Below are 72,089 nucleotides of genomic sequence, written 5' to 3'. Positions count from 1 at the left end.
AGTAAGCTGGATGCATGAATTACATCATGAATGTTACTAAACTCATTTAAAACATTGAACGCTTATGTCACAATACAAGCTGGCAGATAGAATGGAAAATATGGCGATCACAATATACTGCATACTTATCCTTGGATGGAATGAAAGCACAGTTCCATAATGTAACTTTAACCTTTCAGTTACATGTTGAAGTTATGGTTAACATCGACCAGAGCAACACATAGTTGCAACCAACGAAGGAAGATACATATAGAGTAACCACATCAGTGTTATAGACGTTTTAAGCAGTCCCTTCCAAGAGGATAACAAGATTCCTAGATTCCTAAAGTATTCCACATTACATTTCCGAAAGAAATTCGCACGAAAGGTGTGATCTTTGAACCAGGGTGAACTCTTCGAGCGGTTTGTTTTGAATTTATCCTTATACTTAAGGGGATGCGCGGATGAGAAGATATGTGAACCCTTGGTCATAAAGAACGGTTTACTCTAAGTGAAAAGAATCTCAAAAATGATTCCTTGTACCTCAACCTACTGATTCATCGGCCCGCGTTTTTGCCATGTCTAATCTTAAAAGGAACATTTTTTGAGTACAAGGACTTCCTAACAAATTTTTATAAATCTGCCACCCAAAGTGGCTCAAGCGTTTTTAACAAAGATTTTAATAGTAAGCTTCATCCCTAACGGATGGAGAGAAGAAGTGTGATCCCTTCATGATGTAGTCTAATACGAAAACCTTTAATAAAATCAACCGAGGAAGTTTTGAAAAACCTTTAAACGTTTGATGTGACAACGGAACAAAGTTCCTAGTAAATTTAGAAGTATGTACAACGTGTGCCATTTTGCACAAAACTATTTGACTTAAGTTAAACAGCTCAATAAAGGAGCGATTTTTAAATAAATTTGAAGGTACAACTTAGTATGTACAAATCAAAATAAGTAAGGGTAAATTGTTAACTTAATCATATACATACATATATGATTTTATAAATCGCATAAGTGACCGAAAATTTTTTATTACTTTCGTTTGTCCATAAATCACGTGAGGACCTTACAATAAACAATGTGTAAAAATTTTGATAAACATAGTTTTTCGTATTTCAGAGGTTACGAGTTGAAAAAGGTCGAGTGAAAAATCTTTGAATCATCGGTTGTCATGTTACTAGGTAATGAAAACTAATGAATTAAATGTAGTTTTGATGATTATCAGGGACTTGTGTCTTTGGCCCAAAAATGTTCACGTGCGAAGCCGTTGCTAAAAAGTGAGGTATGAAGGATAAAGTATGAGGATGAGAAGTTAATCGCTTCTTGACTTTGCAAGATGCCAAACAGGTTATGTCTAATATTAAAGTCGGAGTACTGATGATGTTAATATCGCTAGATGAGAATCCCTTGGAATAATTCAGGACTTGGAATTATGTAAGAAAGATCATCGCTCTGACAGGTGTGGCAAATAAGATCCCTGGGGTAATGCAAAATTTTTGAATGGTTTAAGTGTTAGTGGATGCCCGAAGGCTCTGCATGACGTGGTAGTAAGTGCCTTCATCACATACACACACATGAATCTCTAGATTTCGACGGTTGTAAAGTCTTCATGATGACTAGGATACGAATAAGCAACGAAAATTTTATATGACAAGCAACGAAAATTTTATAGAAATCGTTTAAGGTGACAATGTAAGAAAAGAAATGAAGTTCTTAGTAATCTAGGGTTACGTACAGCCCGTACCATTCAAAGTTAAATATCTTTTAAATAAAAGATCTGGTTTGTAAAAGTGAAAGTAAAATTTCATATGTATTTGTCAAAAGTAAGTAATCATTTACTTTATTTTTTATAACATATACGATTTCAAAAATTTGCACGAATGGCAAATAAAATAAATTTACTTTTATAAAACTTTGAGAGGATCGTACCGTAAAATAGTGTGTGAAAATTTTTTGGCAAATAAAATTTTCATATTTCAGAGGTTACAAGTTGGAAAAAAAAGATTGATGAGGTTTGAGTAAAAGAATTTAGAAAATTTCGGGTGATATTTGAGGTAATAAAAACTACTGAATTTAAATATGGTTGATGACTATTAGTAGGGCATAAGTCCTTCGACCAAAAATGCTTAAGTAGGAAGTTGTTGCTTATAAGTGAGATACGAATGGGAGAGTGTGAGGATGGGAATTTAACTACCCATTGATTTTGGAAATTTCGAACTGGTATGACTAATATCGAGGTAAAAAGGATGATGGTGTGATTATCCTCAAATAAGAAATCTCTCGAAATAAGTTAGGATTTAGAGTCGCGTAAGAATGAGTATCAAATAAGATTCCCGGCTAGTCCTTAAGATAGAATTTGAATCGCTGAAGTGACGGGCTACAATTTCCTTTATGTATCATTGTGCAGGTTGGTCCATTGTATCGGTTCCGTTCATGGCTAGAAAGTAAGCAGATTTGGGGAGGTGGTCAACAATGATCCAGATAGTGTCATAACTGCCTAGTGTTTTCGATAGCTTCGGGATGAAATCCATCGTCATCCCTTCCCATTTTCATTGTGGGATCTCGGGTTGTTGAAGTAACCCATATGGCTTTTTGGCTCACCATTCTCGCGAGGTATACGAATAATCTTCTCACTATAAATAACTTTCCCTTTCATCCTTGAAAGCCAGTTCATTCCAACTATTTCATCAAAGCTCCCTAACTTGATGAGTATTAGGTTAATCCTAAAGTCCATTCCAACTTTTACATCAATCTTCCTGACTTGATGGGTGTTACGTTAATCTTAAGGTTCATTCCAACCGAATCTTATTATACTACCGTGAAAAAATTCTATCAACTTCTCAGATAACATCTGCTTGGGCGTAGGTAACTAATCCTTTCCAGCCAATACTTTAAAACTTCCAAGTTTTGTTGACATGAGGTCATATCCAAATGACCCACCTGTTAATTTTAAGGTATTACTTTAAATTATTCCCCTATATCTGCCAGCTTACCATTAGCTTGTCCTATAGAATACTTAACTCTCATGGTTATTAATGGCTTATCAGTCATAACACTAAGGTTCTTAGATATAAGGTTTCTATCGCTCTGGTATTAAACAACCTCAAGACAATAAAATGTTGCGACGAATCGTCCCCTAACTATAATCAGGATCCATGCGAGTTTCCATAACGATTGCTCTACCGCAAGTGAGTCCAAAGTTTTTTTTCCTATTTCAGAACTTTTTCCTTAAGTATCCAGGGTGTCTATATCTATAACAAATTTTTGGGTTATCAATCTGAAATCAAGGTCCTATTTGTACAATATCTGGGCTACGTGGTTATTCTTTCCCTACCTCTAACAGACCATAATGCGTATACTCAAGTGGTTCCTACCAAAATTTTCTTTGAATCACTTCATATTCCTTATATAGTAGCATTGGGACTTCTGCACGATTTACTTCAATATAATTACGCTGGCCTGGCGTCATTATACTGTACTAAATCGTGCGTTCATTCCAATATCACTCCATATGGTCAATGTAATGTGATCACTTCAAGTTCTACTCAATTTCATCTAACGGTGCTTTGTCTATGCTATCTCAAAACAAAATCTACATAATTAATCTCATGGCTTCTCGGTGTGGGTGCGTAAGTTTCGTAGGTCATGCATCAATGCCTAAATGTCCCGAAATTTCTTCAAAATGTTCGGGTTCAAGTAACGTCGTTAGGTTCCTTTCTAGAAATTCAATCTGAGTCTCGTGTTGAGTTATACATGTAGCAAGTAGCAATACGATATGTCTCGAGGCGACTCCTGATTCTCCGGGTATGGCTGAGCATAAGTAGAAGGCACTCTGACCTTGTGAAAGGAGATGTCCTCCCGACTTCTCCAATTCCTATGAGTTTTGGGGACCTAAGTCCAGTAGTGTCGTTAGATCGTCGAGTAGTGGTGTAGAATGGAAGAGATAAGTGACGGTCATGTAAGCGTACGGGATACGGGTCACCTCGCAGAAACTGAACAACCTTCTAATGTTCATACATTGTACGTGGTTAATTAGAGTGAGCTCGGGGGTGCGGTTACTCCGACAAGTCCTCACATATCTCCTCCTTCGAGGATCAACTTTAGTGGGCGTGTAATCCGAAGGGTGCTCTTCGTAGATTGCGTGAAGTAATGTTTCGATCTCTGGAACGGTGAAACGGTAGTAAGAGGTGGATTATAATACTAATCCTTAGGGTTAGACGAGTGGGAACAGGGTTCAAAAAAACATCCTGAACTAGGAAAGATAAGTTCTCCAAGTCGGTACAGTGAAATGCAGATGGGTAGCAAGCACGTAATCAGGCTTAGTAACTACAGCAGCCTAGATCGTCTACAGCAGTACATAGCATGGCAATAATAACAGTATGAACAGAAGTATCATGCAAAAAGCAGATAGTAGCATGCAGTAGCGAGAATAAGCAAAAGCATACAACAAGTTTACATAGCAGTAAAAGGAAACGGTAGCATGCAGCAAGTTCATACAGCAGTAAAAGTAAATAGTAGCATGCAGTAAGATCATATAGCAGTAAAAATAAACAGTATCATGCAGTAAGTTCCGCAGAAATAAGTAAACAAGCAAGTTGTAGATTATTCCTATTAGTGAATCCTACTCGAACTGGTCTAGACTCACTAATGCAACCTAATTCCCTACAACCAATGCTCTGATACCAAATGTGATGCCCCGTACAAAACCATCGTGTATGATTCGTCAACAACAGGATCTTTACACGGTCAAGTACTACATGCTGTTTGAAAACCAGTTTTGCATTCATAAAATATAGCGTTTACAAAAGATAACGTGACACAAAGGTCGTTACAAAGTCATTATTTGAAAATAACATAAACTACGAATGCAAAGGAAAAGTTCCATGATTGAGACATCTCTAAGTAATGCAGCGGAATTCTAGCACATCAGGTCCTTAACAACAAGTTTAACACCAAGACAGCAAGTCTAAATAGCGAAAGCAACACCGTCTAAGCACCTGAGAAATACATGCAAAAAAAGTCAACACAAATGTTGGTGAGCTATAGTTGTTTGTAATTAGTAATGTAATGTAGGCCACGAGATTTCAGTGCTTCAACCAGCAGTTTAAATCAGTAATTCAAATCAGTATGATAATGTATATGCTTATCCGTGGGCACTTGGTAACTAACTTAACGTTTATAACCTCCTAAAAGTGCACTTGGCGAGTGCGTATGTTTACGAAGTATTAAACACCCGTTAAATGCTAGTGCGACTAGCCCGAGTGGGGATGTCAAACCCTATGGATCCATATCTAAGATTCGCGTTCACCTGTTCAAAAACCAATGACTAAACATTACCGAGCTAAGGGGAAAGGTTATGCCGTTGTATAACCCACACATATATGAAGTTTAAGTACACGTGCCTAGTATGTAAAATGTAAAAAGCGCATGTATTCTCAGTCCCAAATAATTAAAGTAAAAAGGGATGCTATAACTCACAGTGATAAAAGCGGTAAAGTCGATAATGAAAGTATGCAAGTAGTAAGTCAGCCCGAAAGGTCGTCAACATAAGTCAAAGGTTACTAGGTCAGTATGTTATCCTCATAAGTTCTAATAGTGTATGAAATAAGTTTAAGTGTCATCATCATCATCGTTCATCATCATAAAAGCTAAGTAAGTTTGACAAGAATAGAGATCGAAACAATAGGCTGACTTCGGTCAGCTGCCACGACCTCTATGTAAATTGAAAAGACGCGTAATCAGTGGCTATGGCTCTGTATATGAGTCCCCTAGTTTCTGACCAATTTACAGAATCAAACTCGTCTTTTTTTGACCGTGGCGACGGTTTGAGTGCGAGTAGGTCAGAAATTTCAGCACAACGTTAATAGGGTGTAATGACTTTCGGAAGGCCATAAATCCTAAACCGTAACTCGGATTAAGACGAGGTCTAAACAGAAATCATCTACTCGAACCGAACTAACTGAAAATCAACTTTTTAGTAGCCTAGGTGGTCTGATAAGATCCTTAAAACAGTAAGCAAGGTGCTCCGGTGGGGTTCTTAGTGCTTGATGCTCATCACGGTTCTCATCCTTGATGCTTGTGGCTTCAAGTGTACAACTCGTTGATGGGTTAGCATCACCTTGACTAAGATTCTACCATCAACACACAATATGTTAAGACCAAGTAAGAATACAACTCATTTAAGAGTCTTAGATGGATGATGAACCAAGGTTACATCATATCCTTAGTCTTAACACAATTACAAGTTACATTTACAACTAAAGCTACAAAATTTACTTCAATCAAGCAAGTATGAACATAATTTAAGTCAAATGAAGTGATGGAACCCTAAGCTAGAGAGCTTGGATCCCTTTCACACAAGTTATAAGGTCACAAAGCTAGAAAGCTTGAACCTTTAGTGTTCTTGAAGAACTTGAAGCATAAAGCTTAGATCTTTAAGTTATATGAAGACCATAAACACAAGTTTTGATCTTTATAACAAAATAATGAGATCATAAGTTAGAAAACTTAGATCCATCAAAAGATATAAATATTCAAGCTAGAAAGCTTGCATCTTGGTTGTTCTTGAAGATCATGAAGCATAAAAGCTTGGATCTTTAAGTTACATGAAGATTACAAACACAAATTTGAATTTTTATAACAAAATAACAAGATTAAAGTTAAAAGATATAGATCTACAAAGTAGGTGAAGATTCAAAGCTAGAAAGCTTGAATCTTCCATGTTCTTGAAGGATTCAAATTCATGTTTGAATCTACAAGATGTAATCAAGATCAAAAGCTAAAAAGCTAGACCCATGATGATGATGATGATGAATTCGTGATGATGAGAAGGAGAAGAAGAAGAGAAATTCAAAATACTTACACTTTTAGAGAGAGAAAGACTAGAGAGAGAATTAGAGAGTGATTGTGTGTGAATTACAAATGAAAGCAAGTGTAAAATGGATGGAATGAGGCTTATAGGTGAATGGGGTGTGGGAGGGGTGTCATGGCCATTGGAATTAGGGGGGACAAGGGGGGACAAAATTTTTCTTTTTGGTTAATGGTTGTCTAAAGTTAGTGCTTATGTTAGGATCCCATGCAACATTAAGGATAATACTTGATATAAATGCTAGCATGTTCCCTCTAATAAATGGGCATTTGTCTTACATATAAATGGGTCACTAACTAATAATAATTGGGCTAATTAAATAGTCTACTAACTAGTGTATGGTGGACTAAGGCCCAACAAGGTAGAAAGTCCAATAAGACTAACTAGTAAGCATAAGTAAATTACTACGCGTAATTAAGCATCCAAAAACCCAAGTAATTATTATTATGAAATAGTAATTAAGATTTCGTAGTCATAATATTCCAATTACGACAAAAGTTAAACGTGTACGCAGTACGCAGTTTGTTCGTAACGTCAAGTGACACTAACGGTCATAGAGGTTTCCGGTGATCAAGTTAAGTACCCTACGTACTTAAAGGCACGTTTTAATATATAAATGAAAGTAATCCATATGTAGTAAGATTCCAGAGTATAAAATAGCATAGTACGCACAAATACGCAATTTCGCGAAAGCACAAAGCACAAAGCAAGTCAAAAAAGCCGGGTCGTTACATTACCCCCTGTTAAAGAAAATTTCGTCCCGAAATTTTGAGGAGTGACCAACAATGGTACTGTTTTTGAATAAGAAGGAGCGTATCGAAGTTCCGAGAGACTCGAGGGCTCAGAAGTGAGTTAATTGCTCTAAAAGGTACTTCGGCGTATAACAGTAAGAATAGGTATATGCCATTAATTAAGTCTCTTGTCCAAAGAGATCAACAAATTTATTTCGTTTCTTGCTAACACGAATATGGCATCCGAATATATACTCACAAAAGGAAAGTTGATGTTTTTAGCCCTACATGCATCTTCAGTAAGCTGGATGCATGAATTACATCATGAATGTTACTAAACTCATCTAAAACATTGAGCGCTTATGTCGCAATACAAGCTGGCAGATAGAATGGAAAATATGGCGATCACAATATACTGCATACTTATCCTTGGATGGAATGAAAGCACAGTTCCATAATGTAACTTTAACCTTTCAGTTACATGTTGAAGTTATGGTTAACATTGACCAGAGCAACACATAGTTGCAACCAACGAAGGAAGATACATATAGAGTAACCACATCAGTGTTATAGACGTTTTAAGCAGTCCCTTCCAAGAGGATAACAAGATTCCTAGATTCCTAAAGTATTCCACATTACATTTCCAAAAGAAATTCACACGAAAGGTGTGATCTTTGTACCAGGGTGAACTCTTCGAGCGGTTTGTTATGAATTTATCCTTATACTTAAGGGGATGCGCATATGAGAAGATATGTGAACCCTTGGTCATAAAGAATGGTTTACTCTAAGTGAAAAGAATCTCAAAAACGATTCCTTGTACCTCAACCTACTGATTCATCGGCCCGCGTTTTTGCCATGTCTAATCTTAAAAGGAACATTTTTTGAGTACAAGGACTTCCTAACAAATTTTTATAAATCTGCCACCCAAAGTGGCTCAAGCATTTTTAACAAAGATTTTAATAGTAAGCTTCATCCCTAACGGATGGAGAGAAGAAGTGTGATCCCTACATGATGTAGTCTAATACGAAAACCTTTATTAAAATCAACCGAGGAAGTTTTGAAAAACCTTTAAACGTCTGATGTGACAACGGAACGAAGTTCCTAGTAAATTTAGAAGTATGTACAACGTGTGCCATTTTGCACAAAACTATTTGACTTAAGTTAAACAGCTCAATAAAGGAGCGATTTTTAAATTAATTTGAAGGTACAACTTAGTATGTACTAACCGAAATAAGTAAGGGTAAATTGTTAACTTAATCATATACATACATATATGATTTTATAAATCGCATAAGTGACCGAAAAGTTTTTATTACTTTCGTTTGTCCATAAATCACGTGAGGACCTTACAATAAACAACGTGTAAAAATTTTGATAAACATAGTTTTTCGTATTTAAGAGGTTACGAGTTGAAAAAGGTCGAGTGAAAAATCTTTGAATCATCAGTTGTCATGTTACTAGGTAATGAAAACTAATGAATTAAATGTAGTTTTGATGATTATCAGGGACTTAAGTCTTTAGCCCAAAAATGTTCACGTGTGAAGCCGTTGCTAAAAAGTGAGGTATGAAGGATAAAGTATGAGGATGAGAAGTTAATCGCTTATTGACTTTGCAAGATGCTAAACAGGTTATGACTAATATTAAAGTCGGAGTACTGATGATGTTAATATCGCTAGATGAGAATCCCTTGGAATAAGTCAGGACTTAGAATTATGTAAGAAAGATCATCGCTCTGACAGGTGTGGCAAATAAGATCCCTGGGGTAACGTAAAAATTTTGAATGGTTTAAGTGTTAGTGGATGCCCGAAGGCTCTGCATGACGTGGTAGTAAGTGCCTTCATCACATACACACACACACACACACACATGAATCTCTAGATTTCGACGGTTGTAAAGTCTTCATGATGACTTGGATACGAATAAGCAACGAAAATTTTATATGATAAGCAATTAAAATTTTATAGAAATCGTTTAAGGTGACAATGTAAGAAAAGAAACGAAGTTCTTAGTAATCTAGGGTTACGTACAACCCGTACCATTCAAAGTTAAATATCTTTTAAATAAAAGATCTGGTTTGTAAAAGTGAAAGTAAAATTTCATATGTATTTTTCAAAAGTAAGTAATCATTTAATTTATTTTATATAACATATACGATTTCAAAAATTTGCACGAATGGCAAATAAAATAAATATACTTTTATAAAACTTTGAGATCGTACCGTAAAATAGTGTGTGAAAATTTTTTGACAAACAAAATTTTCATATTTCAGAGGTTACAAGTTGGAAAAAAAGATTGATGAGGTTTGAGTAAAAGAATTTAGAAAATTTCGGGTGATATTTGAGGTAATAAAAACTATTGAATTTAAATGTGGTTGATGACTATTGGTAGGGCATAAGTCCTTCGACCAAAAATGTTTAAGTGGGAAGTTGTTGCTTATAAGTGAGATACGAATGGGAGAGTGTGAGGATGGGAATTTAACTACCCATTGATTTTGGAAATTTCGAACTGGTATGACTAATATCGAGGTAAGAAGGATGATGGTGTGATTATCCTCAAATAAGAAATCTCTTGGAATAACTTAGGATTTAGAGTCACGTAAGAATGAGTATCAAATAAGATTCCCGGCTAGTCCTTAAGATAGAATTTGAATCGCTGAAGTGACGGGATACAATTTCCTTTATGTATCGTTGTGCAGGTTGGTCCATTGTATCGGTTCCGTTCATGGCTAGAAAGTAAGCAGATTTGGGGAGGCGGTCAATGGTGATCCAGATAGTGTCATAACTGCCTAGTGTTTTCGGTAGCTTCGAGATGAAATCCATCGTCATCCCTTCCCATTTTCATTGTGGGATCTCGGGTTGTTGAAGTAACCCATATGGCTTTTGGCTCACCATTCTCGCGAGGTATACGAATAATCTTCTCACTATAAATAACTTTCGCTTTCATCCTTGAAAGCCAGTTCATTCCAACTATTGTGGGATCTCGTGATGATGAGAAGGAGAAGAAGAAGAGAAATTCAAAATACTTACACTTTTAGAGAGAGAAAGACTAGAGAGAGAATTAGAGAGTGAGTGTGTGTGAATTACAAATGAAAGCAAATGTAAAATAGATGGAATGAGGCTTGTATTTATAGGTGAATGGGGTGTGGGAGGGGTGTCATGGCCGTTGGAATTAGGGGGGACAAGGGGGGACAAAAGTTTGCTTTTTGGTTAATGGTTGTCTAAAGTTGGTGCTTATGTTAGGATCCCATGCAACATTAAGGATAATACTTGACATAAATGCTAGCATGTTCCCTTTAATAAATGGTCATTTGTCTTACATATAAATGGTTCACTAACTAATAATAATTGGGCTAATTAAATAGTCCACTAACTAGTGTAGGGTGGGCTAAGGCCCAACAAGGTAGAAAGTCCAACAAGACTAACAAGTAAGCATAAGTAAATTACTACGCGTAATTAAGCATCTAAAAACCCAAGTAATTATTATTATGAAATAATAATTAAGATTTCGTAGTCATAATATTCCGATTACGACAAAAGTTAAACGTGTACGTAGTACGAAGTTTGTTCGTAACGTTAAGTGACACTAACGGTCATAGAGGTTTCCGGTGATCAAATTAAGTACCCTACGTACTTAAAGGCACGTTTTAATATATAAATGAAAGTAACCCATATGTAGTAAGATTCCAGAGTATAAAATAGCACAGTACGCACAAATACGCAGTTTCGCGAAAGCACAAAGCACAAAGCAAGTCGAAAAAGCCTGGTCGTTACAAGTTTTTGGCTTTAAAATATATATACTTATATATTTAAAAGTCAACTTTGATCAACGTCCGTCTCGACCCCCGTCTTGACCTCGTCTCGAACGTCTCGACCTTTTTAGGACCCGACCATCTCGACCCCGTCTCACATCTTTTGCAACCTTGTGTTGTACTATACAATCTGTTAATGCAAATGTGGATGTAGTAAAAGTTATGGTGGATATATCAGTACCTTTTATTAATATTCTTTTTAGAATTTAAAGTTTATTGAATAAGAGTTTAAGTATAAGTATGACTTTCATTCAAGATTAATTAAGTAAATAAGAGTGCATATAAAGTGTGTTAATCAGAATAACTGTTGTTAGGCAAGCAATCCACTTAAACAAATGAATGAAATAATGTTGATATTGATATTGATATTAATAATTAAAATAGGTCGAAGAAACACGATAGACGTACTTTGCTCTCTAAATTTACAATCAAATAACCTAACATAGACGGAATATTTATGTTCAAGAGTTAATAAATTCACTTATACTTTTGATAAATTTACTTATGCATATGCATAGTTTAAAAGGTAAAACTCATCTTAAACTTAAAGAAAATGATCTTGAAAAAAAAAACTCCTATAATTATTTGTAAGACTCGGGATGATTTTGGGATTGTGTTTTGAAAGTGATTTTTGATCATCACGATTGTAATTTGTAAATGATACATTTTTTGTGTGTTTGACAAGTTAGAAAATTGATTAACTGCGTTTCAATGAGTTCAAAACGTGGTTCTGAATTAAGTGTCATGCTACATTCATCATCAAAACGGATTATCCTCCTCTTCCTTTAATTAGTGATTTATCCTCATAAACATTTGGTATTTCACCTAGGGGTGGTCATTATTTGGTTTGAAACCGTTTAACTCAAAAACCAAACCGAAATCGAATCGAAAAAATTGAAACTGAATTTGAAAAACGGTATTCAGATCGAGTAAAAATGAAACCGAATTTGAATTTAGTTTTCGGTTCGGTTTTTGGTTTTGAAAATTCTGAATTCGGTTAAACCAAAAAACCGAATTCAGAACTAAATTCAAAATTTTTAATATATATAATTTGTATATTTATGTTTTAATGTCATTATATTTTAAGATTCAATCATCTAAATAGGTTCTCACTCATATAACGATTAGGCTAACTACATTATATTTATGTTACTCAAATTATTATGTTCATCTTCTTAATAACAGAAGCAGTACACATCACAATTAAACTGTAAATATTATTAAATCATCGAATTCTTGATTAGCATTTCTTTTGAGCTGTTCTAAATTAATTGTCAATTTTCATAAATAGATAAAAATAATAAGGTTAAGTTCGTTTATGTCCCTATTTTATGCATATAAGACAAAATATGTAAATAAAAAGTAAGGAGTAAAACAGTAAATGTAACAAAATGTAAATTGTGATAATGACATTTTTTAAATACTTTTTATCTGAAAGCAATTCATCAGTGACTCAGGGCGTAATATCACGATTATAATGTACTATTTATAAGATATGAGATATGTGATGACCCGGAAATTTCTGACCAAATTTAAACTTAATCTTTAACGTTTCTGACACGATAAGCAAAGTCTATGAAGTCGAATCTCAAAACTTTTGAACTATTCAATTACCCTTCGTTTATTCACGATGATTCACGAACAATTGTAAATAGATACCTATACTATAACTTGAAAACGTAACAAAGTGTTGAGTATATGATACCGTGCTTTAAACTTGTTGGTTTGATTATTTGATTGATATAATTAACTACGGAGTTAAAAGTTAGTTGGTAGAAAACTAAACTGCATGATATTCAATTGATTGAATTTCAAATGTGTGAAAACGGTTTTAGAATTGATTGTTAATATGTTTTTGTTTAAGTAACGTAATTTGGACACATACAATAATAAAGAATATTAACTGTTAAAATTAGTTATATGAATAACTTGCAATATGTATTTTAAAACGTATTTATTAATATTGAAAATATATATTTAACAATACGATAAAATATAATATTAACTTGGTCATAAAATGATTTGTTGTTATATATATATATTAACAAATAGCGAGACGATGATTTATAGAAGTAAATGACCAAAACACTCAAATGTATAAGTTATATTTCGAGTAATATAATTTAGGAATAATTTAAGGCTATATTTTGACAAAGGTACGTGTCCCAAAATGTAAATTACAAGTTTTCTCAGCATACGAAGGGACACTCAAAAAACCAGAACCAGGACATAAGTCGCGTGATGACGTACGACTTATCGGAACAAAAATTACAAGTCAACTATGCACGTGAGTTTAATATAATATATAATTAATTATATAAATTATATATTATAAATATAATTAATAAATATGTCGACAAGCGTAGGACAAAAACACTTGTGAGCTGGAAAATGTTCCCATGCGATCTGATGTGCGGAAAGTGGTATATGAATTTATCGTATGGAAAGTACCGGTTTTAAAGATTACACACACTAACGGGCAGTGTACCCGATCGTGTAGTAGTATAGATAATGGTAAAATCCGTGTATCGTTCCAAGGACAGTTATATGTGCAAATTAAGATTGTATGAACTAAATTGTGATTAAGCTAAAATAAAAGGAATCACACAAGTACAAGATATTGGGTTGCCCTTTAACGATGGGCAAATCAATAAAGGAATAAGTTTAAAGACAATAATTTTTGGTATTTTAGGTTTATGAAGATGAAAGATAGTTTTTATAACAAATAAAAGGAATATGCTCATCTAGACTTTTTACCCTCGATATTGAATGTAAGTTTTGAAATTAAGGCCTGATTGAATAATTATGTGTGTAGTTATCTAATAGGTTCACTAAGAGTTCTCTCGGAAAAACACGCAAATACAATAACAAGATCAAGGGTTCCCTTTTCACTATAGTTCTTGTATTTGTAATCAAATAATTATAAGTATGCTAATCACCTAAATCGACTCGCCAAGAGTTCTCTTTAGCAAGTACTCAAACTAGAATTACTAAGCGAGGGTTCCCTATTACTTAGACCTTTTCGTTTGTGACTAGTTGATCAACAAGATTAAAGACTTGAATAACAATTGTCTTTGCGTTCGCTCTACACAATTCATTCCTATTTTGTTTAACCTTTTTAATCTAGTTTACCCCCTTGGTCCGGTTTAGCAAACAATCAATCTAAGACAAGTTGATTGTAAATCAATATGATACATCAACAAGAGTTCTCTTTATCAACAACATATCAATTAACTAGATACAAATGATTTTTAACAGCAATAAGCATGGTTCTTAATTCAAGCTTTAATCTATCACGCATAATACATTCAATCAATAAGATTACATTCAACACCTTGGTTATTAATCTAGACAAGCATAAAAGAGCTAGCTAACAATCATATTTAAAGACAATAACAAACTGGAAATAAAGATAGAATTCATTGAACTGAAAGAATCGACCTCTTGAAGCAATCTTGGATGATGATCCTGATGATTCTTGAATTTGGATTGGAATGATGGATTAGGTGATCCTGGATTACTCCAAGGATCACCTTGAATCGTCACCTAAGCCTCTGAAAATTCTGTTTCTGTACTCCCTGGTTCGTCTCCTTTTAACTGATCTTCAATAATGAGGTTTTAAAGTGGAGAAAGTAGGTAAAAAGCACAAAAGTCGGCTGAAACCTACTACGGGACGGCGTCCTAAAAGGATGGACGGCGTCCCGTTTCATGGAGCAAGACGGCGTCCCATTTTCCCAGACGGCGTCCCAGTTTAAAGTTCAGGACGACGTCCCAAAACACTAGACGGCGTCCCGGTTAAAAGGGCTGGACGGCGTCCCGAAACCCTGAACGGCGTCCCATTGTGCTGGAAGTTACTGTTTTGATTTCTCTTGCAAATATCTTCCATACTTCTTCCATATTTCTTAATATCTTCCATATTTCTTCAGTTACACAATGATTCTAAAGTTAACTACAATACAATGAATTATACAAGGAGACTATACAAATACAAATGGAAAAACAATGAAAAAGACTTGATATTGCGACTAATGATATATCTATTTTGAGCAATATCAAAATCCCCCACACTTATCTCTTGCTTGTCCTCAAGCAAGTCTTGTTTTAAACACTCGAATACAAAACAAAAATATGAAACACACACACATTTATTGGATCACACATTTATTGGAATCACACTCACACAATATAGTACACAAGTCCACACTAATCACACGAAACACACACGTTCTTTTGGAACACAAAACTCACGCTATATGTTACACAATTGGAACACACACTCATTGAGTTACACACACAATATATGAAACACACGCACACATTTGGATTAATCGGGAGAGGTGAACTTCGTTGCAAGTATTGAAAATTTTGGATCCTTAGGGAAAAATGGATCTTAAGAAAACGTTTTATGATTTTGAAAATGTCATGCTAGTTTTTACACTAGACACGTTTTCCGGTTTTAACCTCAAATTCCGGTTGAGGGTAACTGAAAACCAAAGTCTCGGTCGGCGATTAGCAAGCTATCCGCCCCCATGATTGTAGTATCATGGAACTCTTAACCGGGCGCCCCCTGACGCGATATAAATATCGGTCTTTCATGACAATTTTGTACATTTAATATCAAGGGTTAAAACTGCGAAGACTAAGCTATCGCGCGGGACAGATCCTGCTCCAGCTTATACACCGTAATCGGTCTTGCACTGGATAGCGACTTGGATTTACCCTACCAAGTTTATTTTCGGGTTTGAAAGTTCAAGACTTACCCTTCCCACTGTACCGTATATCGTGATATGATATTGGTATGAAATGACATAGTTTAGGAAGTATGCTATATCAAGTAAGACAAGAATTCGGAAGACTTTACTTCCTTCAAGGATGGACTAGATACATCCTTTAGGTTTAGTGACATTATTCTTTTTCCTTTCAAGCCAAAAGTACTTTAAACATTTTTCTTAATAAAATTTGGTGATAGTAATTCGAGAAGATTGGTAAAATCCCCCACACTTGGCTCTTTCGTTAAGACTTTTAGTTCAAAAATTTTAAAATTTCCCATTAAATTACGAAAATAAGCCAAGTTGAATACCCGCGAGAATTTATACCATCCCCCCACACTTAAGATTAAGTAATGCCCTCATTACTTAAAATCAGTAAAATTTAAATTTGAGAGGACAATAGTGTGAAAAGGGAGTTCGAAAAACCTATGTTCAAAAACCGGAGATCGTGGGATATAGGTGAGCGATGGCGCATCCTTCAGTCCTTGATCTTCATCACACAATTTCAAAGTTGATAGGTACCTTGCTGAATTTTAATGCTTGTGTCACTAAAACCTTGAAAAACCTCGTGCACTTTTATTAACGCGTCATGCACTCGACTCGACCCCAGAATTTAATGCCTAGTGGGGTTAAAGTCCCCCACACTTTATCGGATGAGACGTGAAGTCGGTGGAAAAAGTTCCACGAATCAAAATAGTGAGCCAATCATTTACACCTCGGGTGGTGTATATAATATGTGATAAATCCTTTTTCAGTTTCCTGAAAAAGGATGACCTAACCCGAGGGTTAACACATGACTCCCCTCCAAGTGCGGTTTTCAGTAACACTTTTATTCTTATTGGTGGATCTTGGTCAAATGGGTCTTTAAATATTGTATTCCCCAACTTGACATCCTCTGGAATAAGCATGGACCCGCTGTGAATCTCAACTATTGAGCGGGGCTCAATTTCCAGCTTCACTTCCTTTAATTCTTCAGTTGTAGGTTCATAACCATTAGCCATGAGAACGAGTAGCAAACCGTTTTCCTCCTTTAACACAATCTCATCTATATAACTAGAAGAGTAAGAATGTAACTCCGGGAAATCCTGCAAAAGCTCAGAAAGTGGATCTAAACGAGTACATTTTTCAACAACCAGTTCGTCTTGCAAAATAGATTGTGAAGTTACAAGTTGTGGAGCTAGACTGGATTCTGTCACATTTGAATTTTCCGGAAACAGAATCAACGGTGAATAATGATCGGTAGCATGTTGCATAGTGGGTAGGGGACTCGAATGTTTAACGTTCGGATTCATGCAACATTGCCAAGACCCATAAAAACACGGGCAGAAACCTTCGGCTATCATCCTTTCTTTCATAGACATGTTTTTAATGTTAACCACAACTTCATCTTCTTCTTTCTTTTGGTACCCCTCGTTGGTAACACTAGGAGATAAATATAATTCGATTAGTTTCCTCCGTTCTACTCTCATTCTCTCACCCATTGTCATATTCCTATGGTCAACCATTTTCCTGCAACTGACAAAAACAAGAAAAGAATAAAAGCACCGACACTAAACAGTGAAAGAAAAATAATAACAAAAAATTCTACAAAAAATGATAAAATCTAAGAAAATAATAATCACAACTTAGTCAACAATTCTTATCTTGACACAACTGTCCCCGGCAGCGGCGCCAAAAACTTGATGTGCGGAAAGTGGTATATGAATTTATCGTATGGAAAGTACCGGTTTTAAAGATTACACACACTAACGGGCAGTGTACCCGATCGTGTAGTAGTATAGATAATGGTAAAATCCGTGTATCGTTCCAAGGACAGTTATATGTGCAAATTAAGATTGTATGAACTAAATTGTGATTAAGCTAAAATAAAAGGAATCACACAAGTACAAGATATTGGGTTGCCCTTTAACGATGGGCAAATCAATAAAGGAATAAGTTTAAAGACAATAATTTTTGGTATTTTAGGTTTATGAAGATGAAAGATAGTTTTTATAACAAATAAAAGGAATATGCTCATCTAGACTTTTTACCCTCGATATTGAATGTAAGTTTTGAAATTAAGGCCTGATTGAATAATTATGTGTGTAGTTATCTAATAGGTTCACTAAGAGTTCTCTCGGAAAAACACGCAAATACAATAACAAGATCAAGGGTTCCCTTTTCACTATAGTTCTTGTATTTGTAATCAAATAATTATAAGTATGCTAATCACCTAAATCGACTCGCCAAGAGTTCTCTTTAGCAAGTACTCAAACTAGAATTACTAAGCGAGGGTTCCCTATTACTTAGACCTTTTCGTTTGTGACTAGTTGATCAACAAGATTAAAGACTTGAATAACAATTGTCTTTGCGTTCGCTCTACACAATTCATTCCTATTTTGTTTAACCTTTTTAATCTAGTTTACCCCCTTGGTCCGGTTTAGCAAACAATCAATCTAAGACAAGTTGATTGTAAATCAATATGATACATCAACAAGAGTTCTCTTTATCAACAACATATCAATTAACTAGATACAAATGATTTTTAACAGCAATAAGCATGGTTCTTAATTCAAGCTTTAATCTATCACGCATAATACATTCAATCAATAAGATTACATTCAACACCTTGGTTATTAATCTAGACAAGCATAAAAGAGCTAGCTAACAATCATATTTAAAGACAATAACAAACTGGAAATAAAGATAGAATTCATTGAACTGAAAGAATCGACCTCTTGAAGCAATCTTGGATGATGATCCTGATGATTCTTGAATTTGGATTGGAATGATGGATTAGGTGATCCTGGATTACTCCAAGGATCACCTTGAATCGTCACCTAAGCCTCTGAAAATTCTGTTTCTGTACTCCCTGGTTCGTCTCCTTTTAACTGATCTTCAATAATGAGGTTTTAAAGTGGAGAAAGTAGGTAAAAAGCACAAAAGTCGGCTGAAACCTACTACGGGACGGCGTCCTAAAAGGATGGACGGCGTCCCGTTTCATGGAGCAAGACGGCGTCCCATTTTCCCAGACGGCGTCCCAGTTTAAAGTTCAGGACGACGTCCCAAAACACTAGACGGCGTCCCGGTTAAAAGGGCTGGATGGCGTCCCGAAGCCCTGAACGGCGTCCCATTGTGCTGGAAGTTACTGTTTCGATTTCTCTTGCAAATATCTTCCATACTTCTTCCATATTTCTTAATATCTTCCATATTTCTTCAGTTACACAATGATTCTAAAGTTAACTACAATACAATGAATTATACAAGGAGACTATACAAATACAAATGGAAAAACAATGAAAAAGACTTGATATTGCGACTAATGATATATCTATTTTGAGCAATATCACGATCGCATGGGAAATGGTCATGGAGACCATGCGATCGCATGGCAGTAGAATTCAGGCCACAAGTATAAAAGCTCGACTTCTGATTCAGTTTGTACAAATCTTTCTATCTCTCTCGTATTATATATATTATATATTATTATTATTATTATTATTATTATTAATAAGATTAATATTATTATTAATCTTATTATTATTAGTATTATTAATTAGTATTATGCATAAAATACTACGACGAGGTCATGAGCGTGTCACTTTCAAAATGGGTTTTCATATGGGTTTTAGCTAAGGAAATTATGGGTTATAGCTATGGAGGTTATGGGTAATATTCATGGGTATTGTTCGCAAGTCAAACCTATTGTTTATCATCTCTGTTGCGTCTACGTACTTTCTTGCAATATTGGATCACAATATTGATACGTGAGCATTCATATCTTATCTTTTATATATTAATTGTGTATCCATGTCTAGTGCTCGAGTATATATATTTATGCATGCTTGTATGCTAAATTTTGTCGTTAAACAGTTATGATGAATCACGAAGTAAATACATATACTACTGATAAAAGGTATATGATATGCATGTTTTTGGAAAGCTGGCGAAAAATCAATAACTTTTCATTTAGAAATCGCGTAATTTCGGTGAACGAATTAAAAGATATGATCAACTGAATTATGATTGACATTAATTGAAATTGCTTTTGAAACTTGTTTGTAAGATTTATAAATTGAATTTTTGAATATTATCAGCCGAGTAAATGAATCCTTATATAAGGCACGTCTTGTTTTGTTGAACAATTGTCAAAATTGATTATTTTATCATATTTTAAAGCCTTGTAAAAACTGTAGTCTAATTTTACAAGAATTGGAAAACTATGTGAAATGTTAAAATGTTTCGATTGCCATGGTCATTCAACTATAGTATTGAGTCAGATTGACTTTTTGAAATGACTTTTGATAACTTTTGTATGTCGATCTCGAGCATTAGGATTGTGATACACTATGACCTGACCTAGCTTGATAGACATTTATTGACCAACATATATTCTCTAGGTTGAGATCTACGATTATTTGATAATCCGAGTTTCGGTCATATTTTGGTGAACGACTTTATATGCTGCTAAGGTGAGTTTCATATGCTCCCTTTTTAATTGCTTTTGCAATCTATATTTTTGGGCTGAGAATACATGCACTTTATTTTAAACAATGGACACAAGTACATACTTAATTCTACACGGAGTTTGAATCGAAAATCCCTTAGCTTTGGTAACTAGTAACTGCCGGTTATAAGAACTGGTGGGCGCGAGTAGTTATATATGGATCCATAGGGCTTGACATCCTCGTCTGTTCCAGGTATAGAAACCCTAGCCTGAACTATAAAACAGACGTATGCTATTTGAGGTTAGTACACGTTGGTTTGCGTGTATTGTACATGTTGGTTGCATGTATGTTAAAACAAGGGTACTTATTATATAGACGTTAAAGTTTAGTTACCAGAGTGCTCAATCTTGTAGAATATTTTGATAAACGTTTCTGGTTGAAACAACTGAAATCTTATGATCCACCTTTATATACAGATTATGCGCAACATTAAAACTATGAACTTACCAACCTTTGTGTTGACACTTGTTAGCATGTTTATTCTCAGGTTCCCTAGAAGTCTTCCTCTATTTGCTTATATGTTAGACAAGCTATGTGCATGGAGTTTTACATGGCATATTTTTCCAAGGAGACATTGCATTCACCAAATCATCACCATGTATCTTATTTTGACTGCATTGTCAATGGAAGTACTATTGTAAACTATTATTTACGGTGATTGTCTATATGTAGAAATCATCAGATGTCGAAAACCTTTGATTTAAATATTCATTTATGGTGTGCCTTTTCAAAAGAATGCAATGTTTACAAAACGTATCATATAGAGGTCAAATACCTCGCAATGAAATCGATGAATGACGTGTTCGTCCATATGGATTTGGAGCGATCGTCACAGTTGGTATCAGAGCGTTGGTCCTAGCGAACCAGTTCTTGCATGAGTGTGTCTAACTGATAGTTGTTAAGATGCATTAGTAAGTCTGGACTTTGACCGTGTCTGCATGTTAAAAGTTTTGCTTATTATTTCTTGTCGGAACTTACATGCTTATCATTCTTATGTCTAGACATGTTTTCTTGCATTTATTGCATAAATAGTATATAGACAAAAATTCATATCTTAGCGTATCTGTTACTGTAAACTTTTCCTAACACCTTCCGAAAATTTCTCCGTGATTTATGGAATTTGGTATTATATATACATATGTAATTATGTATTGAAGAATACCAAACTAAATTCTATAATCTAATTCAAATCAAAAATCATCTTCCTAATTATACAAGATGGATCCCGTATCTAGTTCAAATTCCTTAAACTCCGACAGCTATTCCGATATGGATATTCACCTGAATTCCGAAGACAGTGTAACCGGAATGGATCAACCAATCAGCCATCACCTATTCTGGATGAATTGGGGATGGGTTCGTAGCCTGCTTAGTCATTGGAGACAAGAAGAAGGTGATCCCTTCCATCCACCACATTGCCCTCTTGGCGACGAACCTGAAGCACTTACCGGCGAACCTATTCGAGACACCATTTTCTCTCTCATTTCCAGAGTGTCTCGTCACGATTATATATTATCTCAAATTCTAGATCTTATTCGTCCACTCGTCCGAACCGACAATCATCCCGGTGTAATAGAAGAAGTCAACGAGCTTCGCGCTCGGGTAGTGGCTTTGGAGAATGTGGTGCAAAGGTTACAAGCACTAGCAGTAGCACCGGCAGCAACAGTACTACCATCAGCAACACCAACAGTACCATCACCACCACCAACAACAACATCCGCATCCCATACCTCAACATCACAATCTGTACCTCGAACATCAACGTCATACACACCATAGATACTAAGGAATACCAACAACAACAAACGATGAAGTATTGATTCATAACTTCATCGAAGAAATATTTTGCAGAGAATATGTAGTTTCTAAAAGTTTTAGAGATTATATATTCTAGTCCTAGTCAAAAACCAGATGAGATTAATATTATGTTAACTCATTAAATCCATGATTACATCTAAGGAAAATATATATGTAGGTATATTTTCATAAAGATTGTAATTAAGAAAATTCTTTTGTACAAACTGTTAATGGTGAGAATATTTTAATGGGTAGGTAATACCCGAGAGATATATAAATTCACAATTAATATGTTACATTCTTAGATTCTTATTCAACAAATCATGAACTATACTCACTACTTTCACAATAATAAATATTATTTTATAAAAATCAAAGCAACCATCCTCATCCAAATTTGATTACATATTTTGATTTTGACAAATCAAAATCCAAGTCAAGATTTAACTAAAGACATCATTCCTACATCTTTCGAAGCTATACTTTGACTTCAAAACTGTGCTAGAACATCATAAAACCCAGAAAAGTATTTGTATCATTCAAATTCCTAGAACATCATATGAATATTAACGATTACAATCTATGTTCAAATCCCTCGAAATTCCCTAAGACACTTCAAATAATGAATCATCGAGATGATGATCCAACCACATGTTACCGCAGTCTTGTACCTGAAAAACCCTCGAAATTAAAGTCATAGTTTAACACGTATCTGTGTCAGACCCTTTGGCATTTATTAGCTAAAATAACTTTTCAATCCCTTTTCAAAATAGACAGTTTTGTCACCACTCCAGCAAAATCACCTTCAATTGGTCATTCGAATAAGCCTTATTATAACGATTACCCCTTCATCATTGTTATCGGGGAACCTTTTATGTTCCACCACATTAGCAGTAAATTTACCAATGACTTCATTAATCCTTGACCTTCTGAAAAGTCATTATACTCATTGAAACCCTATCATATACTCATCCACATCTTGTAACGGTAATTGCCATACCAACTACCAGGAATTAGCAATCAGTATTTTGAATTTCGCAGTAATTCTACGCCAACAGTTATATATATACATATAATGTCTATCTTCTAGACTTACATACTTCGAATATAAAGTTTCTGAAAAACACCCAAACTGTGAAACTAGTTCTCCGAATTTTGAAAAAATGCTGCTGAATCAGCAAAAACTGTAAACGACTTTAACAGTCAAAAGTTTGATGATAAAGAATAGTGTGTTGGAAAAGCACAGAAAAAGAGAAGGTTTGGAACTGGAAAACGGATTGAGCAAAGTATGAAGGAGGCTGTGGATAAATCACAAAGACTGAACCTGCCTTCAAAGAATCCAAATGATTCAGTGTATGCTGAAATCCTTAGCAAATACCTTACTCCTTACTCTAAAACCTTTGCAGACAATATTCTTCATCATCATCTTATCTTAAATATTTTAAGATATCATCGTATCTTTCATTATAAATATCCTCGATATTTCTATATCTTCATAACTATTCTTATCTGAAATCATTCATCTCTTCGCGCTATCTGTGTTACATCATAAAAGAAACTATTTTAGTTTCAAAAATCTGAAAAATTCGAAAAATGGATGTTTGAAGTAATGTTGGGAATTGAAGCATGAGTTAGTATAATATAATGACACTTGATTAACGTGATTATATTACAGTAAGTCATGTTGAGTTTCTAATGAAACATGATAAAGGTTCACAGATCCCACCCTCATCATGAATCATGTTACATAACTCTCTCATTCTATATACTCTCTAAATATATCAAGAAAATATATTTCTTGATGATTCGGTCTTTTCCAGATATTCTGGTAATTTGACAAATCAAGATCGTGCCATTACAATTTCTTTCTTAGAACATTAACTATGTTCATCCAAAACTTCATACCTATGAATTCTGGACTATTATTCGCTTGACTTAAAGTCGGGAAGAGAAAACGAAAGCATGAAGCTCCGAAATATAATGGAAAATATCAAGCCCGAAAACAAACCCGAAATTACAAACCGTGTATATCAATGCGTATAGCAATATAAAGACACGGGAGAATGAAAAACACTATAACCCCAAGGTAATGGTTGAAGAAAATAACTTCCTCTGGTGGTAGATGAAAAAGAAGAATGACAGATATGAAAGTTAGGAGTATATCAAGAATCAGAACTGGATGAAGCATTTCACAATCTTTTGGAAGTATGAAATAAGGAAGAAGATGTAGGAGTAGTGAAAATAATGAAACGGAAGTGGTTAATTTATTGCGAAATATCAGACATAGCAATCGAGGCAGATTACACATTTAATCAAAGGAAATCATAATTTCCTTAATCACCGAAGAATCAAATCTTATATAGATTACAAAGATCTTCTTTAATCCTTAAATTCCGAAAATCAACCGTGACTACATCATCAGTTAAGGTGAACATGTATTTACTCATCTTCACTCTATTACAATAACTTCTCTTATACGCTTCGAGTAATTGGATTGTTTTATCCATATTATTCAACGGTGATAAAAATTCTATTTATCAACTCATATTCGTCATAAAAACATTTTTATTATTAGCCATGACGACCTCACTCAAATTTCGGGACGAAATTTCTTTAACGGGGAGGTACTGTGATGATCCGGAAATTTCTGACCAAATTTAAACTTAATCTTTAACGTTTCCGACACGATAAGCAAAGTCTATGAAGTTGAATCTCAAAACTTTTGAACTATTCAATTACCCTTCGTTTATTCACGATGATTCACGAACAATTATATGTAAATAGATACATATACTATAACTTGAAAACGTAACAAAGTGTTGAGTATATGATACTGTGCTTTAAACTTGTTGGTTTGATTATCTAATTGATATAATTAACTACGGAGTTAAAAGTTAGTTGGTAGAAAACTAAACTGCATGATATTCAATTGATTATATTTCAAATGTGTGAAAACGTTTTTAGAATTGATTGTTAATATGTTTTTGTTTAAGTAACGTAATTTGGACACATACAATAATAAAGAATATTAACTGTTAAAATTAGTTATATGAATAACTTGCAATATGTATTTTAAAACGTATTTATTAATATTGAAAATATATATTTAACAATACGATAAAATATAATATTAACTTGGTCATAAAACGATTTGTTGTTATATATATATTAACAAATAGTGAGACGATGATTTATAGAAGTAAATGATCAAAACACTCAAATGTATAAGTTATATTTCGAGTGATATAATTTAGGGATAATTTAAGGCTATATTTTGATAAAGGTACGTGTCCCAAAATGTAAATTACAAGTTTTCTCAGCATACGAAGGGACACTCGAAAAACCAGAACTAGGACATAAGTCGCGTGATGACGTACGACTTATCGGAAAAAAATTACAAGTCAACTATGCACGTGAATTTAATATAATATATAATTAATTATATAAATTATATATTATAAATATAATTAATAAATATGTCGACAAGCGTAGGACAAAAACATTTGTGAGCTGGAAAATGTTCCCATGCGATCGCATGGGAAATGGTCATGGAGACCATGCGATCGCATGGCAGTAGAATTCAGGCCACAAGTATAAAAGCTCGACTTCTGATTCAGTTTGCACACATCTTTCTATCTCTCTCGTATTATATATATTATTATATATTATTATTATTATTATTATTATTATTATTATTATTATTATTATTATTATTATTATTATTATTATTATTATTATTATTATTAATCTTATTATTATTAGTATTATTAATTATTAATTAGTATTATACATAAAATACTACGACGAGGTCATGAGCGTGTCACTTTCAAAATGGGTTGTCATATGGGTTTTAGCTAAGGAGATTATGGGTTATAACTATGGAGGTTATGGGTAATATTCATGGGTATTGTTTGCAAGTCAAACCTAGTGTTTATCATCTCTGTTGCGTCTACGTACTTTCCTGCAATATTGGATCACAATATTGATACGTGAGCATTCATATCTTATCTTTTATATATTAATTGTGTATCCATGTCTAGTGCTCGAGTATATATATTTATGCATGCTTGTATGCTAAATTTCTTCGTTAAACAGTTATGATGAATCACGAAGTAAATACATATATTACTGATAAAAGGTATATGATATGCATGTTTTTGGAAAGCTGGCGAAAAATCAATAACTTTTCATTTAGAAATCGCGTAATTTCGGTGAACGAATTAAAAGATATGATCAACTGAATTATGATTGACATTAATTGAAATTGCTTTTGAAACTTGTTTGTAAGATTTATAAATTGAATTTTTGAATATTATCAGCCGAGTAAATGAATCCTTATATAAGGCACGTCTTGTTTTGTTGAACAATTGTCAAAATTGATTATTTTATCATATTTTAAAGCCTTATAAAAACTGTAGTCTAATTTTACAAGAATTGGAAAACTATGTGAAATGTTAAAATGTTTCGATTGCCATGATCATTCAACTATAGTATTGAGTCAGATTGACTTTTTGAAATGACTTTTGATAACTTTTGTATGTCGATCTCGAGCATTAGGATTGTGATACACTATGACCTGACCTAGCTTGATAGACATTTATTGACCAACATATATTCTCTAGGTTGAGATCTACGGTTATTTGGTAATTCGAGTTTCAGTCACATTTTGGTGAACGACTTTATATGCTGCTAAGGTGAGTTTCATATGCTCCCTTTTTAATTGCTTTTGCAATCTATATTTTTGGGCTGAGAATACATACACTTTATTTTAAACAATGGACACAAGTACATACTTAATTCTACACTGAGTTTGAACCGAAAATCCATTAGCTTTGGTAACTAGTAACTGCCAGTTATAAGAACTGTTGGGCGCGAGTAGTTATATATGGATCCATAGGGCTTGACATCCCCGTCTGTTCCAGGTATAGAAACCCTAGCCTGAAGTATAAAACAGAGGTATGCTATTTGAGGTTAGTACAAGTTAGTTTGCGTGTATTGTACATGTTGGTTGCATGTATGTTAAAACAAGGGTACTTATTATATAGACGTTAAAGTTTAGTTACCAGGGTGCTCAATCTTGTAGAATATTTTGATAATCGTTTCTGGTTGAAACAACTGAAATCTTATGATCCACCTTTATATACAGATTATGCGCAATATTAAAACTATGAACTCACCAACCTTTGTGTTGACACTTGTTAGCATGTTTATTCTCAGGTTCCCTAGAAGTCTTCCGCTGTTTGCTTATATGTTAGACAAGCTATGTGCATGGAGTCTTACATGGCATATTTTTCCAAGGAGACGTTGCATTCACCAAATCATCACCATGTATCTTATTTTGACTGCATTGTCAACGGAAGTACTATTGTAAACTATTATTTACGGTGATTGTCTATATGTAGAAATCATCAGATGTCGAAAACCTTTGTTTTAAATATTCATTTATGGTGTGCCTTTTCAAAAGAATGCAATGTTTACAAAACGTATCATATAGAGGTCAAATACCTCGCAATGAAATCGATGAATGACGTGTTCGTCCATATGAATTTGGAGCGATCGTCACAAGATATAAGATATATGGAGTGTAAACATAAAAGATGAACTTTTGGTTTTTAGTTCAAGTTTATTTAGAATAATTTTAATGGGTGTTCTAAATGAACATTTATCAATATCAAGGAGGTGTTTGAATTTGCGTTTTGAAATTGATTATGCATTTTAAATAATTGTAATCATATAATTAGCTGTACAAAAACGTATTATATATTAGTGGTGTTTGTATTTGATTATGCGTTTGATACGCAATAATCAAATAATCGATTTTTAAAGTGTTTGGTAAATTAAATTATTTGTTAACTTAATAACTAAAATCACTAAAGTGACATTGTTTATTATAATTAAATATGTGAATTTAATAAGTAATAATTCAAATTTTCATAAACTTTTTATCAAAAAATAATTTGAAAATATCAAAATAATTAATCGTAATACTTTTAAGTTTGTAATGCAAGTACTAAATGTATGTAGTCTATGCTATAAAAAAGACAAAATATCACGGATGGTCCCTGTAAAAAAAAAAAAAAAAAAAAACTTCATGCATTTCCATATATATAATATAATTAATTATAATTATGATAATATTAGTTTAAAATACACCATACTCCTCCGTATATAAAGATTGTTGATGTTTAATTAATGGTTTAAAGTTATTCAATTAACCTTAACGAATGCTTATTTTGAACATTTGCTATCAAAAAGGCTAATTTGTAAGACGCATGTAGACCTCCAGTAAATGTAGGCGCGCATGCATGTTGTAAACCAACAACTTATTAACTTATCAAGCATTCAAATAAAGAATGAACATAAACTACAAACCAAATAATCTATAGATTAAATGCTATAACTATATCCTATTCGCTATTTAATTTATGCCCACGTTATGTTGTAACTCAAAGCAAAAACCGTATTAGCTAGAGGTGGCAAAATTTAAATAGTGTCATGCATAATACTCCATATACATACAAAAATATTGACATAGATCTCTCTAGGATAATTCGATTGAATTGATTATTATGTTACGAATTATTTATTTATTTATTATTATTATTATATTGAAATTTAGATTTAGATATTAATTGCATAAGAAAGAAACCTGTATCAATAAACAAGGTACGAAACAGATAATTTTAAATTGTTCTTGAATCGTATAAATATCTTTCACGATCTTTTAAGACCACTTCTAGCGGCCCGCCTTCTACCATGTCATCCCTGCCTCCATCCGAGGGCGCCGATGTCATTCCGGCCGCCCTCGGCCGCCCTCATGTTTCTCTTTTCACTTTGTGCTGCTCAATTTCGTATAGAAGCATATTTGAGGACGAGATTTTGTGGGGCTTTTCAAGTATAATTTTAAGTTTTTTGTATCATTTGATTGTTAAAACTACTTTAATGAAAGAGAGGAAGAAGATTGAAAGAAAATTTAGCAAAAATTGAAGTTAAGAAAATAAAAGTGAAAAAGTGGGTTTAAGGGAGGAAGAAGATGAGTGGGTGTTTTTGATTTGATTTTATTTATTATATTAAATTATATATTATATTATATTATATTATAATAATAATAATAATAATAATAATAATAATAATAATAATAATAATAATAATAATAATAATAATAATAATAAATATAAATATAAATATAAATTCTATAATAGGAGGTATGTAGTAATTAATTATAAAAGTGGATTTGTAGTAATTAATTAATTAATTAATTAATTAATTAATAATAATAATAATAATAATAATAATAATAATAATAATAATAATAATAATAATAATAATAATAATAAATAAATAAATAAATAAATAAAATTTAAGAAAGTATGTCATGGTTGAGAATGTTATGTTACGAGAGTGTTATGGGAGGAAGTGGTGAGGAAGGAGGAGAGAGAAAAAGCTGATATGATGCTGAGAAAGTGTTGAGAAAGACGTTAAGGTTGGAATTGGTCTAATAAAAACAACAACAAGAGATCTTTCTAATAACCCAATCAAACAGCTGAAGTTTTTCGTGTAATATATTACACTAATTAATTAATTTGAATGGTTCAGTTTAAGTTATGCTGAAGTTTCCAGTACTATGATTCGTTTTCTTCCCAGCTTGTTTTTACAAGTGATCAACCCAACTTTGACTGCGATAGAGGTTAAAGGATTTTTCCTAAAAAAATTAGCTCTCCTGTTACATCTTCAGCGACATTCCCCTATTATGCCTCTCGTGGTTTTAATTAAATATAGCATAGAATTCGTGTTTCTTAGTTTTGAGTTTCTTAGTTTCGTGTATCCAAATTAGTCTGTATCTTCTATTATAAATGTACCCTTGATATATTGTTTATTTTAATAAAATGTTTTGAAGCTCGTACCAATCTAACATAAGCATATATATATTTTCACATGTAATACGTCGTATATCCTGTGAAAATTGTGTCTACACGGACCAAAAACTTAGGAGTAAATAATAGCTAGGTGATGTTCTTATTATTTAGGGCCTAAAAGGCGCATCTAAAATTATTTGTGTACATATTTAATTAATGGCGGCAAATTTATAGGTACTCGAGTTTATGAATAACCACAATTAATAATTATTCAAACAAACATGGAGTATAAAACCGAACTTACATACAACAGTTTGTTATATAGTATTACGAGTATCATCACTAGCTTATTGGGTTTTTTAATTTGTAACACGAAGTTTTAGTTAGTCATAATATTCTCATTTGGTAATCACAATTCAATTCTTTCTCGGCCCCTTTCTTAATTTAATTTATTAACTTTTGGTACTCAATCATCATGGGACGACGAACATTTATGTTTCGATATACACAAGAAGTAGTTAACGTGGTTGTAACTGCTTTAATGGTCTTGTTTTGGTCAGGGATGACTTGTTTGGGAAAACCACTTCCTGCTCAGTTTATTTTCGGTGATTCGTTAGTCGATGCAGGAAATAATAACTATCTTGTAACGCTATCGAAGGCGAACTTCCCGCCTTATGGGATCGACTTTGGGATGCCTACTGGACGATATACGAATGGAAGAACAATAACAGACATTCTAGGTGAGTAAACTATATGCCATATCTTGTATTGTCACCTTTAAATTATTAATGTTAAAAAAATTAAGATTATATAGGAATGACACGCAATTTACAGCATTTGTTTCATGAAAAGTTAGAGCTGACGTTATCAGTATACTTATATAATTTGCTAGCAAGGTTTTTTTTTTATCGGGCAAATAGCGAAATCTATAACATTAAAGACTTGATTTCTTATTATATGATATCACGTTTAGCATTGTTCATAAAAGTTTATGATTTCAATTTACTACGTATAAATAATTTATATTTTAAAGAGTTGCAATTAAAATAATTAACGTGTGTCGTGTATTATTCACGTGGACATTCCCGAGGCTGCACATCATCAAATATGATGATGTGGCTACCACATTACTAAAATTTTGATCAAAAAACTTTATTGAAGAATTTCAATGGAAGAGATGATAGGTGATAGTTATGTGGATGTCCACATGGATAACATACTGATCATATTATCTCAATTTCAACATTTTCCAAAATATAAATCATTGATACACACTAAAATGAAATTTGATCTATATTACACCATCCGTCTCAAATGAATAGTCTTGTTTTATGTTTTTAAATTCTTAATTTCTTAACTCTGACCTTAAACTTTTTTAGTGTTATAAAATATTTAATGTAAATTATATCAAGTGAAATCACATATAAATTTTATTTATTTAAATGAATTTCATATAATATTATATAAAAAACAAAAAATTTATTTAAAGTCAAAATTAAGAATTTGTGATTATTTAAATTCAAAACAAAACTATTAATTTGAGACAGATTGTGTGTTTTTTAGTCTATTTTCACTTCTTTGTGCCACATTTATTTATTTATTTATATATTTACTTGAACGACAAATTGTGCTATATTTATTGGTATAACATTTGAGGGACCAAAACATTGTTATGAACATTGTAATCATGTTTTGCAGGACAAGAATTGGGTGAGAAGGATTTTAGGCCGCCATACTTGGCTCCAACGACAGTCGGCCCAGTAGTCCTTAAAGGTGTAAATTATGCATCCGGTGGTGGTGGAATTTTAAATGAGACCGGATATATCTTTGTAAGTTTTTTTTTTTTTTTTTTTTTTTTTTTTTTTTTTTTTTTTCTTTTTCAAAACGAGATTATCATTTCAAAGCATGGTTTCATCTTCAAGCATGTCATACACGAAAATGTGATACCTTTTGTATGTTTTAGATTGGCAGATTAAACATGGATGCACAACTTGACAACTTTGCAAACACGCGACATGATATAATCTCGAGAATAGATGTACCCGCAACACAAGATTTGCTCAATAAAGCATTATACTCGGTAACGATGGGTTCAAACGATTTTATAAATAACTACCTTACGCCCGTTCTTTCAACTAAAGAGCAAAAACGAGTATCCCCTGAGGAATTTGTTGGAATTATGATTTCAAGATTTAGAGGACAACTTAAGGTAACATTATTAACAATTTGGACTACTTTCTTATCTAGAAACCAAAATTTATTTTGTTTTCTTCGGTTGGTATACAAATGCAGAGACTATACTATTTTGGAGCAAGAAAGATTGTGGTTTCGAACGTGGGTCCTATCGGATGCATTCCATATGTAAGAGATACAAATATGTCTGGAGAAAAATGTGCAGCTTTGCCGAATCACTTGGCTCAACTCTTCAATTCACAGTTGAAAAGTTTACTCGAAGATCTGAATAACTCACTCGAAGGGTCATTATTCATTTATGCGGATGTAAATCGAATTGTTAACGATATTATTCAGAATTTTAAATCATATGGTGAGTAATCTTTACAATAGGATACACACTTAATTTTTATGTAGGGGCAGATCTAGTGTAGAGCAACTGGATCAGCCGCCCCTAACGGCTGAACTTTTTAGTGTATTCATATGTTAAAGTTCGACGTCTTAACCTATCATATTATTATTATTTTTAAATTTAATGTTATGCCCCTCTCGAAAAAATGTGTGAATCTGCCATTGTATGCTATGATTCTTTTTCTGGTTCAAGAGGTTTAAGAGAATGTGTTTAAGTTGTAACAGGTTTTGATAATGGCGATCATGCGTGTTGTCGTGTGCTTGGTCAACACGGTGGCCTTGTGCCATGTGGACCGAAATCGAAAGTTTGTCCTGATAGATCGAAGTACGTTTTTTGGGACCCTTATCATCCGACAGACGCTGCCAACGTTATCATAGCAAAGCGACTTTTAGATGGAGGCATCGAAGATATATCTCCTATCAACATTAGAGCTCTTTTGAATCTTGAAAGTGAAGACTAGAGTTCAAAGTGAGGTTTCATTTGCTATTAATAATTACTATTTATCAAGGTTTTAATAAATAATTGTATGCATTATAAACTCGATCTAGTTTTTGTGTATCTTAATAATTCTATTAATTATATTTGCCAAAGTGAGGCATAAAGTTTGGTGTTAACGTTTTGTTACTTTTTACATTGGGATGTCGCTTGGCAAACTATGAATAATAACATTGTGCCAAAAGTGCAACTTCTTTTGGAGTAAAATATGTAACTTTTTATGGATGTAAATGATAAATTCAGGGGGCAAATCGTAAGTTTGCTAATTAATATAAATTTCAACAAATAAAAATCATCTATATTTTTGGAGGGATTTATCTTTTTGTTCGATGCGAGTCAGGTTTCACCGCCATAACCGTTAAACTCGAAATAATTTCACGAACTAAACGCAACAAGTTATATTCGAAACAGAAATTTGACGCACTACCAACAAAGATTTGATTTTAAGAAATAAACATGAAAGTGAATTACAATTACATTTTTTGTACCTACATTTTTTATTAACATACAAATCTATTTATCATAGTATTAAACAAGAACGTAGGGGTGCGCGCTACGCTGCTGATAATTGTATGCGATTGTTACAATGCGTATTCATTACACTTTCAAGTTTACATGGCAAAACATTGTACGATCAAAAAGTTACCATCATTCGTCGATGGCTACATTACAAAGTTAAATTACATGCCAAACTATTCAACGATTACAACGTTACCATAACTTACATCCTAAAGCGTTTCATAATTACAAACTTAATCATCAAAATACAAACAGGCCAAATATATACATAACGTCCTCTCCATGTACCTCACTACATAATTTAATACATAACTTTGCTGCGTGAGAATTACAACATATCTTACATATTACAGGTCTAGAAAACTCGCATTCGTTAACATAATGAGATCGAACGAAACGTCTTGAACAAAGATCCTGATCACTGGGCTTTGACAAAGGCCTCATAAACAACCTGTGATGGAGCAGATGGCTAAAATTAAATTGAAGATAATTCTGAAATGAAAGGTTTCCACATTTGACTTATCATATGTATAACCAAATCAGGGTGCTCAGTTGTACCTCTATGATCTATGTACGCTGCAAGGAAATAGTACCATCTTATTCCGGATTAGCATAAAGGTGCATATAAATGAAATGAACCAAATATTTGAGTGGATAATTTTGCTTACCAAGATGAATCACACGACTTTAATTCTTCACATACCCTATCATCTTCTCATCAAAGAGGTAAAAATCTAAATGGAAGAAACAAAGACAAATAAGAAAACCACCTTAAAACATATATCGCAATATAAATATCCAGGTAACATAAATACAACCTTCAAATTTCTACTCAAAATAATACTACTGCATAAGATAGATCAACCTGTTGTATATCATGAAGGTAACATAAGTAACATATAATAAATAATTAAATACAAACCTGCATAAATGATATATCATGAAGATGACCTCACCATATCTTGAACTTTATTGGCTCAGGCGTCCAGATTTCAGAAACTCAAACCAAATGTTATCTTATTATCCATCAACTCAAAAAATAATAGATACAATACTGGGATAAGCATAGGCTTACATCAAAAACTCATTTTTTTTACTTTCTCAAGATCATAGTTTCTAGCCTTCAAAAACCTGTATAATGTTTCATTCATATTACACTTAAAGAATGCAGTTGATAGTTAGTTAGTACTGAAAACTATTAATAACATAAACATGAGAAACCAACTTTAAAAGCATGTGATAATCATCATGCTTTGGAGGTAATAAGTCTTCAGGTATCAAAGTTTCTCGTAAAGCTTCAACCGCCTTTAAATCCAAACCTGCCAGTTCAAAACCTTCCACACTTCAAAATAATCCTATAAAAATAATAATAAATAAATAAATACATTTAGGAGATTTAGTACGTACTGGGTCGAACAGGGCGTTCAGGTCCGGACTCACTCATGATTAATAGCAATTATGGATGTTTATCAGCAGTACCAGGTCCGGACTCACTCATGATTAATACGTAGTAGCAATTATGGATGTTTATCAGCAGTACCGAATCTTAACGCCCTTCCAAATGCCTGCAATAATTTTGTGTACACCATTATTTCACATGATTAACTTTAACAAATAATTCCTTAACATAAATTATAAATCAACAATACACCTTCTACATAGTCATATTATCCTCATTAAAATCACGAACATTCACAATTTTGTCGTTTCAAATCATGCACATGTTTAATGATTTGTTATTTTCACGAGTGTTCGTGTGTATCTCTTTTAACGCAACAGGCATTAACACAGTTCTCTCACCAGTAGAAACCTAAAACATCAACAAATAGTCCCATAATATGAATGTAAGCTTTAAATACAGATTAGTCTTTAGCATCGTCTTCAAATCAGAATTAAAATCTTTGCGAACTATATGTAATTGCCACCATATTTGAATAAGCTTAGTGTTAGCGATATGATGCTAGAAGCTCAAAAGAAAAAACAATGATTCTTTAGGGGATTTATTTATATGCTGCTCATACCTCCCCATGTACAATTAAACCCAACACTAAGATACATAATTCTATACATATTTTGAGACCAAAGTAGCTAAGTCGACCCATGTCAATAACAGTAAGTGGGTCAAACTCATAATTGCCATATATATTGTTACGATGTGATTAGCAAAATGCCTAATCCGATTTATGTTGATAGAATTCACTTGCCTGCAACAATGGAACCTTTTCGAAAGGCAAAATGAGAAATCTAGAGGCCAAATCACGATTGAGTTACTGTACAAACCGTTCAAAGACGCACTATAGACTCAAAACACCATAATATAAAAATGTAAAAAAATGGCTAAGATCTATTCACATAACCAAAAGAGTGCCTATTCTTTAAAACGCTAAGAAACTTTTTAAGCGTAATGTGAAACACTCTTGTGCAACAATATGTTGTAAATACGTACAAATTGACCAAATAGTTGTAACGGCAGTTTAATATCTAACTAATTACATCAGAGGAGTTAAAAAATGGTACACAAAAATGTAAGACATATGTTTAACTAAAAATAGAAGACTTCAGGGGATACCTTTAGAAAAATGGATTCCAATAACTCCATATAACTAGAACTGGAACAAAAAAACACGAAGATAAAACACATTAAAATCGTCTTCACAACACTTTATTCCTTCAGATGTAAATAAATAACAAATCGAAAGTTGTTCATTTAATCAAATATCTAGAATTAACAAAAAAAAAAGGGTAAATGCTACCAATCTTTAGTATATGTAACACCCGTTTTTCTTAAAGGCATTGATTTGGACATATTTTGAAGTCCCGAGGTACGAGTTTTACCTTATTTTTGTATAGCATTAACCACGCTTGATCTTAAGTATGTTAAACTGTAATTATGGCTGGAAAACTGAACATCGCGATCGCAATGCTCAGAATCGCGGTCGTGATTCATTGACAGAAAAGACATGAGTGATTTGGTCTGCTTCGCGGTCGCAACAATAATAACCGCAGTCGCGATAAGTGTATTTCGGTGGCGATTCGCCTAGTCGCGATCACGAAATGTGTTAAACCGTTCAGCTGTTTTTAATAAGGGGGCATCTCGGTCGCGATGGATGGTGTCGCGGTTACGATTTGGCTGCAGGAATGCCCTCCTGATATGCCCGAATCGGACGGTTTATTTATGCGGTGTCGTTAGGTCGCAAAACGTCAATTCAGGATATCAACAGAAGAAGTTGATTGTTTAATTTATATATGCTGGGCCTAAATCTATTATTCCTTCCTATGGGTTAGCAAGGGCAAATATGACATAGGGTCGTTCCTTGAGCGGTCGAATTTGAAACGGAGCTTATTCAGATAATTTAGTAATTAAGATGGGTTTGTACACAATTTAATATCCAAGACTAGTGGCTAGGTACACCTTGTGTGGAGAGGCAGGATCCTTTTGGTCCCAATAAATTGGCGATTGTTCGGAAAATCCAACAACCAAGCCTGTCACACCCCCAAAATGGACCAGGGGTAATTGTGACCAATCATATCATAACACAGTTGTATAAGCGAGAGCGACTCTAAATGAGACGTTTTATTTATTAAATAAACAGCGGAAGCATTATTCAAAGTTTTACATCATAAGAGTACAGTAAATGGAAAATGTCTTAAACAAAATGATAAATATGAATGATAGACTCCATGCAAGCAGCAAAGCATACATCAATCATCTAGTAGCAAGTAGCAGCTAGCTCAATCATCACCTGAGACAAAACACGCTTAAAGTGTCAACCAAAAAGGTTGAGTGAAATTCATAGGTTTATAAATAATATCTAAAGATTTAGACCACAAGATTTAGTTTAAAGTTGATTGATATAGAAATATCAATCTAAAAGTGTTGCTGCAGTTTGTAATATCGCTACTAAACAATTTACCCTATGACACCTTGTACTGTCAGTGTCGTGGAATCATTATTATGTAACCAAAGACCAACGGTCGAATGGTTAGAGACGTTACTCTCAATAGGCCTACTCACAATAATTAAGTTTGCATTTAAACGTAGCAATTGACGATATTACGGTAGGGATTTAGCATGAATCAAAGCATGACAGCATAGTTAACAATTTAGTACTTGTGTCTAAGCGTAAAACAGTTATAAAGCAAGCATGTGTCTCACCCCAAAAGTTATAAAACAGTTATGAAACAGTAAAAAGTGGGGCTATGAAGTTCACCTTAGTAGCACACGAAAGAATTGAACGGAAGGACGTGACCGAGATCTCAACCTAGAGATAGAACGTATGATCAGACATTGCCTAACAGACAATAGTATATAGTACTATATTGATAGTAATGGTTCACTAAAGAATTTCCATTTTCGGAAGGTTACTATTTATGGAAAGTTTCCACTTATAGTAATTTTCCAATTTTAGAAAGTTCGGGTTAATCTTTAGCAAGACGTTGTATAACTTTACTCAAACTTCGTTGCTATCAAATAAGTCAGGAATGACCAGATGTAACCGGGGGCCCAGGATTCTTGACCAGAATCTAAGTCATGGCATTCGAGATCCACAAGCTTACCCATAAATGGCAACCTAGACATCATTCACTTACGACCGTGAGTAGCGATGAAGTTCACATGAATTATACATTATCTTTGATTAACCTTCACTTTAGGTGTATACACACAACGAATTATTAATGTACTTAATAATTATATATGTGATAATATAACCTAAGTTTTATTTAAAATTTAGTTATTATACCTTAGTATGTCTTATATATATTAAATATAATTACCTTTAAATAAATACCTAAATTACTTCAAAAATAATAGTGTTTTATTAATCGAACATTATTCAAAAATGTCTAAATAATAAATTAAATATCTAAAAATTACATACATAATTTTTATAGTCTTAGTTAATCATATAGATTAGTAGAAAAATTTAAGAAAATGTTTTTATTATATTTTTGTATTTATTTTTGTTTTTACCCTTAATGTATTCACAAAAAAATTTTAATTCTACATAATTACTAAATAAACCCAAGTAATTATTTTTATAATTTTTATAAGTTTCTATTAGTCTAATAACCTGTAGAAAAATATTTAAAAAAATATTTTTTTATTATTTTATATTTATTCTTAATTTACCTTCGAATTACATAATAATAGAGTTTAATTATATAATAAATACCAATTCGACCCAAGTAATTATTTTTATAATTTTTTTCAGATCTATATAAGTTTTAAAAACTCAGAAAAAAATTATATATATTTTATTTTTGGTTAAAAGTATTTATTACGAATTTTACATTGTTTTTACGTTTAAACACTACATAATTCGTATTTAATTATAAATAATATTCCATAAATTATCAAAATTACTTTTATGCATCATAACACTTATAATATTAATTATAACATATAAACATAATTAATTTCGAATTTTTTAAAGAATATACAATAAATATAAATATAAATGACAATATTGAAAAAAATTAATAAAAATTGAAAGTACCTCAAATTTTCTTCAAGGTTTTGAGAGAATAACTTAAGTTTTTGTGTTTGGCAAGAAAAAATGAATGAGGAGCCATGTATTTATAGGTAAAAAATGGTTGGTGAAAAGAAAAAAAATAATAAAATAAAGGTGCCAATTTTGACAAAATAATAAAAACATGTTAAAAATGTTTTTAATAAGTTTTTGTTTTTGAAAATATTTAGTCAAAATTCATGGGCTCATTATTTAATTTATAAAAAAAATCTTATTTATTTTTATTTTTATTTTTTATAAGCTAAATATATATAATGATTAAAATAACTTATCATTTAATTAATAATTATGTTACATATAGTTTTAAATATAATACGCATTAATATTAACTAAAGTTATTTTATATAATTAGTGTAAACTTTAGTTAACAGAACGTGTCAACTAAAAATAAATATTTGATCAACGTCGAATTTAATTATATATTACGTATGGATAACAACCCTATAGTCAAATTAGTCAATTCAGGTATGGAAATATGAGGGTTGTTATAGTACCTACCCGTTAAAAGAAATTTCTTCCCGAAATTTAGTTGTTGCCATTAATCGGTGTTGTTCGTACATAGACGAGGATATTTACGTTTTATTTGGTTTTCACGTTCCCAGGTATGCTCGGGGCCTTGCGTGAATTCCAACAGATAGAATATTGTTCTGTTTCAAGAATTAAAATCATACATACCATAATTTCTACAAGTTCTTCTACGAAGTGCATTTTATTATTAATGCGGAGATCATTCAAAATGATGATGTTATACAAGTCATTTCAGTAAATTGGATATATAAAATGTGTTATGAATAATATCGAGCTCATTTAAACCTTGAGCGTTTATGCCACAATGTTAGGGTAGACAAAACAGAGAGTAGTTCATGAAAATTATAGTCATGAAGTTTGATAGAGATCATCATTGTTTACAACAAGAATATTGTAATGATGAATATAAGTTGAAGAATAAAGTTTTATCACTATTGAATAATATGGATAGAACGATTCGATTATAGAAAGAGTATAAACGAAGCTATCGTAAAAGAGTGAATGAGTAAATTAAATGTTCGCCTTAACTTTTGACGTAGTCACGATTGATTTCTGGAATTCAAGGGATTAAAGGAAATCTTCGTAATCTATAAGATTTGATTATCCGGTATTTATGGAATTTTGGGATTTCTTTGATTAAATGCGATGAATTGCCTCGATTGCTGTGTTTGGAAATTTTGCTATAAATTAGCTTCTTCCGTTTCATTATCTTCACCACTTCTATACTTTCTTCCTAGATTCATACTTCCAAAAGATTTGTTAATATGCTCAATCCCGTATTGATATTTGTTATTATATTGACCATATATGCAGTCATGCTTCTTTTTCTTTTACCACCAGAGGAATCTGTTTACTTCTACTATGCTCTTGGGGTTATAGTGTTTTTAATTCTCCCGTGTCTTTATGTTGCTATACGCATTGATATACACGATTTGTAATTTCCGTGTTGTTATCGGGCTTTGTATTTTCCCTTATATGTCAGAGCTTTTTACCTTTTTATTCTGCTCTTGACTCTAAGTTAAGCGAGTAATGGTCCAGAATTTGTAGGTATGAAGTTTCGAATGAACCTAATGTTTTAAGCGTAATATCACGATTTGATTTGGTAAATTACCAGAATTACTGAGGATAGAACTATCAAGAATATATGTTCTTGATATGTTCAGAGATTAAGTAGAATGTAAGAGTCGTGTAACATGGCAAATAATGATTATAAAGTCTATGAATCATAATCTTCCATTAAAAATTTAGCATGACTTACTGTAATATAATCACGTTGGCCTGACGTCATTATATTATACTAACTCATGCTTCAATTTCCAACATTTCTTTAAAACATTTATAATTTAAACTTGAATTTTACTGAATATAGAAACTAAAATAGTTTCCTTTATAAAGATATCGCAAAGAGATACTTAATTGTAGACAAGAATCGTTATGAAAACATCTTCAGAAATATAGAGGATATTTATAACGACATTTTGGAATTTCTAAGTTCGAAGGTTGATGAAGAAAAATTTTCCGCAAGCTTTTAACATAACTTCGGAGCAAGATATTCTCTAAAGATTTCATCGGATCCAGAATTACCTGGATTCTTTGAATATAGGGTTTGGTCCTTGTATTTGTCCTTGGTCTCCTCCATGGTTAGCTCAATCCGTTTTTCAGTTCCAAATTTTCTTTTGAGCTTTTCCAACGTACCATTCTTTATTATCAAACTTTTGGCCATTGGGACCATCTACAATTTTGCTGTTTCCTCTGCATTTAATGCAGCCATATTTGATTCATCGGTTATCAATCCGAGATGGTTTCAAGGAATTTCATTTTTAGATGATTAAACGCTGATTGTAATCGTCAACGGTTCTAATGGTTGATGAATAGGCGTTGTTGATTTCAAAAGTAATGAACGATAATTTCGGTGGTTTGATGTGATAATTCATCATAGAATACGAATGAATATAATTCATGAATGTAGTGATCTTTAGGAAGATTACACTTGCTAAAGATTTACTTGGATTACGATATGTCCAAATCAGAATAGGTAATTAAATTTGTATGGAAATGGTTGTTCTTTAGTGAACGGATACATATGTGGATGTAAGTAGTATAGTTACTAATTATTGAATCAGAATTTGAAGAATGTACAATGTAAGATATTGATGTGAGATATAAATATTTCTCGGGTTTTACCTACCCGTTAAAATATTTTCACAATTAACAGTTTGTACAAAAGGATTTTTAATTACAATCTTTATGAAGATATACGTTCATATATGTATTCTTCACGTATAATATAGATTTAATGAGTTAATATACTATTAAAATCATTTGATTTGCGGTTGAAGCGAGAATAAATAATCTTCAAAACTTGAGAGATTTCATAATCATCGCAGAATCTTTCTTTAATGAAGTTATGAATCAATACTCCATCGTTCATTGTTATTGATATACCTCGGTATATGATGTTGATGCTCGTGGAATTCTTGTAAAATTCACAAGGCACGAATGATGTTTTCTAAAGAGTTTTGAGTACATCAAAAATGAAAGTGTAAAACCAAACATGTATTTGAATAATACACTTAGTTTATTATGAAATGGAGTTTATTGTGATGAAGCAGTGATTAACGAGGAATGTATATCATAGCATATTAGTGATATGAATTAACCAAGTAGTACATACTATTTAAGATTCACACGTAATAGCTTAATACGAAAAGATTTATTATTGTTCTAAACCATATATATATATAAAGTATACATATATAATTTTCAGGAAGAATGAGTCAATACATCTTAACTCATTATTACTAATATTCCTTGGTATCTATGGGGTGTATGATGTTGATATCCGAGGTACAGATTATGGTGTTTGTTGTTGGTGAAGCTGATGTTGTTGGTGGTGATGTTGTTGGTACTGGTGGTGATGCTGGTTATGCTGCTGCTGGTGCTCGTAGGTTTCGCACCATATTCTCCAGAGCCACCACTCGAGCGCGAAGCTCATTGACTTCTTCTATTATTCCGGGGTGATTGGCGGTTCGGACAAGTGGATGAATAAGATCTAGAATTTTAGATATTATATATTCGTAACTGGATACCCTGGAAATGAGGGTGAAAATAGTGTTCCGAACGAGTTCGCCGGTAAGTGCTTCAGGTTCTTCACCAAGAGGTGAATTCGGTTGGTGGAAGGGATCACCTTCTTCTTGTCTCCATTGATTAAGTTTACTACGAACCCATCCCCAATTCATCCAAAATAGATGATGACTAATTGGTTGGTTCATTCCGGTTATGCTGCCATTGGAGCTCGAGGAGTTCGAGGAATCATGTGAGAAATCCATATTATCTGATCGGAATAAGGGTTTTTGTTATGAGATGAGTGTTGAATATTGAATGATATATTTGTCTTCTTGATATACGTATATATAGCAAAAAGATTTCCGTAATTTATCCGAGGAAATTTAGGAAAAGTGTTAGACAAAGTTTATTAAGATAGATATGATAAGATATAATAAAATATGATGTGTCTATAATCCAATAATAGCAGTATGACGTGTCGAGATCATAAAATGATAAGTATGTAATCTGATAATCTTTCGATTAAAGACTTTCAATTCGTAATGGTCTATTCAGGTCTAGGGGCTTGAGCTATAGGATCCTTTAAATTGGTAATCCAAACCCTTCCATTCTAGAGTTTCGTAGACGCCATCCGTCAAGAAAATTCAATAACGAGAAATAAAAGGTATAAAAGTAATGAATATGAGTAGTGATGACATTATAATGTCTTTGAGATTCTCGATAACTCAATGACATTTTTCGGTTCGCAAACTGATGCATAAAGGCATAAAGCATATAGGTACGTGATATAACAGGGAGTTATATACGTTTGAGTATGAATAGTAACAAATATAGGAGTTTCAAAAATTCATGGATAATATTTCATGTAATACATATGTAATACACAAAACCATGATAAATGACATAGGAATGTCGAGAACGGTGTCGCATTTAAATGTGGTGGCGGAATTGAATAGTACTTAGGAGAATGAGCAGAGTTCTTAGATTGGCTCGGCATTCTAAGATAAGTAAAGTTTCTAAAGTATAATGTAGCATTTAACAGTTAAAGGCAACAATTAAAGGCACTATAGTCAAAGGAAGTTGTAGTCCTACATTGCTAAGGTACCTAATTGTATAAGGCACACATAAGATGCAATCCTGGTTCTCTACAACAACCTGCTCTGATACCAATCTGTCACACCCCCAAAATGGACCAGGGGTAATTGTGACCAATCATATCATAACACAGTTGTATAAGCGAGAACGACTCTAAATGAGACGTTTTATTTATTAAATAAACAGCGAAAGCATTATTCAAAGTTTTACATCATAAGAGTACAGTAAATGGAAAATGTCTTAAACAAAATGATAAATATGAATGATGGACTCCATGCAAGCAGCAAAGCATACATCAATCATCTAGTAGCAAGTAGCAGCTAGCTCAATCATCACCTGAGACAAACACGCTTAAAGTGTCAACCAAAAAGGTTGAGTGAAATTTATAGGTTTATAAATAATATCTAAAGTTTTAGACCACAAGATTTAGTTTAAAGTTGATTGATATAGAAATATCAATCTAAAAGTGTTGCTGCAGTTTGTAATATCGCTACTAAACAATTTACCCTATGACACCTTGTACTGTCAGTGTCGTGGAATCATTATTATGTAACCAAAGACCAACGGTCGAATGGTTAGAGACGTTACTCTCAATAGGCCTACTCACAATAATTAAGTTTGCATTTAAACGTAGCAATTGACGATATTACGGTAGGGATTTAGCATGAATCAAAGCATGACAACATAGTTAACAATTTAGTACTTGTGTCTAAGCGTAAAACAGTTATAAAGCAAGCATGTGTCTCACCCCAAAAGTTATAAAACAGTTATGAAACAGTAAAAAGTGGGGCTATGAAGTTCACCTTAGTAGCACACGAAAGAATTGAACGGAAGGATGTGACCGAGATCTCAACCTAGAGATAGAACGTATGATCAGACATTGCCTAACAGACAATAGTATATAGTACTATATTGATAGTAATGGTTCACTAAAGAATTTCCATTTTTGGAAGGTTACTATTTATGGAAAGTTTCCACTTATAGTAATTTTCCAATTTTAGAAAGTTCAGGTTAATCTTTAGCAAGACGTTGTATAACTTTACTCAAACTTCGTTGCTATCAAATAAGTCAGGAATGACCAGATGTAACCGGGGGCCTAGGATTCTTGACCAGAATCTAAGTCATGGCATTCGAGATCCACAAGCTTACCCATAAATGGCAACCTAGACATCATTCACTTACGACCGTGAGTAGCGATGAAGTTCACATGAATTATACATTATCTTTGATTAACCTTCACTTTAGGTGTATACACACAACGAATTATTAATGTACTTAATAATTATATATGTGATAATATAACCTAAGTTTTATTTAATATTTAGTTATTATACCTTAGTATGTCTTATATATATTAAATATAATTACCTTTAAATAAATACCTAAATTACTTCAAAAATAATAGTGTTTTATTAATCGAACATTATTCAAAAATGTCTAAATAATAAATTAAATATCTAAAAATTACATACATAATTTTTATAGTCTTAGTTAATCATATAGATTAGTAAAAAAATTTAAGAAAACGTTTTTATTATATTTTTGTATTTATTTTTGTTTTTACCCTTAATGTATTCACAAAACAATTTTAATTCTACATAATTACTAAATAAACCCAAATAATTATTTTTATAATTTTTATAAGTTTCTATCAGTCTAATAACCTGTAGAAAAATATTTAAAAAAATATTTTTTTATTATTTTATATTTATTCTTAATTTACCTTCGAATTACATAATAATAGAGTTTAATTATATAATAAATACCAATTCGACCCAAGTAATTATTTTTATAATTTTTTTCAGATCTATATAAGTTTTAAAAACTCAGAAAAAAATTATATATATTTTATTTTTGGTTAAAAGTATTTATTACGAATTTTACATTGTTTTTACGTTTAAACACTACATAATTCGTATTTAATTATAAATAATATTCCATAAATTATCAAAATTATTTTTATGCATCATAACACTTATAATACTAATTATAACATATAAACATAATTAATTTCAAATTTTACAAAGAATATACAATAAATATAAATATAAATGACAATATTGAAAAAAATTAATAAAAATAGAAAGTACCTCAAATTTTCTTCAAGGTTTTGAGAGAATAACTTAAGTTTTTGTGTTTGGCAAGAAAAAATGAATGAGGAGCCATGTATTTATAGGTAAAAATTGTTGGTGAAAAGAAAAAAATAATAAAATAAAGGTGCCAATTTTGATAAAATAATAAAAACATGTTAAAAATGTTTTTAATAAGTTTTTGTTTTTGAAAATATTTAGTCAAAATTCATGGGCTCATTATTTAATTTATAAAAATAATCTTATTTCTTTTTATTTTTATTTTTTTTATAAGCTAAATATATATAATGATTAAAATAACTTATCATTTAATTAATAATTATGTTACATATAGTTTTAAATATAATACGCATTAATATTAACTAAAGTTATTTTATATAATTAGTGTAAACTTTAGTTAACAGAACGTGTCAACTAAAAATAAATATTTGATCAATGTCGAATTTAATTATATATTACATATGGATAACAACCCTATAGTCAAATTAGTCAATTCAGGTATGGAAATATGAGGGTTGTTATAAAGCCCATCCGGTTTATTCTAGACACCACTTTTATCCGGAATATCAAATTGTGTAAAGGCAATAGTTGGGTTGATTTGATTTATAATTGTATTTAAAATATTAAAGAAATATAATTAAAATAAGCTAGCTAGCATGCAGCAACTAAGGATAAAGAAGACGTGGTTCACCATGATTTAAGATAACGTAGTGTCGGGATGATTGCGAGACATTCATTGGATAGATATACCTTGGTGTAAATACTGGATTCCCTACTAATTGATTTCTCGATTAGCATGTCACGGGGAACTAGGCTATCATGATTCTGATCGGATGGACTATGCTCAACTCCCGACGCTTTATCCGGTTTAAGGATATAAGCGGCCCATCTTGGATGCAGTGCATACCTTGGGCGTACGACTAAAGTAGCACTGCCATATATATAGAATGTCCAACCTTTCTTAACACCTTAGTGTATCACTCAAATGAGTGGTTATGATTGTGTTTCGAATCCCTTTCTGTCAATGGTTTGGTAAAATCTAAGGGTTTGTAGACAAATTAGAACTTCTGATAGTTCTCAGTCATCCTTTAAGACTTGTAAGCTTAGTTTGTATTGTAGTGCGTTAAATTCCCATTTATGATATAAATCAACTCTTACTTAAATCTACCCAATAAATCCCTTAGTTATCCACCATGTACTAGACTTATAGTGGTTCCATAGCTTCTAACCTTGACCTGCCCAAGTGGTCCTATAGTACATCGACATCAGTCTTATACTCTTGACCAATGTCTTGATTTGGTCCTACGGTAATTTCCCATGTACTTTATAGTATTTTCGATGGGTTCATACCTTGACCAATGTATAAACACAGATAACTAATTACCTTATAATTGTCGACTTTATAAAAGGTTTTAATCACGTTTATTGTTGGAAGAACGATAATAACGAGGTTTAATATCATAGACAGAAAGCGAGTACGAAACGATATTCATCCCCTAACTAACATTATTAAATCATGACAAACAATCAAGTAATTACTCACACATCATGGCAACAAGCATTTCTAATATTAATAAATCACAAACATCGAACAAGAATATTATAATAAATTATTAAAAGAAAGGATAGATGTTACCGAATAATGTCGGCAGAATAACACTTGTATTTCTTCATAATATCCATAGCGTTACAATGCTTGATAGCTTCTACTACTAATTACATACTAATCTCCTATTGATCACTAGAGAGCGACAATAGAGAGATAATTACATTTCCTAATCTCTGTACTTTTCTCTCTAGAATCTAGAGAGAGAAAGTAGAGAGAGAACTTATCTCCTATAGATCACTATAGAGTGACTATAGAGAGATATTTGAGAGAGAAGTGAAGAATTGGTGTGTGTTGAAATGGTGGGATGTGCCACCTATTTATAGGAAAGGCTTGATGGTAAAGTTGTAAATAAATGAGCTTGGTGACCAAGCAAAGCATCTTGAGAACTTGGTGGCCAAGGTGACCTTGGAGACCAAGTATAACTTGGAGAGCAATCAAATTCTAGATTATTCCAAGCATTTAATCAACATGGACTTGAATTTTGCCTGCAAACGGCTGGCAGGCCGTTTGGCAAGCCGTTTGCAGAGCCCGTTTGACCAGGTGGCCCGTTTGCCTTAGCCGTGTGGCAGGCCATTTTTCCTAGTGGCAGGCCATTTGGCAAGCCGTTTAGCCTGCCCTGGTTTGCTGAATTCACTGGATCGTTACTTGTCTTTCACCGTTTTCGCTCTAGAATCTTCGTTTTAGCTCCGTTTCTGTCGATTCTTGCGGCCACGCGTTTGTAATTAAATATCCTACAACATGAGATTAAGTAAATAAACTTTTTCAAAAATTATAAAATAAGTTATTTAAATGCGAGTTAATCGTCTTAGCCGGTTTTGCTCGTTTTTCCTCGTTTTTCATTCGTTTTAGTGATTCTTGAAACATAGCCTTCGTAATGACATAATCTACCAAATGAAGCAAATAAATGCTTATTTAGATCATAATTTCAATTACTTTATCATAAATGGGGCTAATATCGGGGTTAAAAACGTAACTATTTAGCCGATATCAAATATCCCGCACTTAGATTTTGCTTGTCCTCAAGCAAACCTTTCTTTTATTTTGAGTTCAAGGATGCTTCTGAGGTTTCTGTTCTATCATTTAAGTTTTATAACCTTTCCTAATTCATCCGAACGAAGTCCATATCGATTACAAACGATTCACAATAGTTGATTACATCGCGAGGTACTTGACCTCTATATGATACATCTTACAAACATTACGTTCGTTTTTAAAAGACAAACTTTCATTACATCGACAGTTAACTGCATGCATACCATTTTATAATATATCTAGCTATAATTGACATAATAATAATCTTGATGAACTCAACGACTCGAATGCAACGTCTTTTGAAATATGTCATGAATGACTCCAAGTAATATTTCTAATACAAGCAAATGCACAGCGGAAGGTTTCTTTCATACCTGAGAATAAACATGCTTTAAAGTATCAACCAAAAGGTTGGTGAGTTCATTAGTTTATCATAAATAATCATTTCATAATTTTAATAGACCACAAGATTTCATTTCCATTCTTAACAAATATAATCTCATATCAGGCATTTCGCACGGCATAGAGATAAAAATCATTCATATGGATTGAACATCTAGTAACCGACGTTAACTTAATGCATAGAATATTCCCAAAACAGAACCTCTCGTCTGTATAATAATCTCGAAGTACTAAAGCATTCGTACCCCGAATGGGACTTGTTAAGGTCCATAGATCTATCTTTAGGATTCGCGTCAATCAGGGGCCATTTCCCTAAATTCTTAGGTTACCAGACTTGAAGGGCGATATTCGGTTTAATAATCCAACCATAGAATGTAATTTTAAGTACTTGTGCCTATTTCATAAAACAGTTATAAAAGCAGCGAATGTATTCTCAGTCCCAAAAATATATATTGCAAAAGCATTTAAAAAGGGAGCAAATGAAACTCACTATACTGTAGTTCGTAGTAAAAATATGCATACGACGATACTGAACAATGCAGGGTTGGCCTCGGATTAACGAACCTATAACATTCATATATATATATATATTAAAACATATACTCGTAATCGAACGAATATACATATTATTAGTATTGATATGAGTTTTATATTAGTAACTTATATATTTTATTATTTAATTAAATGAATCCATTTTATATATAAAAATATAAATATAGTTAAGTTATATATTTTAAATATATTTTTATATGAAAATCATTTGTTGGTGAAATTAAAAATTATGATAATACTAATATTGATAATAATAATGATAAAAGTGATGATAATGATATTAATAAAATTAATGATAATAACAATAATACTTAATAATAATAACGCTTAAGGATTATGACCATTACTTATAATATCCTTTTTATCACGTTTATCTCATAATACAAACTTCGTTATTAATACTTAATATCTTAATCATAACATTAAGCGTAATTATAATCATATTACTCTTATATATGACATAAACGTGTTCATGAACGTAGTTATCAATACTATATAATTATATTCTTTTATCATATCATACCTAATCATAAAAATAATCATACTTATTTTAATAAAAATGATGATATTAATACTAATAATAATAATTATAATAACACTTATAATAATAATAATAATAATAATAATAATAATAATAATAATAATAATAATAATAATAATAATAATAATAATAATAATAATATAATACCTCTAATAATCAAACAAGTGGGTGAGGTGGGGATTCAATACGTAGCATCATCTAGCATCATCCATCATTATTCCATCACACATATCATACATCATGCCATCTTCAATATAACTGAACTCATCATCTTTCAAATATCTCATCGTCATTATCTTTATCATCGTTCTCATTAGATCATTATCATCATCATGATTCATTATATCCTCCTATGATCATCATCATTCTCGTTTGCTTATCATCGTCACTAATCTAACATCAACCATCGTCACCATACATGCTCATCACCTACGATATAGATAATCATCATCGAATATCGTATATCATTTCATCACCGTCTCATTTTCTTAACATCATTATTAATGAAACATCACCATGGTTACCGTTCAACATCATCATACACATACGGCAACATAGCATCTTTATCATACATCATCGTTATCTTCATAACATCACGGTCATCCTTTTTCCACTACCATGACCATCATCATAAATTGTTAGCATCATCATCATTCTTTTCGTTAGTTAAACGACAAGTAAAAGCAAGCAGTAGTTTTAGCTGGTTCACGAAGATAAACTACAACAGCAGTAGATTAATATGGGGTTCAATGGTGGTTGTTCGATGTGGTACTCGGTCAGAAAAAGGAAAAGAAAACAGCGAAGTATGCAACAACAATCTAGTGATAGTTGGTGATGATTTGGTTAGCGTTTGAGACAGAAACAGACCCAGTAGCACTTTAGCTGTTACATGGCTTGATGGTTTTTTTTTTTTTTTTTTTTTTTTTGGCTGTGAAAGAGAAAGAAAATATATATATATATATATATATATATATATATATATATATATATATATATATATATATATATATATATATATATATATATATATATATAAATTAATAAAAGAAATAGCGAAATGGTAGCTGCAGGTGCATTTGGTTCAAGTTTGTGGGTTTGGGTTGATGCTCCAATGAATAAAAAAATGGCAATATCATATAATATTCCTCATACAAGGTGATGTTTGATGATTTTTAAATAGATGGTGGGGATTAATATAGTAGATGCACGTGAATGTATATATATTGTCTATGTATCTATATTACATATATTAAAGATAGTGGATTCATTAAGTCAAAAGCTAAAATAGTAATACAGTTTAGATTCTCGTGACAATTAGTTGGTAGTATACTACCGACAGTTTCCACGGACTGTGTTATATCGTGCCCGTTGCTAAACAGTTAAAATATAAAAGTGTTCCTAAAAATTCCAAACTTTTAGATTAAATATAATTTATTATTTCACTCATTAACTGTTTGAAACCTGATCAAAAAGATTCGATAATTATTTATTTTCTGTTCCAATTTATATGTACGGAGTACTAATATTTAAACTTAATAAGGTAAAAATATTTTTAACAAATCTAACATCTTCGTAATCAATTTACAGTTCAACTTTTATTTTAGTCCTTCATGAACATGTAATATATCTATATTAAAACTAACGAAACGTCAACCGATTGTTACTGACGTTTACTAATTAAGCTCGAAATCATTCATTTTCCATTTACTCTCCCTCTAAATATAATCAGTTTTAAATAACAAGTTTTATCACATAAGTATATATTATATATTTTTAAACAAATAGATTTAATATTATTTTATATATTTACAAGTACTATTTATATACATATTTATATACATACATATATATATATATATATATATATATATATATATATATATATATATATATATATATATATATATATATATATATATATATATATATATATATATATATATATACATTTGAAATAATAGTTTCCATTATATCGCATCTTATTTTACATATTTATTTTCAACAATTAACTCATATATTATTTCAATTAATATTTCAAATTATTACATATATATATATATATATATATATATATATATATATATATATATATATATATATATATATATATATATTTAAATATACATGTATCTATTTACAATTAGTTGTTCGTGAATCGTCGAGAACAGTCGAAGGTCAATTGAATATATGAAACAGTTCAAAAATTTTGAGACTCAGATTAACAGACTTTGCTTATCGTGTCGAAATCAAATAAAGATTAAGTTTAAATTTGGTCAGAAATTCCCGGGTCATCACAGTACCTACCCGTTAAAGAAATTTCATCTCGAAATTTGAGTGAGATCATCATGGCTGACAATAAGTATGCTTTCATGACTCATATGAGCTGATAAATAGAGTTTTATTACCATAGAGTAATATGGATAAAATAATTCGATTACTCGAAGAGTACGAGTGAAGCTATCACCAAAAAGTGAAATGAGAAAGACATGTTTCATCATAACTTTTGACTAGTCATGGTTGAATTCCGGAATTCAAGGGATTTAAAGAAAATCTTCGAAATCTAAGAGATTTGATTCTTCGGCGAATAAGGAGATTAAGATCTCTATAATTAAATACGGTGATCTGCCTCGATTACTATGTCTGATATTTCCATTATAAATTAAACTCATCCGTTCCATTATTCTCACCATTCCTATACTTTCTTTCTTAGTTCATACATCCAAAAGATTGTGAAAATGCTTAGTCCAGTTCTAATCCCTAATATTTTTCTAATTATCATTTCTGTCATCCCTTTTTTTTTCAATCTTTCCACCAAAAAAATTTGTTTACTTCTATTATTACCTTGGGGTGATACTATTCTTAATTCTACTGTGTCCTTATATTACTACTCATATTAATATCCATGGTTTGTAACTTCCGTGTTGCTATTGGGCTTTATATTGTCTCTTATATTTGGGAGCTCTTTGCCTTTTTATTATCCTCCCGACTTTTAGTAAAGCGAGTAACGGTCCAGAATTCGTAAGTATGGAGTTTCGAATGAACTTAATGTTCTATACGAGAAAGAACGTAATAGCACGATTTGATTTGTCAATTTACCAGAATCACTGAGAATAGAACTATCAAGAATATACTTTCTTGATATGTTCAGAAGTTAAGCATAATGAAAGAGTTATGTAACATGACACATGATGACGTTATGATCTGTGAATTATCACATTCCATTAGAAACTCAGCATGACTTACTGTAATATAATCACGTTGATCAAGTGTCATTATATTATACTAACTCTTGCATGAGTTCCCAACATTACTTCAATAACATTCATATTTTAAGCTTGAAAGTTTACAGAATATAGAAACTAACAGTTTCTATATGATGTAACACTGATAGCACGAAGAGATTAATGATTTCAGATAAGAATAGTTATGAAAATATCTTCAGAAATATGGAGGATATTTATAATGAAAGATACGATGATATCTTGGAATTTCTAATATCGAAGGATGGTGAAGAAAATTTGTCCGCAAGAGTTTGGAGTCAGAAGCAAGGTATTCGCTAAAGATTTCATCAAAAACAGAATCATCAGGATTCTTAATGTACAAGTTTAGTCCTTGTGATTTGTTCAGAGACTCCTTCGTAGTTTGCTCAATTAGTTTTTTAGTTTCAAACTTTTTCTAAGCTTTGCCAACATACAATTCTTTATCATCAACTGTTGGCTGTTGAGATTGTTTACAGTTTTTGTTGCTTCATTTAACTTTTCAAAATTCAGAGTATTAATTCACAGACTGAGTGCTTTTCAGAATTTCAGAATGAAAGATCATAATTCTAAGAGATAAATGTTATACATATAACTGTTGATGTAGATATGCGGTGAGTTTTCAAACTACCGATTGCTGATTCCCGGTAATTGATATGTCAGTTCTTGTTACAAGATGCGGATGAGTGTATGATAGGGTTTTAATGAATAAATATAATGATTTATCAGAGAGATTTAAGCCGAGAACAACGAGGTTTCTGGTACGTCTACTGGTAATACGGTGGAATATAAAAGGTTCTCCAGTAACAATAAAAGAGTACGCATATATATATCAAGGTGTTAATAAGGTTGTTTCGAACGAAAAGTCGAAGTTGACTTGCTGAAGCTGTGACAAAATTTGTTACTTTGAAAGGAATTACCAAGTTATTTTGGGTAATAATAAAACTAAAGGAATTAGCACAGATACGTGTTAAACGTTTACTCAGGTTTCGAGTGTTTTCAGGTGCATAACTATATGCATCAATCTCTTCTTACGTAGATGAAGTGCGGTTGATTCATCCTCCCGATTGAGGTGTTTTCAAGAATTACGAAAGGTTTGAACGCAGATCGTAATCGTCAAGATATAAATGAGGTTTAAGATGAAATCAAGTGGCAAACTTGAAGAATTATTTAGTTTCATATATTATAATCAGTATTTTAATTCATTTTAATTGTATCATTCGTCCATAGTCGATAGTCCACAGTTAACAGTCCAGTAATTCATATATAGTTTAATATATTATATTCGAATTAATTAATACGTGTCGTGACCCGTATACGTCTCAGACTCGATCACAACTCAAACTATATATATTATTGTGGAATCAACCTCAACCCTGTATAGCTAACTCCAGCATTACTGCATATAGAGTGTCTATGGTTATTCCAAATAATATATATAGATGCGTCGATATGATATGTCAAAACCTTGTATACGTGTCCCGATATTTAAAGTGCGTAAAATAAATAACAGAATTTAAATGATGATAAATAAAATTGCGAGAATTAAATTACGATTAAATAAATTACGATAATTAAATTGCGATAAATAAATTACGATAAATAAAAGGTAATACGGAATTAACAGTTAGCTAGGAACAGTTAGCTAGGATTTTTGTTAGCGTGGATTCTTAATAGAATTTCTCATAGTTAATTTGTTTGTTTCTAACAAATTTTATTTTGTCCAGTGTTTTCTTCATTATGCCACTTGTTGGATTCTGATAGGTCAAAATCCAAATATGAATTTGAATGAAAATGGTTATTCTACGGTGAACGGATACGTATATCTGTGAATGTAAGTAAGATAGTAAATGACTATTGAATCAGATTCGAAGAATGTACAGTGTAACTTATTTATGTGAAATCTAAATATTCCTCGGGTATTACCTACCCGTTAAAATATTTTCACCATTAACAGTTTGTACAAAAGAACTTTTAATTACAATCTTTATGAAAATATACTTACACATATATTTTCTTCAGATGTAATCATGAATTTATAGATATCGATTGTTAAATCGTTGATGAAAAATGTGAATGATAACATATGTGAATTAATTATGATAGAAGCTCTTTAAAGCTTCTTTTATCTTTCTCGGGTATTACCTACCCGTTAAAAATTCACACGTCATAGTTAATATGAAAAGAATTTTATTACGATCTCGAGATATACATAAATATATATACATATATCTTTCAATCGTGAACATAAAGTAATTAATTATTATTTCATAATTTATCATGCTCAGTACTCTTCGGTGTCTGTGGTGCTTACGGAGCTCGTGGTGATGGAAATGATGCTGGTGCTGATGGTGTTGGTGTTGGTGTCGGTACTGCTTGTGGTACCTGCGTATTAGATGCGAGCCTAGCTTCCAAATCGAACACCGTCACCTCCAAGGTTTCTACTTTACGCTCGAGCCTATGAATTAGTTCTACCCATTCTTTCGTAAGGTTTGTCAATTCTTGATATTTAGTTTGAAGTCTTCTAACTTCTTCTAATAATCCTATCTGATTAGAATTTGGGAGTAGAGGACGAATACTATCTTTAATGACATCGAGTCGACCTTCGAGGCAGAAAATCTGTGCGAAAAGAGTGAAAACAGTATTGCGAACAGGTTCACCGGTAAGCGGATCGAGCAATCCGACGTTAGGTGGTAAGTTCGGCTCGTGATATGGAGTACCTTCTTCATTTCTCCATAGGGTAAGTATTTCGCGAACCCATCCCCACTTTCTAAAGAAATCACGGTAGTTGATCGGTTGGTGTGCTCCTGTCACGCTGTCTTCAGAGTCGGAGGAACTTGGTCGATTCGTAGAGGCCATCTTACGCGATCACAGAAAAGATTTTTCGTATGAAAAGTTTAGTGACAGCAAATGATAGTTGGATGGTATTCTCAGTACATAATATGCATAGATATATATAGTACCAGGATTTCTTGAATTACGGAGCAATTTACGGAAGATATCAGGCAAAATTTACCGTAATAGATATGCTAAGATATGAATTTGTCTATACACTATCTATACAATAAAGGCAGTAGGACGTGTGTAGACTTAGGAATGATAAGCAGGTAATTTTCGACACGAAATGATAAGCAAAACTTTTGACATGCAGACACGGTCGAAGTCCAGACCCACTAATGCATCCTAACGACTATCAGTTAGATACACTAATGCAGGACCTGGTTCACTAAGACCACCGCTCTGATACCAACTTTCATAACCCGTCCTAATCCATCCGGACGAAGTCCATATTGATTACAAATGATTCACAATAGTTGATTACATCGCGAGGTACTTGACCTCTATATGATACATTTTACAAACATTACGTTCGTTTTTAAAAGACAAACTTTAATTACATCGACAGTTAACAGCATGCATACCATTTTATAATATATCCAGCTATAATTGACTTAATAATAATCTTGATGAACTCAACGACTCGAATGCAACGTCTTTTGAAATATGTCATGAATGACTCCAAGTAATATTTCTAATACGAGCAAATGCACAGCGGAAGATTTCTTTCATACCTGAGAATAAACATGCTTTAAAGTATCAACCAAAAGGTTGGTGAGTTCATTAGTTTATCATAAATAATCATTTCATAATTTTAATAGACCACAAGATTTCATTTCCATTCTTAACAAATATAATCTCATATCAGGCATTTCGCACGGCATAGAGATAAAAATTATTCATATGGATTGAACACCTGGTAACCAACGTTAACTTAATGCATAGAAAATCCCCAAAACAGAACCTCTCGTCTGTATAATAATCTCGAAGTACTAAAGCATTCGTACCCCGAATGGGACTTGTCAAGGTCCATAGATCTATCTTTAGGATTCGCGTCAATCAGGGGCCATTTCCCTAAATTCTTAGGTTACCAGACTTGAAGGGCGATATTCGGTTTAATAATCCAACCATAGAATGTAATTTTAAGTACTTGTGTCTATTTCGTAAAACAGTTATAAAAGCAGCGCATGTATTCTCAGTCCCAAAAATATATATTGCAAAAGCATTTAAAAAGGGAGCAAATGAAACTCACTATACTGTAGTTCGTAGTAAAAATATGCATACAGCGATACTGAACAATGCAGGGTTGGCCTCGGATTCACGAACCTATATCATTCGTATATATATTAAAACATATACTCGTAATCGAACGAATATACATATTATTAGTATTGATATGAGTTTTATATTAGTAACTTATATATTTTATTATTTAATTAAATGAATCCATTTTATATATAAAAATATAAATATAGTTAAGTTATATATTTTAAATATATTTTTATATGAAAATCATTTGTTGGCGAAATTAATAATTATGATAATACTAATATTGGTAATAATAATGATAAAAGTGATGATAATGATATTAATAAAATTAATGATAATAACAATAATACTTAATAATAATAGCGCTTAAGGATTATGACCATTACTTATAATATCCTTTTTATCACGTTTATCTCATAATACAAACTTCGTTATTAATACTTAATATCTTAATCATAACATTAAGCGTAATTATAATCATATTACTCTTATATATGACATAAACGTGTTCATGAACGTAGTTATCAATACTATATAATTATATTCTTTTATCATATCATACCTAATCATAAAAATAATCATACTTATTTTAATAAAAATGATGATATTAATACTAATAATAATAATTATAATAACACTTATAATAATAATAATAATAATAATAATAATAATAATAATAATAATAATAATAATAATAATAATAATAATAATAATAATAATAATAATAATAATAATAATAATAATAATAATAATAATATAATACCTCTAATAATCAAACAAGTGGGTAAGGTGGGGATTCAATACGTAGCATCATCTAGCATCATCCATCATTATTCCATCACACATATCATACATCATGCCATCTTCAATATAACCGAACTCATCATCTTTCAAATATCTCATCGTCATTATCTTTATCATCGTTCTCATTAGATCATTATCATCATCATGATTCATTATATCCTCCCATGATCATCATCATTCTCGTTTGCTTATCATCATCACTAATCTAACATCAACCATCGTCACCATACATGCTCATCACCTACGATATAGATAATCATCATCGAATATCGTATATCATTTCATCACCATACCATTTTTGTGACGCCCCGTACTAAATCATCATGTACGGACCATCATCAACAGGATCATTACAAGGTTAAGTACTATATGCGTTTTCAAAACAGAGTTTGCATTCATTAATAAAAGTGACGTCATAACATACGTCAATTGTTTTACAAATCAAAGTATGCTTCCCTGAGTAGAAGCATTAAATAAGTGTACGTGACCATAATGGTCGTTACATAACATAAGTTCATAAGTAAAAAGTTTGAATGCAACATAAGTAGTCATGCGATAACAACTCTAGGCAGCGGGTTCTACAGCACGACTAGTAAGATAGCGGAAGCGACTTCAAGCACCTGAGAAAATACATGCTTAAAAAGGTCAACACAAAGGTTGGTGAGCTATAGTTTAAGTATAACAGTAATGTAAGTAGGCCACGAGATTTCAGTGCTACAACGAGCGTTTCAAAAGTATGTAAAAGTATATGCTTAACCGTGGGCACCCGGTAACTAACTTAACGTTTAATGTACCCCCTTAAAGTGCACTTGGCAAGTGCGTATAACCTCGAAGTATTAAACACTCGATAAATGCTAGCGCTACTAGCCCGAGTGGGGATGTTAAACCCTATGGATCCATATCTAAGATTCGCGTTCACGGTTCAAAAACCAATGATTAAACGTTACCGAGCTAAAGGGAATGTTTCTGCCGTTATATAACCCACACATATATAAAGTTTAAGTACTCGTGCCTAGTATGTAAAACATAAAATCCGTATGCATTCTCAGTTCCCAAAATAAGTTAAAGTAAAAAGGGAATGCTATAACTCACAATGATTAGTAGTAATGGTAAGGTAGTAGTCGGAAAGTGGTGTGCAAGTAACGGTCCAAACGTCCTCAACCTAAGTCAAATAGCACTAAGTCAATCAGTCGTCTCAAAAGGTTTACAAGTACATAATTAAGGTCATAAGGGTCATCATCAATCATCATTAAACAAAAGGTAACAAGTAAGACTCGTTTATGAAAATCGTTTAAAACAAAGGCTGACTTCGGTCAGTCACCACGGCCTCTACCCTTACTGAATTAAGGTGAGACCAGTGGTCATGGCTCCGTCTATGAGTCCCTTAAGTGTGGTAAAATTTACAGAAGCAAAATCGTCTTGGTTTGACCGTGGCGACGGTCTAAGTGCGAGTAGGTCAGAAATTTCTGCACAACGTTAAAGGACATGGTAACGATCGGAGGGCCATAAATCCTAAACCGTAACTCGGATTAAGACGAGTCCTATATGAAAAGTTATCTACTCGAAAAGTTCTATCTAAAAATCAAGGTTAGAACAGCCCAGGTCTACTGGTCTGTTCCAGAAGCATCAGGTCAGTAGGTTTTGGACAGAACAGTGGGTTTTGGAGAGTTCCGGTTGTCTCGGTGCTTGATGTTCATCACGGTTCTCATCCTTGATGCGTATAGCTTCAAGTGTACAACTCGTTGATGTGTTAACATCATTTTGACCAAGGTTTGTCCATCATAACTCAAGTGCAAGTGTTGTAAGTGTTTGATGAACCAAGGTTACATGTAAGTTTATGAACAAGTTCATGAACACTAAGAAAGATCACAACCAAGTGTTGGATCCATGATACTTGCACCAAAGTGTAAGCTCTTGTTGGTTTCATGTCCTTGTTCAAATGTGTAGTAAGCAACTAACAATAAGAAATAAAGAAAATGAATGATAAGCCTAAACCAACCATGAAGGTGGTATTCTAGTAACATACAACAACCAAGAACACAAGTAACAATTATAAAGATTATAAACTTTAAATCTTTTGAAACAAAATATGTAGAACATAACTAGATAGATTATGTTCTTGGATGTTCTTGATAAATACAAGATATAAGTGAAGAATCAAACTAAAGAGTTGATTCTTGAAACATGTAAAGAAAGACAAGTAAGTAAGTAAGTAAACAACTAGTAATTAACAAGTAATCAAAGACAAGTAACTTTTAAACAACAAAGAACAACAAATGATGATGATGAAAGCCTTTAGGATTTCGGTTTTGTTGTCAAGAAAAGGAAGAAGAACTCATGATACTTACAAAGTTAAAGAGAAAAAGATGAGAGAAAAATGTTGAGAGAAAATGCAAGTCAAGTGTGTGTGTGTTTGAATGAGAGATACAAGGAATGAGGTAATGAAATTTGAAACAACAAAACACTCCTTAAGAGTGCCTAAACCATCGGCCTGCAGCAAAAAGCAAGGGGAATGGGTTTGTTTTGTGGTCTCTTGCAAGTAAAGATCATAAAAGGTGGTTAATGCATGGGGTTTCATGGGGATAATGAGCCAACAAGATTCCTAAAGCCTTTAACTAGCTAGTTCCATTTAAATTTGCTACTTACAAGTCATCATGGGCTAACTAATTCATAAATATAAGTAGGGTGGGCTTACACTAGTCCATTAACACTTAAAAGGCCCAAGTTGCAAGTAGTTAGCAAGTAATCCAATAAAAGTCCATCTTAAGCCCAAGTAATTAACTAAAAGCCTTAGTTAATTAAAATGATTAATAAAATTAATCATGAATGTAAATAATTCTTGAAAATATTATTCGTGCAAGTTCCGGGTGTCACAAAGACGTTTCGGGCATTTAAAGTTCAAGTACGGGCAATCAAAGCAACATGTAAATGTAATAACATACATTCGTTTAATCAAGCGTATTAATAATAATAATTATTAATAAATAAATGTTGGAAATTCCAGGGTCGTTACATTACCCACCTGTTAAAGAAAATTTCATCCCGAAATTTAAGCTGAGGTAGATGGAGGAGTCGGGAAAAGGTGAGGATATTTCCGCATCATTTGATCCTCTCGTTCCCAAGTAAACTCAGGTCCTCGTTTGGCATTCCATCGTACTCGTACAATCGGAATCTTGTTGCGTTTCAAAGTTTTGATCTCACGATCCATAATCTCAACAGGTTCCTCCACAAAGTGGAGTTTGTCATCAATAGTAAGTTCTTCCAATGGTATGATGAGTTCGGGTGCAGCAAGACACTTCTTCAAGTTTGACACATGGAAGGTAGGATGAACTGAGCTCAATTGTGCTGGTAGATCCAAACGGTATGCAACTGGTCCAACACGTTCCAAGATCTCGAATGGACCAATGTATCGTGGGTTCAACTTTCCACGTTTTCCAAAACGGATCACACCTTTCCAAGGTGCAACCTTCAACATTACACGATCACCAACATTAAATTCAAAGTCTTTCCGTTTAAGATCGGCATAGCTCTTTTGGCGATCACGGGCAGTCTTAAGTCTAGCTTGGATCTGAGCAATCTTCTCCGTAGTTTCGTGAACTACCTCGGGTCCGGTGATTTGCTTTTCGCCTACTTCGGCCCAACAAATAGGAGATCGGCACTTACGACCATACAATGCTTCAAAAGGTGCAGCATTAATGCTTGAGTGATAACTGTTGTTGTACGAGAATTCGGCGAGTGGCAAATGCCTTTCCCAGGCCTTTCCAAAATCAATGACTCATGCACGCAGCATGTCTTCCAAGGTCTGAATCGTTCGTTCACTTTGCCCGTCAGTCTGAGGATGATAAGCAGTACTCATGTCAAGACGAGTTCCCATGGCTTCTTGCAAAGAACGCCAAAATCTGGAAGCAAAACGGGGATCGCGATCGGAGATGATTGATAAAGGTACACCATGACGAGATACAACCTCTTTGATGTATAGCTGAGCAAGTCTTTCCATTGTATCAGTTTCCTTCATCGCTAGGAAGTGTGCAGATTTGGTGAGGCGGTCAACAATAACCCAAATAGTATCGCATCCGCCCACCGTCTTCGGCAGCTTAGTAATGAAATCCATTGTGATCCTTTCCCACTTCCATTGTGGGATTTCCGGCTGTTGAAGTAACCCAGAAGGTCTCTGATGCTCGGCTTTAACCTTCGAGCAAGTCAAACACTTACCAACATAAGTCGCAACGTCCTTCTTAAGATTCGGCCACCAATACTGTTCTTTAAGGTCGTGGTACATCTTACCTGCACCAGGGTGAATCGAATATCTCGATTTGTGTGCTTCATCAAGTATCAGGCTTCGTAGATCTCCATAGTAAGGTACCCAAATTCTTCCGGCATAACATCGGAGTCCAGACTCTCTAACCTCGAATCGAGAGACAAGTATGTTCAAATGCTCGTGAGATATGTTCTCCTCCTTGAGAGCCTCAACTTGGGCTACTCTGATCTGGTTGTTGAGGTTCGAATGGATGGTGATGTTCAGAGCCCTAACACGGAGAGGTGCCGTCCTCTCCTTTCGGCTTAAAGCGTCAGCTACAACATTGGCCTTGCCAGGGTGATAACGGAGTTCACAATCGTAGTCGTTGAGCGTCTCGATCCATCGACGCTGTCTCATATTCAATTGCTTCTGATCGAAGATGTGCTGGAGACTCTTGTGATCGGTGAAGATAGTGCTCTTAGTTCCATACAAATAATGTCTCCACAATTTGAGTGCAAAGACAACGGCTCCAAGTTCAAGATCATGTGTAGTGTAGTTCCGCTCGTGAATCTTCAATTGGCGGGAGGCATAGGCAATAACCTTTGATCGTTGCATCAGTACACAACCAAAACCACTCTTCGATGCATCGCAATAAACAACAAAGTCGTCACTGCCTTCAGGAAGTGATAGGATAGGTGCGGAGGTTAACTTCTTCTTCAAAGTTTGGAATGCTGATTCGTGTGTGGGTTCCCAAATGAACTTCTTGCCCTTGTGAGTCAGTGCGGTCAAAGGACGCGCAATCAGAGAAAATCCTTCGATAAACCTTCGATAATAACCGGCGAGACCTAGAAATTGGCGAATATGCGTTGGAGTAGTGGGGGTCTCCCACTTGCTGATGGCTTCAATCTTGGCGGGATCAACTTTGATACCCTGGTCGCTCACAACATGGCCCAAAAACTGTACTTCCTTCAACCAAAATTCGCACTTGGAGAATTTGGCGTAAAGTTGCTCTTGTCTTAAGAGTTCAAGCACTAGCCGAAGGTGTTGCTCATGTTCTTCTTCGCCCTTAGAGTAGATGAGGATATCATCTATGAAGACGATAACAAACTTATCCAAGTAAGGCTTGCAGACACGATTCATGAGATCCATGAACACGGCGGGTGCATTGGTTAGACCGAATGGCATTACAAGAAACTCATAATGACCATAACGGGTCCTGAATGCAGTTTTCATCACGTCACTTTCCTTCACCCTCAGCTGGTGATATCCGGATCGCAAATCGATCTTTGAATAAACGCTCGATCCTTGTAGTTGATCAAAAAGATCATCAATTCGTGGAAGAGGATATCGATTCTTGATAGTCAATTTGTTGAGTTCACGGTAGTCGATACACATACGAAAGGATCCATCCTTCTTCTTTACAAACAACACAGGTGCGCCCCAAGGCGAGAAGCTTGGTTGGATAAACCCTCGATCTAATAGCTCTTGTAGTTGACTCTGTAATTCTTGCATCTCGGAAGGTGCGAGTCTATAAGGTGCGCGAGCTACAGGTGCAGCTCCTGGCACTAAGTCAATCTGAAACTCTACTGCTCTCTGCGGCGGTAATCCAGGCAATTCCTCTGGGAAGACATCAGAAAATTCATTCACAATTCGAACGTCGTTCACGTTCTTCACCTCAGTTTCTACCGCTTTCACATGTGCTAGGACAGCAAAGCGTCCCTTCTTCATAATCTTTTGCGCTTTCACGCAACTAATGAGGTTCAACTTCGAGGTACATCTCTCTCCATAGATAACCAGTGGTTCGCCATCTCCTTGTGGTATGCGAAGTGCTTTATCTCCACAGATAACATCGGCCTTTATCTTGCTCAACCAATCCATACCGACGATCACGTCAAAACTTCCCAGTTTGATAGGTATCAAATCAATTTCGAAATCTGCACCAGCTATGTTGATAATAGCTCCACGACTAATATGGTCAACCTTTTCAAGTTTTCCATTGGCGACCTCGACAAGCATACTTTCCTTCAAAGGAACTAACGACCAATCTAACTTATCACAAAAATGTCTACACACATAGCTCCTATCGGCACCAGTATCGAATAGGACAGAAGCTAAAAGATTGTTGATTTTGAATATACCTGTTACCAAGTCGGGGTTGTCGCGTGCATCTCTTGCATTAACATTGAAGGCTCTAGCACGTGGTGGTCCGCCATCCTTACGCTTGTTAGGACACTCGTTTCTGAAATGGCCCGTCTTTCCACATTCATAACACTTCTTAGGCCCATTGTTGTTGTGGTTTGGCTTCACATTCAAAGTGGTAACCTTGCAATCCTTGCCAACATGTCCAGATCGTTGGCACTTCTCACAGATAACATTGCAATACCCAGTGTGGTGCTTGTAGCACCTATTGCATTGTGGTAAGGTTCCTTTGTAGTTCGGATTGGTGCGGTTGTTGTTGTTGGGGTTGGTGTTGTTGTTGTGCATGTTGTTGTTTTGCCTGAACCCTTCATGTCGTTTTGCCGGGTTTTGATCATAGTTCCTACCCCTGTTGTTGTTGTGGTTGTTGTCCCATTTCCTCTTTTCACCACTAACAGTTTCAAACTTAGCCTTCTCCGGCTCGTCAAGGATGATTTGATTCAAGAGAGTATGCGCCATGCGCATTGCTTCGGGAACACTTGGTGGCTTGGATGAGATAACATTACCCTTGATGGACTTAGGAAGTCCCGAGAAGTATTTCTCCAAACGCTTAAATTCGGGGGTGACCATGGTTGGACACATAAGAGCCAATTCCAAAAACCTACGGTTGTAGCTGTTAAGGTCGTTCCCTACAGTTTTCAATTGCATAAATTCGATTTCCATCTTTTGAATCTCGGTTCTCGGACAGTATTCCTCGATCATAGCACATTTAAATTCTTCCCATGGCGTAGCATACGCCTCATCAATTCCTTGCGCTTGGGCCATGGTATTCCACCATGTGAGCGCGCCATCAGAAAGTGTGCAAGATGCAAATTTCGTTTTGTTAGCCTCAGAACAATTGCTAACCCTGAATACCGATTCCAACTTTTCGAACCATCTGGTGAGACCGACGGGTCCCTCAGTGCCACTGAAGTAGTGTGGCTTGCAGTTTTGGAATTCCTTGTAAGTACACCCATCTCGGACGACAGGTGGATTGACAGGCGGTGGTGGTGGAGCTTGGGGTTGTCTTTCAGCTAGTGCAGCAGCGACTCGCTCGTTAATCATTTCCTCAATTTGTGCCGCGGTAGGGATAGATCTCCCGTTGGCCATGATGTTCTATACAAACATTTTGACTCAAGTCAAAATCCATTATGCAAATAATAATAGTACATTATATAACAACCAACATGAAAACAGCACAACACATGTTGATTAAATAACGCAAGCAGATATAGGTACCACAAAACCATGAGATGATAACGTAAATAGAATACTTGCGCAAGAAGTAAGCAACACAAATTTCATTCATTAATGATAATAAGTTCATACATTACAATAAGTTCGTACATTACATAAGTGAAATATGAAATTACAAAAGAGATTACAATACAGAATCTAGTACAAAGTCCTACGGCGATGGTGGGTACAAGATGTCCAAAACATGAGCCATCTGCTCCTCGAGCTCAGTAACTCGAGTCTGGAGAATCTCAATCTCCCGCCTCATTTCCTCATTAGAGGAAGATGGTGGGGCAGGTGGTGCTGGCGGTGCAGGTGGAGCCGGTGGTGCTGAAGTGGATGGTCCGGCTCTGGGTGGAGACGGTAATATCTGTGGGTCGGCGGGGTACGGCACCAGCCGTTTACGAGCAGTGATCCTATGACGCCGACCATAAGCGTCAGTGACAGTACGACCAGGAATTATGCCAGCGAAGCGATACCGCTTCTTCGGCGGGGTTGAAGGTGCCTGAATCGGTCGGTCAGCGGGATCCTCCTCATCACCGGAGTCGTCAGATGAGGTGTCGTCTGAAGAAGCATCGGTGGAAGAACCGTCGTCTGAATCATGCGGTGGTGGCGCGGGTGGCTCAACATATCCGAAAGCGGCCAACATCTGTCGGTGTCGGCCTGGCGTAATCACGGCTAAGCGGCCGTCGGCAGTGCGTCGGCAAGGTGTGCGCCAGTGATTACGAAAGGGACCTTCCCCGAACTCCGCGGGGATCTCCATGCCACCAATGCGAGCCAGTTGCCTCAGGGGTCTGGAAGAAGACGCCGGGATAGGCACACTAGAGCTAGCTCCAGAACTAGAGGCGCCGGGGTCGCCAGTAGGTGTCGGGGCCGGAATGTCGGCAGCAGCAGTAGCAGCAACAGGTGCAGCAGTGGGTGGAACAACGGGGCCTGAGCCGCTCGGGATGTCAGTAGGTGGAACGTCCGACATCTGAACAAGGAAAAATAAATTTTCCATGTCAGTATGTCATAAAGCAAGCAAATAATAGGCCAACAGTTTAAATCATGTATAACAATAAGTAGCATGGCAATATCAGTAATCGTACGAAACTAGCATGCAATCGAAAGCAAGTAATAGCATGCAGTAGTGAAATCACGTAGTAGCATACGGCATATAGCAGTAACAGTAAGCAGCAGCATGCAGTAAGTTCAGCGGAAACAAGTAAACTAACAAGTTGTAGATTAGCCCTATTAGTGAATCCTACTCGGGTCGGTCTTAGACTCACTAATGCATCCTAATTCCCTACAACCAATGCTCTGATACCAAATGTGACGCCCCGTACTAAATCATCATGTACGGACCATCATCAACAGGATCATTACAAGGTTAAGTACTATATGCGTTTTCAAAACAGAGTTTGCATTCATTAATAAAAGTGACGTCATAACATACGTCAATTGTTTTACAAATCAAAGTATGCTTCCCTGAGTAGAAGCATTAAATAAGTGTACGTGACCATAATGGTCGTTACATAACATAAGTTCATAAGTAAAAAGTTTGAATGCAACATAAGTAGTCATGCGATAACAACTCTAGGCAGCGGGTTCTACAGCACGACTAGTAAGATAGCGGAAGCGACTTCAAGCACCTGAGAAAATACATGCTTAAAAAGGTCAACACAAAGGTTGGTGAGCTATAGTTTAAGTATAACAGTAATGTAAGTAGGCTACGAGATTTCAGTGCTACAACGAGCGTTTCAAAAGTATGTAAAAGTATATGCTTAACCGTGGGCACCCGGTAACTAACTTAACGTTTAATGTACCCCCTTAAAGTGCACTTGGCAAGTGCGTATAACCTCGAAGTATTAAACACTCGATAAATGCTAGCGCTACTAGCCCGAGTGGGGATGTCAAACCCTATGGATCCATATCTAAGATTCGCGTTCACGGTTCAAAAACCAATGATTAAACGTTACCGAGCTAAAGGGAATGTTTCTGCCGTTATATAACCCACACATATATAAAGTTTAAGTACTCGTGCCTAGTATGTAAAACATAAAATCCGCATGCATTCTCAGTTCCCAAAATAAGTTAAAGTAAAAAGGGAATGCTATAACTCACAATGATTAGTAGTAATGGTAAGGTAGTAGTCGGAAAGTGGTGTGCAAGTAACGGTCCAAACGTCCTCAACCTAAGTCAAATAGCACTAAGTCAATAAGTCGTCTCAAAAGGTTTACAAGTACATAATTAAGGTCATAAGGGTCATCATCAATCATCATTAAACAAAAGGTAACAAGTAAGACTCGTTTATGAAAATCGTTTAAAACAAAGGCTGACTTCGGTCAGTCATCACGGCCTCTACCCTTACTGAATTAAGGTGATACCAGTGGTCATGGCTCCGTCTATGAGTCCCTTAAGTGTGGTAAAATTTACAGAAGCAAACTCGTCTTGGTTTGACCGTGGCGACGGTCTAAGTGCGAGTAGGTCAGAAATTTCTGCACAACGTTAAAGGACATGGTAACGATCGGAGGGCCATAAATCCTAAACCGTAACTCGGATTAAGACGAGTCCTATATGAAAAGTTATCTACTCGAAAAGTTCTATCTAAAAATCAAGGTTAGAACAGCCCAGGTCTACTGGTCTGTTCCAGAAGCATCAGGTCAGTAGGTTTTGGACAGAACAGTGGGTTTTGGAGAGTTCCGGTTGTCTCGGTGCTTGATGTTCATCACGGTTCTCATCCTTGATGCGTATAGCTTCAAGTGTACAACTCGTTGATGTGTTAACATCATTTTGACCAAGGTTTGTCCATCATAACTCAAGTGCAAGTGTTGTAAGTGTTTGATGAACCAAGGTTACATGTAAGTTTATGAACAAGTTCATGAACACTAAGAAAGATCTCAACCAAGTGTTGGATCCATGATACTTGCACCAAAGTGTAAGCTCTTGTTGGTTTCATGTCCTTGTTCAAATGTGTAGTAAGCAACTAACAATAAGAAATAAAGAAAATGAATGATAAGCCTAAACCAACCATGAAGGTGGTATTCTAGTAACATACAACAACCAAGAACACAAGTAACAATTATAAAGATTATAAACTTTAAATCTTTTGAAACAAAATATGTAGAACATAACTAGATAGATTATGTTCTTGGATGTTCTTGATAAATACAAGATATAAGTGAAGAATCAAACTAAAGAGTTGATTCTTGAAACATGTAAAGAAAGACAAGTAAGTAAGTAAGTAAACAACTAGTAATTAACAAGTAATCAAAGACAAGTAACTTTTAAACAACAAAGAACAACAAATGATGATGATGAAAGCCTTTAGGATTTCGGTTTTGTTGTCAAGAAAAGGAAGAAGAACTCATGATACTTACAAAGTTAAAGAGAAAAAGATGAGAGAAAAATGTTGAGAGAAAATGCAAGTCAAGTGTGTGTGTGTTTGAATGAGAGATACAAGGAATGAGGTAATGAAATTTGAAACAACAAAACACTCCTTAAGAGTGCCTAAACCATCGGCCTGCAGCAAAAAGCAAGGGGAATGGGTTTGTTTTGTGGTCTCTTGCAAGTAAAGATCATAAAAGGTGGTTAATGCATGGGGTTTCATGGGGATAATGAGCCAACAAGATTCCTAAAGCCTTTAACTAGCTAGTTCCATTTAAATTTGCTACTTACAAGTCATCATGGGCTAACTAATTCATAAATATAAGTAGGGTGGGCTTACACTAGTCCATTAACACTTAAAAGGCCCAAGTTGCAAGTAGTTAGCAAGTAATCCAATAAAAGTCCATCTTAAGCCCAAGTAATTAACTAAAAGCCTTAGTTAATTAAAATGATTAATAAAATTAATCATGAATGTAAATAATTCTTGAAAATATTATTCGTGCAAGTTCCGGGTGTCACAAAGACGTTTCGGGCATTTAAAGTTCAAGTACGGGCAATCAAAGCAACATGTAAATGTAATAACATACATTCGTTTAATCAAGCGTATTAATAATAATAATTATTAATAAATAAATGTTGGAAATTCCAGGGTCGTTACAATTTTCTTAACATCATTATTAATGAAACATCACCATGGTTACCGTTCAACATCATCATACACATACGGCAACATAGCATCTTTATCATACATCATCATTATCTTCATAACATCACAGTCATCCTTTTTCCACTACGATGACCATCATCATAAATTGTTAGCATCATCATCATTCTTTTCGTTAGTTAAACGACAAGTAAAAGCAAGCAGTAGTTTTAGCTAGTTCACGAAGATAAACTACAACAACAGTAGATTAATATAGGGTTCAATGGTGGTTGTTCGATGTGGTACTCGGTCAGAAAAAGGAAAAGAAAACAGCGAAGTATGCAACAACAATCTAGTGATAGTTGGTGATGATTTGGTTAGCGTTTGAGACAGAAACAGACCCAGTAGCACTTTAGCTGTTACATGGCTTGATGGTTTTTTTTTTTTTTTTTTTTGGCTGTGAAAGAGAAAGAAAATATATATATATATATATATATATATATATATATATATATATATATATATATATATATATATATATATATATATATATATATATATATATATATATATATATATATATATATATATAAAATTAATAAAAGAAATAGCGAAATGGTAGCTGCAGGTGCATTTGGTTCAAGTTTATGGGTTTGGGTTGATGCTCCAACGAATAAAAAAATGGCAATATCATATAATATTCCTCATACAAGGTGATGTTTGATGATTTTTAAATAGATGGTGGGGATTAATATAGTAGATGCACGTGAATGTATATATATTGTCTATGTATCTATATTACATATATTAAAGATAGTGGATTCATTAAGTCAAAAGCTAAAATAGTAATACAGTTTAGATTCTCGTGACAATTAGTTGGTAGTATACTACCGACAGTTTCCACGGACTGTGTTATATCGTGCCCGTTGCTAAACAGTTAAAATATAAAAGTGTTCCTAAAAATCCCAAACTTTTAGATTAAATATAATTTATTATTTCACTCATTAACTGTTTGAAACCTGATCAAAAGATTCGATAATTATTTATTTTCTGTTCCAATTTATATGTACGGAGTACTAATATTTAAACTTAATAAGGTAAAAATATTTTTAACAAATCTAACATCTTCGTAATCAATTTACAGTTCAACTTTTATTTTAGTCCTTCATGAACATGTAATATATCTATATTAAAACTAACGAAACGTCAACCGATTGTTACTGACGTTTACTAATTAAGCTCGAAATCATTCATTTTCCATTTACTCTCCCTCTAAATATAATCAGTTTTAAATAACAAGTTTTATCACATAAATATATATTATATATTTTTAAACAAATAGATTTAATATTATTTTATATATTTACAAGTACTATTTATATACATATATATATATATATATATATATATATATATATATATATATATATATATATATATATATATTTGAAATAATAGTTTTCATTATATCGCATCTTATTTTACATATTTATTTTCAACAATTAACTCATATATTATTTCAATTAATATTTCAAATTATTACACACACACACACACACACACACACACACACATATATATATATATATATATATATATATATAAATATACATGTATCTATTTACAATTAGTTATTCGTGAATCGTCGAGAACAGTCGAAGGTCAATTAAATATATGAAACAGTTCAAAAATTTTGAGACTCAGATTAACAGACTTTGCTTATCGTGTCGAAATCAAATAAAGATTAAGTTTAAATTTGGTCAGAAATTCCCGGGTCATCACATTAAGTGGCTTGTTATTTATTATAAGAGCAAGATCAGACAAACCGTCTTCTAAAAGGGTAGAAACTGTCTCTGCAAGCATAAGGGGAGGTTACATGTCATTGGCTTCCTTACATGGGTCACTCAAATCACTCAAGTGTT

The 72,089-nt window shown here is 33.4% G+C and overlaps 1 protein-coding gene across 1 annotated transcript; it reads left to right on the top strand.

Annotated features, from left to right (window-relative positions):
- Positions 1-30,773: 30,773 nt before the first annotated feature.
- Positions 30,774-33,342, top strand: LOC139848796 (GDSL esterase/lipase At4g16230-like). The gene is made up of 5 exons (XM_071838491.1): positions 30,774-31,038; positions 31,997-32,127; positions 32,262-32,507; positions 32,591-32,843; positions 33,107-33,342. Exons 1-5 carry the CDS (start codon positions 30,774-30,776, stop codon positions 33,340-33,342), a joined length of 1,131 nt encoding a protein of 376 aa, XP_071694592.1.
- The last annotated feature ends 38,747 nt before the right edge of the window (positions 33,343-72,089 follow it).

This window comes from Rutidosis leptorrhynchoides, chromosome 5 (genome assembly GCF_046630445.1).
Source record: "Rutidosis leptorrhynchoides isolate AG116_Rl617_1_P2 chromosome 5, CSIRO_AGI_Rlap_v1, whole genome shotgun sequence".
Classification (NCBI taxonomy): domain Eukaryota; kingdom Viridiplantae; phylum Streptophyta; class Magnoliopsida; order Asterales; family Asteraceae; genus Rutidosis; species Rutidosis leptorrhynchoides.
Note: the sequence above shows the minus strand (reverse complement) of the source record. Positions and strands in the feature narration are given on the sequence as shown.

Bases quoted from the DNA above. Each gene is read 5' to 3' on its own strand.
- LOC139848796 (XM_071838491.1), top strand. From the start codon at position 30,774: ATGGGACGACGAACATTTATGTTTCGATATACACAAGAAGTAGTTAAC. The intron at 31,039-31,996 runs GTGAGTAAACTA...CATGTTTTGCAG, and splicing joins AACAATAACAGACATTCTAG to GACAAGAATTGGGTGAGAAG. The intron at 32,128-32,261 runs GTAAGTTTTTTT...TGTATGTTTTAG, and splicing joins ATGAGACCGGATATATCTTT to ATTGGCAGATTAAACATGGA.